The 71,070-nt window shown below is 44.8% G+C and overlaps 2 protein-coding genes and 2 long non-coding RNA genes across 5 annotated transcripts; 2 read left to right on the top strand and 2 right to left on the bottom strand.

The window, feature by feature from the left end:
• Positions 1–16,196: 16,196 nt before the first annotated feature.
• On the top strand, positions 16,197–28,376 carry COMTD1 (catechol-O-methyltransferase domain containing 1). Its single transcript, XM_079975485.1, has 7 exons — positions 16,197–16,397; positions 18,216–18,343; positions 20,427–20,532; positions 22,512–22,630; positions 25,408–25,462; positions 25,806–25,939; positions 28,106–28,376. The coding sequence occupies exons 1-7, from the start codon at positions 16,316–16,318 to the stop codon at positions 28,256–28,258; spliced, it is 777 nt and encodes a 258-aa protein (XP_079831611.1). The 5' UTR covers positions 16,197–16,315; the 3' UTR covers positions 28,259–28,376.
• LOC307215815 lies at positions 20,686–22,505 on the bottom strand. Its single transcript, XR_013838632.1, has 2 exons — positions 21,079–22,505; positions 20,686–20,825 (listed from the first exon to the last, which is right to left on the bottom strand). It is a non-coding gene; the product is annotated as an uncharacterized lncRNA (long non-coding RNA).
• Positions 28,377–35,404: 7,028 nt separating the features above from the next.
• Positions 35,405–53,646, top strand: LOC307215811. The gene is made up of 3 exons (XR_013838624.1): positions 35,405–35,493; positions 41,195–41,588; positions 52,351–53,646. It is a non-coding gene; the product is annotated as an uncharacterized lncRNA (long non-coding RNA).
• VDAC2 (voltage dependent anion channel 2) lies at positions 44,579–59,377 on the bottom strand. Of its 2 annotated transcripts, XM_079975470.1 has the most exons (10): positions 59,211–59,377; positions 57,937–57,995; positions 55,468–55,539; positions 53,657–53,706; positions 52,088–52,240; positions 51,946–51,998; positions 50,657–50,884; positions 49,186–49,336; positions 46,898–46,955; positions 44,579–45,145 (listed from the first exon to the last, which is right to left on the bottom strand). In XM_079975470.1, the coding sequence occupies exons 2-10, from the start codon at positions 57,968–57,970 to the stop codon at positions 45,054–45,056; spliced, it is 891 nt and encodes a 296-aa protein (XP_079831596.1). In that variant the 5' UTR covers positions 57,971–57,995; positions 59,211–59,377; the 3' UTR covers positions 44,579–45,053. The 2 variants fall into 2 exon arrangements, with proteins under 2 accessions (XP_079831596.1, XP_079831597.1); XM_079975471.1 differs by lacking the exon at positions 57,937–57,995.
• Positions 59,378–71,070: the final 11,693 nt, after the last annotated feature.

Here is a 71,070-nt window from a genome sequence, read left to right as displayed (position 1 = left end):
TAGTCGACTTTGACCGGACTTAACCGTCCAGGGGTCCTTTACCGTTACCTACCTTCAAGCATGGGGAGCCAGAGGATGATGCTAATTGCCGTGGTTAAATATGAGGCTGTTTTTTGCAAGGCTGATGATGAACCAGGTGTCTTTACTCTCCTAAATATGGAGCAGCTTGAGAATTTGCCCCTCAAAATATATTGGGAGATATCAGTACCACTCCTTTCTTCCTCCTCCTCCTCCTCCTCCTCCTCCTCCTCCTCCTCCTCTTCTTCTTCTTCTTCTTCTTCTTCTTCTTCCTCCTCCTCCTCCTCCTCCTCCTCCTCCTTCTTTGGCTGCTTCCCCCCACCAGTCCCACCAAACTGCATACACATTTATTTATTTTACAGCTTGACAAAGGGGATGTAGACTACAAAGAAGCGACTGCTTTTTGGGATTCGGGTTTTCAGCCAGTTGAAAGGAAGTGCAGAACACCTGACAACATCCTCAGGTTTCTAAAGCTCACCCATTCTACAGGGGTAACTGACAGCCCTTTCAAGGAAGAAGCTCCTGAGTACTTAATAACAGAGAATTAACAACCTGACAATAGGCAAGGCACTTGCTCAGGCATTAGTAAGAAAACAGAGTGACACCTTCCATGAAAAGCTCCTTGAATGCCATTTAAACTTGTCACATTGCAGAAAATAGAGCTGCAAATTGATAAAAAGAAAAAGAAATCAGGGCTGTTCATTATGCAAGCTAAATGTCTAATTTTCTTAAATTGCATCCATTTTTCGCATGTTAAAACAAGAGGCCTTCTTTGATGGAAGAAATAGCAGCGAGGGGAAATTCTGGTGGTCTATGCCAGTTAACCCACTTAGGACGAGAAGAACTACAAGGGTTAAGGCCGAAAGACTGGGAGGAGCAGGCGTCGTAGCTGTAACAAACATGTTCCTGCAACAAGGGAAATGATTTGAGCAAGGCGCAGCACAATTAAAAAATATTTTCAAGCTAATAACTGGAATATCGATGGCATAAGTAAATATAGTGTGACCAGGTGGCGACAGCCCCAGCCCCCAGGGATCATAAGGAAGGAATAAAAACTCTGACAATGTTATATGGAATTAAAATTAGGCCACAACTTTATTAAACTTCCAAATGTAGGAAGACCTTAGCTTAGGCCTTGGGAGTGTATCCCTCCCAGCCCCCCAGCCGGGGGGAACTGGGGCTCATCAGGGTAAATGGGATATGGGGGTGCTCTGCGAGACGTAAGTGTAGCAGGCAGCCAAGCCCATACCCCCACATGCAGGGTAGTTCACTGACGACCTTTCGGTGTATGGTCAGTGACACCCATTATATATAACCCCTTTAAGAGAGGACCCTGGAATCGCCGCTGCAGGGGGGTGAGTCAACACTTCGCCTGCACCCACCCCACCCCCATTAAAAGGAAGAAAAGACTAAAGGATTCCACCTAAGGCCATAACCGCCAAAGTTGTGACAAATTGCTACAGGGAAGACAAAACCTGCCAATGCAGGAAAATTTCTTCCCGGTCCTTCAACAGCAACCAGTCCTAGACCGTAGCAGCGCCCACTAAACAGGAAGAAAAAAGTTAACCTGCAAACAAGAAAACATTAAACTAAGGGAGGGTAGGGAGGGTGAATCTCCAGAGCCGACTGCCTGGATACTGTCAGCTCCACCCCCTTATATATATGGGGCTGGCCCTACCTCCCAGCATTGAAACTTGATTACTGAGGCTGGGCGTCAACCTCCAAAAATTAACACTGAGAGGCAGGTCAGTCCCTGTTTGCCAGTAAGTTCATGGGAACTGTAGCATCACGTGCGATTCCGCAAAGGACACCCACAATGTAAAGTGTGAGTGCTCATTATTGATACCTTCTATTTCCATTCCAACCTCTCCATTCTGAAGGAAATCAGCCCTGAGTGCTTACTGGAAGGACAGATCCTGAAGCTGAGGCTCCAATACTTTGGCCACCTCATGAGAAGAGAAGACTCCCTGGAAAAGACTCTGATGTTGGGAAAGATGGAGGGCACAAGGAGAAGGGGACGACAGAGGACGAGATGGTTGGATAGTGTTCTCGAAGCTACCAGGATGAGTTTGACCAAACTGCGGGAGGCAGTGGAAGACTGGTGTGCTCTGGTCCATGGGGTCACGAAGAGCTGAACACGACTAAACAACTAAACAACAACATTTCCATTGCAAGCACACTTCAGTGTAGGTCCAGTTTGTATATTCTGCAAACCAAAAAATAAAGCTATTCCTGGACTGCGCCATGAAAGGTGACCGTTTGCATGGAGCAAATTATCTTGCACATCTTTATGCTCTGCTAAAATTCTCCCCCTGACTCACCAATGGGAGGCCATTCAAACATGCAATACACACTGCTAGTCTGAAGTGTTCAATCAAGGAAAATCTTTGCCATTTGGTTCTGCTAAACGCGTCAACAGAGCCTTGGAGCCAAGCGACGCATGGCGTTAGCCATTAACCGCTTAAAACTACTGTGTGTGCCGCTTTTCTGCTGGAGAAAAACCAGCTATGGGCTCCAGATCTGTCAAGTGCTCTCAATCTAGACTGTTTTCTACTGAAAAGCATCGCCTGCCTGTCTGCTACTTACTGCTGATTGTGATAAACAGAACTTCTGGAGGCAGAAAGCAGCCAGGGAGATGTTTTTCAGCAGAAAACAACCTGACGCCTTGTGAGATGCACTCTTGGTACAAAGAAGGATGACAATAGATTGGGGGTTTGCTTCGGGGACCTCATGTTGGCTACCCCTATCTATAGAATGAAAAATTCAGACACCACTGAAAACAGATGTGTGCATTTGTCCCAAAAGTGGTTCACAAATGAAAGCATATGAAATTAAAAGCAAACAAGTGGTATAGCTAAAGTAAATGCAGGTTTATTCTCTGGCTCAGTAATTCTCCAACTTCTCATTTTAATGCGAACCGACATTCCCAAAATAATGTCTTTTTCTTCTTTGGGGAATTATAGGGACAGAACTACCTAAACTGTTAAGAAACTTATTCATGTACGCTACTGCAGCAGCAAGAATGTTACTTGCCCCAAAATGGAAAGAAGCAGAAGTCCCAGCAAAGGAAGAATGGATGCAAAAACTTAATGGAATATGCAGATACTGTATGGCAAAACTTACCAGAAGAATAAGAAATCAAGACAACAAACTTTTTATAAAAGAATGGAAATGGTTTATTGAATATTTACAGATAAATTGTAAACAGATAAGAACATTGGCAGGATTGTTGTAATAACCTGCAGTTTTATAAGAGTATATATTTAGAGTAGATGAATAAATGAGCAAATTAAGTTAATTTAAGAAACCGCAGAAAGAGGGAGAAGGAAGTCAAGTTTAGAAATGTTAAAATGATTGTAAAATTAGTGAAATGTATAAATCTGAAAAGCATAAAAAAAATTTAAAAAAGTGAACTGACATAATTCACACTTTCAGAACCAATATATAGGCTGTCCTTTTTAATGAGAACTTTTCTGAATTCTGCAATGCAGTTCTCCAATCAAAACAGCCAGTATGGAGTAGCAGCAGGATTTCCTCACTTTCAGAAGAGTCTACCTGTTGCATCTATATGAAAAAACAAGATTGCCTTCTTCCCAGGTATGGGATTCTTTGACAATTTGGAGGGGGCAGAGTTTTCATATCCCTAACAGATAGCTCAATCAGTAGAGCAAGAAACTCTTAATTCCAGGGTTGTGGGTTCAAGCCCCATGTTGGACAAAAGTTTCCTGCATTGCAGGGGTTGGACTAGATGACCCTTGTGGTCCCTTCCAGCTCTAGAATTCTATGATTCTATGAACTATGCTCAAGGTCAGCTCTTGGAAGCTGGAGAACCAGCATCTGAAAATGCAAAGAGGTGGAGGGAACATTTTTTCATATGTGGTGGACCTGTAAAAGGGTAAAAGATTGTTGGGAAATGATCCATATTGAATTGGGAAAAAATATTTTAAAGTACTTTCCCAAAAAACCCCCAAGTCCTTTCTGTTGGGGATAATTCAGACTGAAATTCCCATTATTTATGTATGCTACTACAGTGGTACCTCGGGTTAAGTACTTAATTCGTTCCAGAGGTCCGTTCTTAACCTGAAACTGTTCTTAACCTGAAGCACCACGTTAGCTAATGGGGCCTCCTGCTGCCGCCGCGCAGCCGGAGCACGATTTCTGTTCTTATCCTGAAGCAAAGTTCTTAACCTGAAACTGTTCTTAACCTGAAGCACCACGTTAGCTAATGGGGCCTCCTGCTGCCGCCGCGCCGCCGGAGCACGATTTCTGTTCTTATCCTGAAGCAAAGTTCTTAACCTGAAGCACTATTTCTGGGTTAGCGGAGTGTGTAACGTGAAGCGTATGTAACCCGAGGTACCACTGTACTGTGGCTTGTTTTTTGATAGCCCCAAAATGGAAAATGAGCAATGTCCCAACCAAAGAAAAATGGCAAGTTAAGTTGACAGAATATGCACAACTTGCAGGCTTAACATATAGAATAAGAGGACAAGAACAACATACATTTAAAGAAGATTGGAAAATGTTTATTGAATATATGGGAAATAATTGTGTGCAGCTGAAAATGCTGGCAGCATTAAGATAAATCCAACAGTGTAAATAAGTTTGGATTGATGCAATAATGGAATACTGAATGGTATACTTTTTGTAAAATATGCAGGGATTTATGATATGTAAATTGAAACATGGAAAGAGAAGAAGGGAAGTCATTGATATCTTAAGGATGTAAAATGAGTATTTTAAATTGTAAAACAGAAAATTTAATAAAAATTATATACAAATAAAAGAGAAACTAGCATCTCTCATCTACCAGCTCCACCTGAAAGCATTCTCAACTTTAGCGCTGAGTGCCACTTTATCTGCCTTATACCACACCAACACACATAAGTTTGGGAAGGGGGGGAATATAATCCTTATTTTAAATCTCATTTCAGCACAAAACAACACCTTCAGTCATTTGTATTTTCCTTTTGGGCCAGTACTACTGTCACCTGTTGATAGCGGCAGGTAGCAGAACAAAAAGCAGACCGATCTAACCTGTGGGACACAGCTCATGAAGACTCTCCTGCCTCGGCCCTGTGTATATATCTCGCATTCATTTCAAAAACACAAGAGTGTCCCAGGTTGCGAGCTGAGGTTGAAGGAATCCCAGGTCTGCTATGAAGTACAGAAATGTTAAGTCTTGCTATTCGAAATACAATCAGACGGTGGCAGCACTGGGCCACGTTAAAACTTCTCTTCCAAAACCTATGATGCAAAGTTATCTGTTGCTGCACTTTGGACCGGAAAAATCATTCTCAGCAAGGCACCCCCACTTCCCTCTCTCTCCCTCTGCAAAAAAAAAAAAAAAAAAAAAAACCTCTGCTGGTTTCAAAGTGTTAAGGCATTTGGCTCTCTGTTTAGAGCAGGGGTCAGCAACCTTTTTCAGCCGTGGGCCAGTCCACCGTCCCTCAGACCTTGTGGGGTCCGGACTATATATTTTTTGGGGGGTGAATGAATTCCTATGCCCCACAACCAACCCAGAGATGCATTTTAAATAAAAGCACATATTCTACTCATGTAAAAACACCAGGCAGGCCCCACAAATAACCCAGAGATGCATTTTAAATAACAGGACACATTCTACTCATGTAAAAACACACTGATTCCCAGACCGTCAACAGGCCGGATTGAGAAGGCGAATGGGCCGCATCCGGCCCCCGGACCTTAGGTTGCCTACCCCTGTTTTAGAGCCACAGATGCTAAGCTCTTTGTCTTAGAAGGAGCAGCACAGCTGACAGGTAAGACTGATGTCTAGGTGCTCCCAATTTGCTTTCTAAAGCAGCGCAACGTAGGTGCTTTTTTTCCCCGACTGGAGAATGTTTTCTCGTTCCCTTAACACGCTTTTTGCATTGTACAAATTGCCACTGCAGGAACAGTTCTATAAATCTCCAGGTGCCTGGGCCTCTACTCGATGTCCCCCTGACCTGCAGTCCTTGGCAAGCAGAGGACGGGGTTCATGCATCTCGATGACGCATGACTCCCCTCCCGACAGTGGAAATGGATGTTGTTACAGTAACCCCGCTAGGGCAGGGTGACTGAACATGATGTAGCTGGGAACCCAAAGTGGTCCCTCCACATCCCATCGCCCTGCGCAGTAGCAGGAAAAGCATGCCCTATTTTAAAAGTATGGACTTCTGGCTGCAAAGGAAAAATGGGAATATGCTCCTAATTCTCACATTGAAGCTGCAGCTTTTGTTGCATCTACATCTCCAACTTGAATTCAGATCTTGGAAAGAAGAAAGGAAGAATCATCTCAGCAAGGTCTGGTTTCAGGAACATTTGCATTTGTAAAATCTAAATTTAAGTTGAATGGGGCAGTGGGTTTTAATAATGTGGGTAATTTTTCTTTTCTTTTTGGTATCCCTTCCAGACACTTTAATCACCCAAGTTGTCCGCCGTAGTTTTTCTTAAAGAAACGAAATAGAAGAAAGAAGCTTGATGGAAAAGTCCTGACTCTTTTCTTCATTTATACCCTGGGTCTGGCTTCAAAAGCATCTCTAACTTGGACCATAAACTTCTTTTATAAATACCATTTTTCCTTGAAAGCTATATCTTACTGCAATGGCCAAAGTTTTGTCATGTGCTAGATTAAGATGCCTGACAAAAATCAATAATGCTGAGGTAACAACATTGGTTTCTGCGAAGCTCTCAATTACTTTCTTGGTTGTTTGTCACCAGGAGAATATATGATGGGTTGTTTTCCCTGCAGGCTGTAAAACTAGCCTGTTTGCCTTCCATCAACTCTGCATATGTCACTTTTACACTCCTAAGTGTATTACTAATGTGTGTGGGGTTTTTTTTTTGTGTGTGTGTGTGTGTTTGAAGAGCCACGAAACGTGATCCAGTGGGCAAACCCTCCTGCCCAGGCCTTACTGAAATGAGGGGTGCAGGTAGCAGTGGTGTTGCAACGGGGGGCAGTGCGCCCCAGGTTCCATGTCTATGGGGGTGACAAGAGGTCACCTTGTGGGGGCTCACAGCATCATGAACAGCCATCGCACCGCCGCAGCTGCATGTGGAGGATTTTCCGTTTGCGGCTGCAGCCGCGAGCAGAGGATCCCAGCGCCGTCCATACGGCGCTGGAGCAGCGCTGCCAGCAAACTGCTATACAGCATTTGTGCGGCGTCACACGCATGCGCTGTATGTAGCGACACCCACTCCAGGTGTCACAACACCTTCCTTTGCCCCTAGCAGGTAGTGCTCTGGTCTAAACCACTGAGCCTCTTTGGCTTGCCAATCAGAAGGTCAGCAGTTCGGATCTGTGCAACGGGATGAGCTCCCATTGCTTTGTTCCAGCTCCTGCCAACCTAGCAGTTCGAAAGCACACCAGTGCAAGTAGATAAATAGGTACAGCTGCGGCAGGAAGGTAAACGGCGTTTCCGTGCCCTCTGGCTTCCTACACAGCGTCCTGTTGTGTCAGAAGCAGTTTAGTCATGCTGGCCACATAACCTGGAAAGCTGTCTGTGGACAAATGCCTGAAAGTGAGATGAGTGCTGCAACCCCATAGTCGCCTTTGACTAAACTTAACCATCCAGGAGTCCTTTACCTTTACCTACTGAAATGAATGGGAACCAAGTAAGAGCACCCCACTTGCTCTCCCTGGGTAGCACTCATGGGATCGCTCAGTTGGTAGAGCACAAGACTCTCAAGATCATGGGTTCAAGTCCCACATTGGGCAAAACGATTCCTGCACTAGATGACCCTCAGAATCCTTTCCAACTCCACAGTTCTGTGGTTCTGTGGTTTCCATGGAGCTTGCACAATAGACAGCAGGTGAGATGTATCTAAGGAAGGAAGAACGGCTTATTGAAACGAAGGGAGTAGGCAGAACTGGCAAAACTCACAGCAAAAATTGGAGATCCATATGTGGACTGGAAACCTTCTGTGGAATATCTAAAGAACTATCCTCACGGCATGAAAACACGAGCAGGATTTGAAATATGAGCGACAGCAGAAAGACACGAAGGCTAATAAATTAGGATGCATATAGGGAGAGTTATAAGTTAAAATATGCAGCGTTGAAGCTAAACATTGAACATCATGGAGACAGGTGGGAAGTCAATGGATAAATGGGCAAAAACATTCCTTTTTAACCAAGCCTTTGGTTTGATCTGTTTGACTTCCTATACCCTTTTAAAATACGGCTCTTTTCTGGGAGGGTGTTATTGGGTTGTTGTTTTTATTCTGATTATTTATGTTGTGATCTTTTCTGTGAACTGTCCTGGGACCTCCTGGTATAGGACAGAATACGAACCCAATCAATCAATCAATTTAAACATATAGTTGATGGTAAAGTATGTAAACTAAACTTTTTTTATAAAAAAGAAGAAATTCATAGTGATTGTATCTCTATTTAAATTGCAGTAGTTATTTCTAAAATTCTCTTCCTCTCTCTCAATTAGCATATGTGAAAAATTGGCACGCTCTTTTCTCCCCTAATTTTTGGTGGTGCCTTTTGGTGTCCTTCCTGCTTCGAATATGGATCGAGCCCCCTTCATCCCTGGGTCAATCAAGCCCAATCTTCTATTTTCCTAGCTTGTGCGCATTTCGGCGGTGCCGGGCAGCCTGTTGAAAGCCATAACATTCGCAAGGAAGCTTTTGGAAAGCACACGGTCATGTTATCACCATGCTGGGATGTCTGCATCCATCTCAGCAAGGCCCAGCTGGCAGGAGGAGTGGCATGCTCATGCTGAGACCTTTTCTTCTTTTTTTGTCTTTGGTCCTCTTTCACCTGAGCAACGGCAGCAGGAGCCAGATGACCAGGGGAAGGGTGCCAAGAAGCACAGAAGGATGCAGCTGGTCTCCTGTCTCAGAGGATGGGAGGTTTTACTGTGTGCCCATATAACCTTCCTGCCGGACTGCCTTGTTGGCCCATCATTTGGATGGAGGCAGAGGCCATTTCCCCTGTAACCAAACGGGGTCAGTAACATTGTCCTCCTTCTGAGCCAGGCTGCCACCCGATTCACAAATTGATCTTCTGTTTCTGGATCGCTACTGGGCATGTTTGCCACTCCAAGCATGCTATGTTTTGGAGGCGGAGGCGCTGGACCTCCCCATGAACATCTCCTTTGTTCTCTTATACAGTGGTAAAGGTAAAGGTAAAGGGACCCCTGACCATTAGGTCCAGTTGTGACCGACTCTGGGGTTGCGGCGCTCATCTTGCTTTATTGGCTGAGGGAGCCGGCATACAGCTTCCAGGACATGTGGCCAGCATGACTAAGCCGCTTCTGGCAAACCAGAGCAGCGCACGGAAACGCCGTTTACCTTCCCGCCAGAGTGGTACCTATTTATCTACTTGCACTTTGACGTGATTTCGAACCCTCTGACCTTCTGATAGGCAAATCCTAGGCTCTGTGGTTTAACCCACAGCGCCACCCGTGTCCCATTATACAGTGGTAAAAGGTAAAGGTAAAGGTACCCCTGCCCGTATGGGCCAGTCTTGACAGACTCTGGGGTTGTGCGCCCATCTCACTTAAGAGGCCAAGGGCCAGTGCTGTCCAGAGACACTTCCGGGTCACGTGGCCAGCGTGACATTGCTGCTCTGGCGAGCCAGAGCCGCACACGGAAACCCCGTTTACCTTCCCGCTGGTAAGCGGTCCCTATTTATCTACTTGCACCCGGAGGTGCTTTCGAACTGCTAGGTTGGCAGGCGCTGGGACCGAGCAGCAGGAGCGCACCCCGCCGCAGGGATTCGAACCGCCGACCTTTCGATTGGCAAGTCCTAGGCGCTGAGGCTTTAACCCACAGCGCCACCTGCGTCAGGTGGGTATACAGTGGTACAGTATACAGTATACAGTATACAGTATACAGTATACAGTATACAGTATACTGTACAGTGGTACAGTATACAGTATACAGTGGTACCTCAGGTTAAAAACTTAATTCATTCTGGTGGTCCGTTCTTAACCTGAAACTGTTCTTAACCTGAGGGACCACTTTAGCTAATGTGGCCTCCCGCTGTCGCCACGCCACCGCCGCATGATTTCTGTTCTCATCCTGAAGCAAAGTTCTTAACCCAAGGTACTATTTCTGAGTTAGCAGAGTCTGTAACTTGAAGCGTCTGTAACCCGAGGTACCACTGTAATAGCAATGGTGCCCACCAGAGAGACACCCAACCGAATGGGAGGGATGGGCACAGAAATGTGTATTTTGGATGAGGTCTCGTTTGTGACCACTGTGTGTTTCTTCGCCCCACCTGTCTTCTTCCCCTTGAACTTTGCTTCTTCTTTCTCAACGTCCTTCAGGGAGTCCCTGCCCCCCTCTCCCTGCTCCCCAAAGCCTAGCGCTCGATTTAGTTCCCGGACAGCAGCTCAGCCAATTGCTGCTCATCTCAAACACCTAATAGAGAGCCAGTGTGGTGTAGTGGTTAAGAGCTGTAGACTTGTAATCTGGTGAACCGGGTTCGCATCTCCGCTCCTCCACATGCAACTGCTGGGTGATCTTGGGCCAGTCACACTTCTCTGAAGTCTCTCAGCCCCACTCACCTCACAAAGTGTTTGTTGCAGGGGAGGAAGGGAAAGGAGAATGTTAGCCGCTTTGAGACTCCTTCGGGTAGTGATGAAGTGGAATATCAAATCCAAACTCTTCTAATAATGCCGGGGTTGCCGGCAACAATATATTTAAGCCACTGAATGCCTGAGTGAACAAGGATTTATTTTTTTTCCATTTCTCCTGTTAATAATAAGGGTAATGGATAAGCATAGCTGTCTCTGGGTGGCTGAGCGCCTCAGAGGTACTACACTTTGCAGCGTGTCCAGCTGCCCTATAAGTAAATTAAATGTTTAAAGGGGGTGCAGGAGATCTGGGGCCCATTGCAAATAATCTGGAGCTCCCACAACCACCACTCCTTGATAATGCCGCTGGTGGAAGGATTTCCAACCCCCAGTTAAAAATGAAACTCTACTGAGAGGATAAACTCAAAGGATGCCTCAGAATCCACACATGGACGGGCTCTTCTTCAAGCGTCTCCTTTTAAAACAAGCAAAACTGGACTTGGATGCTCTCGCTGCCCTTGTAAGAGGTCGCAGCTGAAAGGAAGATGCCGTTTTTCACATCTGCTCTGTTGACAAGAAACCAAATGGGCAGGAGGCTGTTTTGGCAGCTGTGGCCTTCGTTCTCCGACCCTTCTGAACTCAGGTGGGAAGGGTAGCCCAACGGCGCTTTTTGCTGGCTCGAGCCTATTAACCGAAAGTTATCGTTTCAGTTTGTGCTTTTCTCTATAGCATGCCGTTTTTGGATGGGCAACCTGATCAGCTATCTCGCCTTGCCCTTGGCATAGCCGCCGACAATTTAGCAAGCTGCAATTTGTTTGTGTGAGCTCATCATCTTTAAAGAGCAGGCTGTTGGAGGCGTTGCGAGCGTGGCTGCAAGAGAAATGTAAAGGTTCGAGTGATGCTTTCGGCAGATTGGAATATACATAATGGTCTTAACTAGAGGAGTTTAGGCTCCAGAGTATCTATTGAAGTTAAGTGGTGGCAAATCCCCTTCATCGCTTCCTTGATTGCCCCATTCACAAAGACACTAGAGATAAGTGCTTACGTCAGCCCAATATTTACATCCTCCAAATTGTGGTCAATTCAACATAAAACTGGATACCTTCAACAGAGCTTCCAAATGGCTAAAGCAACTAAGAGTCTCTGACGATAATACAGTTGACCATTTTAACGAGACATGATTTTGCATTGCTTTCTTCTTTCCTTGGGGCAACATTTTTGTGACAGCTTCTTAGATTTCCAAACGTGCCTGGGGTCCAAAAAAAGGGGCGTGGGGGGCTTGGGTGTCCCAACCAAGGAAGAATGACAGATCAAGTTAATGCAGAAACGGCAAATTTAATGGGAAGAATAAGGAATCGAGAAGAAAGAATTTTCAACAAAAATTGTGGACTATCTTAAAAACTATTGTAAACAACTAAACACATTAGCAGGATTAATCTAAAACAAAGCAGTTAAAACGTTTATTTAAAAGGAAACTAGAGAGTAACTAAGTAAAAGGTGTAAAATGGGAGATGCCGTTTTGGAAAGGATTTTATATGAAACCACAGAAGGGGTTAGGAGTCAAACTGAGTATGTACTGATTTATGTGTGATTGTTGTCAAACTGAAAACTGAAAAATAAAATTTATTTTTTAAAAAAGGAAAAAAAAAGGCTTGGGATCCCTGCTCTAAGGTAAGGCAATATTATTCTCCTACACATTGCCTATGAAGGGGAAAGCAAGACTGAGAAAGAGTGGAACCAGGGGCTTTATTTGTTTGTTTTATTTAGGAAATTTTTGTTCCCTCCTTGGTTATTCTCAGCAATAAAGTCAAAGTGTAGCATAGCCAGAATACACAAAAACAGAGGAAACCAATGCTCAAAAATAAATTTAATTTCATAAAACCAATCTCAACACTTAGGGCAGTATACAGCTACGTTTTGCTCAAGAGTAGACTCATTGAAATGAATGAATGCAACTCATTAATTTCAATGTGTTTCCTCTTGGTAAAACTAAGCTGAACACCACCCTTAACAGGCTTGGGGGGATGGGTGGATAAATAAGTTTGAAGCGGATACTGAAACGCTAATCCCGGCAGTAGCTTTCATAACAAAATAAGCAGAAGTAAAAGAATGCTTGTTTAATTATCTTTAACTTGATCCATAAAAGCAATGATGCTAAACTTTAGAAAGCATAATAGGAACCACATAATAGGAAGTGGTTACTGAGAGTGACCACTAGATGGAGGCAGATAGTTACTAATCTGATTTATGATATTCAACAGGGCATCTTCAACTGTACTCCAACTTTCTTTTTAAAACCTTTTTTAAATCCATTTTTTAAATCCTACGACTGGACGGAAACGGGATCCATTCTGCAGTTATTTGGACTGGTGCAAATCAAATCTGAAGGCAGTGATCTTTTCATTTGTGGGTTGTAATACTGTAATACTCCTGAGAAATCTCTATGTGGGACAAGAAGCTACAGTTAGAACCGGATATGGAACAACTGACTGGTTCAAAATTGGGAAAGGAGTATGGCAAGGCTGTATATTGTCTCCCTGCTTATTTAACTTAAATGCAGAATTCATCATGCGAAAGGCTGGGCTGGATGAATCCCAAACCGGAATTAAGATTGCCAGAAGAAATAGCAACAACCTCAGATATGCAGATGACACAACCTTGATGGCAGAAAGTGAGGAGGAATTAAAGAACCTTTTAATGGGGGTGAAAGAGGAGAGCACAAAATATGGTCTGAAGCTCAACATCAAAAAAATGAAGATCATGGCCAGTGGGCCCATCACCTCCTGGCAAATAGAAGGGGGGAAATGGAGGCAGTGAGAGATTTTACTTTCTTGGGCTCCATGATCACTGCAGATGGTGACAGCAGTAACAAAATTAAAAGATGCCTGCTCCTTGGGAGAAAGGCGATGGCAAACCTAGACAGTATCTTAAAAAGCAGAGACATCACCTTACCAACAAAGGTCTGTATAGTTAAAGCTATGGTTTTCCCAGTAGTGATGTATGGAAGTGAGAGCTGGACCATCAAGAAGGCTGATCACTGAAGAATTGATGCTTTTGAATTATGGTGCTGGAGGAGACTCTTGAGAGTCCCATGGACTGCAAGAAGATCAAACCTATCCATTCTGAAGGAAATCAGCCCTGAGTGCTCACTGGAAGGACAGATCATGAAGCTGAGGCTCCAATACTTTGGCCACCTCATGAGAAGAGAAGACTCCCTGGAAAAGTCCCTGATGTTGGGAAAGATGGAGGGCACAAGGAGAAGGGGACGACAGAGGACGAGATGGTTGGACAGTGTTCTCGAAGCTACCAACATGAGTCTGACCAAACTGCGGGAGGCAGTGGAAGACAGGACTGCCTGGCGTGCTCTGGTCCAGGGGGTCACGAAGAGTCGGGCATGACTAAATGACTAAACAACAACAATACTGTTGAGCAAAAGTGGTTGGGTGGTATAGGTCACTCCGTAGAGCATGAGACTCGTAATCTCAGGGTTGTGGGTTTGAGCCCCATGTTGGGCAAAAAGATTCCTGCATTGCAGATGACCCTCGTGGTCCCTTCCAACTCCATGATTCTAGGATTCTGGGAAGCAGTGATTTATTGTAGTAGCTGTGTAAATGGGGGAGTGAGATTGGATGCATACAAAGAGTGTCCTTTATGTTGACTGGATTTCTACATTTTGCTATCTTTAATGCTTTTAATGTACCATTGCGCCAGAAACAGTTTAGTCATGCTGGCCACATGACCCTGAAAGCTGTCTGTGGATGAATGCTGGCTCCCTCGGCCTGAAAGTGGAGATGAGCGCCGCAACCCCATAGTCGCCTTTGACTGGACTTAACCGTCCGGGAGTCCTTTACCTTTTTACCTTTACCTTACCCTACCAAGCAAGAGAAAACAAGCTCGCTCCATCCTCCATGGGACAGCCCTTTAGATATTTGAAGGTGGCTATCCTGTCTCCTCTCACTCTCTTTATATTGTATGTTGCGGGTGGCGCTGTGGGTTAAACCACAGAGCCTAGGCCTTGCCGATCAGAAGGTTGGCGGTTCAAATCCCTGCGATGGGGTGAGCTCCCGTTGCTCGGTCCCTGCTCCTGCCAACCTAGCAGTTCGAAAGCACGTCAAAGTGCAAGGAGATAAATAGGTGCCGCTCCGGCGGGAAGGTAAATGGCGTTTCCGTGCGCTGCTCTGGTTCGCCAGAAGCGGCTTAGTCATACTGGCCAAATGACCCGGAAGCTGTATGCCGGCTCCTTCGGCCAATAAAGCAAGATGTGCACAGCGACCCCAGAGTTGGTCACGACTGGACCTAATGACCAGGGGTCCCCTTTACCTCTTTACCTTATCTTGCCCAAGGTAGCACTGGTTTTAGGGTGGTTTAGCCTACACAGGGCTCCGAGCCAAAGGAGGGCATAATGATAATAATAATATTTATACAGGTACCTACTGAGAAGGTCCATCAGAAGGCAACTGTACCAAAAGGATTTTTTGTGAAAATAAGAAATATTTGCAGGGGGCACTAATTTTTAGTCCTCGTTCTAGGTGCCATGTTATCAAAGTCCACCCCTGTCCAAGGCAACCCAAAGCAATTTACAACCCTGAAACCCCCATAGATACATTAAAACCAGGCTGGGGGTGGGGAGGAATACATTAAAAACTTCCCACCCATTTCTAAAAGACATATACATATATATAAGCATCAATCTGTGTCGGAAGACAATGGAGGTGTGTGTCTTCAGAGGTGAGGTCAAACTGTGTAAATTATGTTCTTAATATTGTACACTGTCCTGTGATCTTTGGACAAAGGGTGGTATATAAATAGAAATGATAATAATAATAATAATAATAATAATAATAATAATAATAATAATAGCTAGAGCAGAAGTTGGGCAACCAGACTGCACTTCTACATCAGACGTTATGAGGAAGTCTCTATATAGGCCTATAAGAGGCATAGGCAAACTTGGCCCTCCAGATGTTTTGGGACTACAATTCCCATCATCCCTGACCACTGGTACTGTTAGCTAGGGATGATGGGAGTTGTAGTCACAAAACAGGTGGACGAGGGCAGATTTTGCCTATGCCTGGTGTTACCCCAGGAACTCTGGGCGGCTGCCAACAAATTAAAACACAGTATCAAGGTACAGTATCAAGTTACAAGGTTTCAAGGAGATTCCAACTAAACAGGAAGCTGACATTTTGGGAGGTCGGATAGTTACAATGGAATGGTCTAGGTGGGGGTGCACATTTTTATTGTTACTTATTTATGATTATTACTTTGTCAAAATAAAAAAAGTTTTTTTAAAAAAAAAAGTTGTTAAGACAGTGGAAGAAACACCCTCGTGAGGTTGCGGACTCTCCTTCCTTGGAGATTTAGAAGCAGAGGCCGGGTGTCCATCTGTTCTGGATGCTTGCGTTCGAGATTCCTGCATCGCAGGGGGTGGACTAGATAACTCTGGGTGCCCCTCTTCCAACTCTACAATTCGATCTTTCTACGATTGTCCAGGCTTTCAGCCTTTTCGCAGCTGCCGGGGGTCGAGCCTGCGACGCCCTGGTTGCTCTACCCCCAAGACCGGTGGGCTTTCCCCCAGTTTCACCCCTGCGCGCGCGCGCGTGCCCAAACCGGGAATTTCCTCTCCCTTCCAGTGACGACAGCAAGAGCTTGCAGGCGTCACGTGAGCGCGGCGGGGAGAAAGTACACTTCGGCGCGCAAAGCTGCAGGAAGCCTCCTCTCTCCCTAACACGCTTTACAAGAAAAACCCAAAAAATAAAACCCCAAAAATGCCCGCTTTCAACCTCTCCAAAGAAGCAGTCGTCGGGACTGCAGCGCTGGGGGTGGCTGCTTTCGCAGGATTCCTAATAGGTAAGATCCTGAGACTAAGATCCCTTTGTCCTCTGAGTCCGCCTTGGAAGCAAGATCCACGTGGGCGCCGCCCTGTTGCGCGTTCGCGTGGGTGGAGTCGTGGGTGGGCTGGGTGGCAGGAGGGGCAACCCAAACCCTAATGAACTCATGGGTTTAGGGTTAGGGCAAGCCCCAGTCTCCCTTTAACAGGACAAACGGGGGGGAGTTCAGGATGCTGACACTATGTGACACTCTAAATAAATAAATAAATAAATAAATAATAGGTAAAGGACCCCTGGATGGTTAACTATGGGGTGACTATGGGGTATGGCGCTCATCTCGCTTTCAGGCTGAGGGAGCCAGCGTTTGTCCACAGACAGCTTTCCAGGTCATGTGGCCAGCATGACTAAACCGCTTCTAGCACAACAGGACACCTTGATGGAAACCAGAAGCGCATGGAAATGCCATTTACCTTCCCGCCACAGTGGTACCTATTTATCTACTTGCACTGGCATGCTTTCTTTCTTTTTTTAACGTATTTTTATTAAAGATTTTCTTGGTTTACAAAAGTATGTGCAATGTCTCTCTTTTTTCAAGTAACATTTTTTTACAGATCAGTTTCATTTATTGAGACATTAGGAAGAAAGGGGGGAAGAGGTGGAGGGGGGAAAGGTGAGTGGGGGTGGGGTCAGGTGGCGATGTTTCTATTTTACTTAATATATGTGGGGTTTTGTGTCAGCGTTGCTTGTGCAGGTTCTCTGCTATTCACCTGTGTTTCTTTGGTGGTGAGAGAGTTTGGGGTTGGCCTAGTGTGTGGTTGTTTGTTTGTGATTGGCTGTGGTGTTCTTTGTTTTCATGTGTGAGTGGGGTGGGTGGGTGTTTTGGATCAGGTTAGCCATATTGATTTGTATGTTGTTGGTGGATTTTTGTCGTTGTCTTGTTGGGCTGTGTGTGTGATAAAGGGGAGCCATACCGAGGTGAAGGCATCTTCTTCTATTTGACCCCGTGTCAGTTTCAGTTGATTGGTTAATTTTTCTAGTAAGGCTGTTTCCCATACTATTTGGTACCATTGGTCCATGCTTACTCCTGACAGGTCTCTCCAGTGTCTGGTTATGATGTTCACTGGCAAGCTTTCGAACTGCTAGGTTAGCAGGAGCTGGGACAGAGCAACGGGAGCTCACCCCGTCACAGGGATTTGAACCGCCGATCTTCTGACTGGCAATCCAAGAGGCTCAGTGGTTTAGACTACAGCGCCACCCACATCCCTTGTATTCTCGAACGAATGTTTTTCAGAAGCCGAACGTCTGATGCAACTTCCAATTGAGTGCAGGAAGCTCCTGCAGCCAATTAGAAGACACGCCTTGGTTTTCAAATGGTTTGGGGAGTTGAACGGACTCCCGGAGCAGATTAAGTTCGAGAACCAAGGTACCACTGTATAGTGTAACAGCCCCCCTGTTCAAGGCTGGATGGAGCCTGGGACATCATAGTAGAGTTTCACTGTAGTGCTGTGGTGCTCTGTTCAGTTTGGGGGGGCTGTGGAAAATTCACATTGCGGCTATCTGCATGCTCCCAGTCCTGTGATGCCTTTCTGTGGGGAAGAGGGTGGGGCACAGCCCCTGTCCCAGGGCTCTTGTGCTTTAATGTACACATTGAGTTTGGGATGAGCTTCACCACGAACTTCCTTGAAGAAGACAGGCCTGTAAATGGGCGGATCTGCTTCCACCATTGAAGTGAACAGGGAAACCCTTAGGTTCAAGGGAGCGATGTGTGCATGCATCCACACCAGAAATCTTTGGAAGCTTACGGGTTTCTATGCTTGTCTTATTTCTTTCCCAAAAGGCAGACGATATTCAGGCCTTCCCTTTGGAACTCCCAAAAGCCGTTTCCAAGGGAAAAACAGCCCATTACTGCAGTACGTACTGGATTACTCCTTGAGGGAGCACCCGGCTTTGAAGAAGCTAAGATTGGTAAGTATGTCTTTCTACTGGGTCTATCTTCCCGACTTCAGCTCTCACATAAGTGCCCTGTTCAGAGTCCACTTAGGAACTTGCTCATGCCCAGAACTGGGTTTTGTCTTCTCCATGAGATGATAAGGATAGACATGCCAGAAAAAAATATATGGTTGTTTATTTTCTGCAATGGTTTCATTTCGCATCAGAACTGTGTTGTCTCAAGGAAAAGGTATATGGGGCCCACAATGAAACCCACAAGCTCCGCCTCATGTTTCTGTGCTGTTTTCACCAGATAATTCCCATATAGCCTTCTAAAAAAACAATAGAATATCAGTAAAGACCAGGACCCCCCCCCTTTCCCCCTGTAAATGTGGCCATGCTGGGTTCCATTGCAAGTGGAGAGGTACGCTGGCTGACTGAATGCTGACTCAAGACAAGAGAGAGAGGTGTTCAGTTAGGTTTCTCCCCAACCTGCTAGTCTTGTTTGTGGAGGAATTTAGCTTTTGCTTTCCTGAGAGAACTTTGCATCATGTGAACACCAGGCTGTGTTCCTCTGAAGTGGTACTGCTAAGCCTCAGTGAGAAGTAGGCCGTATCATGGCGTGGACTCTCCTTTCCCCTTGCCGCTGTGAACTCAATTCTAAATACCCTTGCAATTCTATATAGCCCTGTTTAATGCAACAAGAGTGCCTGGCGTGCTCTGGTCCATGGGGTCACGAAGAGTCGGACACGAATAAACGACTAAACAACAACAAATGCAACAGGGCTGACCTATAGGTACTTTCTAGGAGCTTGCGACAGCTGAAGCTCTCATTGTAGTGAATATTAATTCATGTAACCACTGGCGGAGGAAGAGGGGTGCAGGGAGGCGCACCACCCCTGGCAGTGCGATCCCAGTGGGGCGCCATTGCGGCTGCCCCGCCCGCCCGCCCGCGCTGGGCATGCTACACCCCCAGGATGCCCTGCCGCCACTGCTCTCCACCCCCTGGTGCCAGAGTGTGAAGCTCCGCCACTGCATGTAACAGTTTTGAAAATGTGTATCCCTGTGTTACCTGTCTATTCAGTCGTGGATCAATAATTTCCCCAAATCCCCTCCTATTCAGTGCATAGCCTTTACAATTATTATTGTGATTATTATTCTTATTTGTCAGAGTTATCAGTTGCTTTTTCTTTGCTAAAGGCAACTCAAATGACTTACAGCCAAAGACATTATTATTATTATTATTATTATTATTATTATTATTAAGGTAAAGGTAAAGGTACCCCTGCCCATACGGGCCAGTCTTGCCAGACTCTGGGGTTGTGCGCCCATCTCACTTAAGAGGCCAGGGGCCAGCGCTGTCCGGAGACACTTCCGGGTCACGTGGCCAGCGTGACATCGCTGCTCTGGCGAGCCAGAGCCGCACACGGAAACGCCGTTTACCTTCCCGCTGGTAAGCGGTCCCTATTTATCTACTTGCACCCGGAGGTGCTTTCGAACTGCTAGGTTGGCAGGCGCTGGGACCGAGCAGCGGGAGCGCACCCCGCCGCAGGGATTCGAACCGCCGACCTTTCGATCGGCAAGCCCTAGGCGCTGAGGCTTTAACCCACAGCGCCACCTGCGTCCCAGATTATTATTATTATTATTATTATTATTATTATTATTATTTATTATTTATACCCCACCCATCTGGCTGAGCTTCCCCAGCCACTTTGGGTGGCTCCCAATCAAGTGTTAAAAACAGTACAGCATTAAATATTAAAAACTTCCCTGAACAGGGCTGCCTTCAGATGTCTTTTAAAGATAGGATAGCTGCTTAATAATAATATGCAGAAGCAGGGGTTTTTTCAGCCAGAACTTGCTTGAACTCAGGTGGCCGCCATTGCCATTCTAAGAACAGGGGTAGCATTCACGGAGAGTTCCGGCACCTCTTTTTCTAGAAAATAAATAGCACTGTGCAGAAGCTTATTGTCATTTCTCTGGTCATGCAAATGGAGAAATCAGCCAAAGGCAAATTGTGTTCGAATGCACAAATAGCCCCCACCCCCCATAATAACTTGTAGCACTGGTTACTGATCAGTAAGTTAGCAACTTGTAATAAGCAGATGTTCTTTTCTAGGTTACTTGGAACCTTCCCAATAAAAATATGATGGTGTCTATTGATGAGGCCCAGCTTTTGGCCAACCTGGCGAGGCTGATCAAAGCAAAGAAGGTCATTGAAGTAGGTAAGTCATTCTGTTTATGCAGGGATGGCTCCAGAATGATCTGTAGTCTGAATTGCAGGATCTGTGGGCCATGTGGCTGTTGCCTGCTAATCACATCTGGAAGAGAAGTGACCTTATGTCCACTGGAAGTCTGGCATCCAGTCACTTTCTTTCTTTTAAAAAAAAAATTCCTTGAATTTCAAAAAAAAAAATCCACATAAAAATTCCAGTGCATTAGAGAGAGTGTGTCAACATCCTATCCTATTTTCCATGACGTTTTTCTTATCTCCCCTGTGCTGCATCCTGCCTTCCCTCTCTTTTAACATACAGTGGTACCTCAGGTTACATACACTTCAGGTTACATACGCTTCAGGTTACAGACTCTGCTAACCCAGAAATAGTGCTTCAGGTTAAGAACTTTGTTTTAGGATGAGAACAGAAATTGTGCTCTCTTGGCGCGGCTGCAGTGGGAAGCCCCATTAGCTAAAGTGGTGCTTCAGGTTAAGAACAGTTTCAGGTTAACATCAGACATTCAGAACGAATTGAGTACTTAACCTGAGGTACCACTGTAGTCATAACACAATAATCTTTCATTCTTTCTGTTGCTCATAGTTTGAAACCTGCTGGCAGGTTCTGCGTGCTATAGTGTTTCTTCAAATAATCTGAAAAAGGTTTCCATTCGTCAAAATAAAAAACACCAGTCATCATTAGATTCTCGTATTTTAGTTATTAGCTTGGCTGATTCAACATAGCCCGTTACTTTGCTTAGCATCCAACCACTTTTTAGTTTCTGTTCTTTGGCTGCTACATTTGGCTTGACTCTAAAGATCCCCGTGTTCTTTTCAGGCTGTGGACTCAGGCAGAGGAACAAATACTCCCAATTCTGCAACAAACGTTTGTTCTTTGAGAATTTCTGAGACTTTCTCAGCATTCAATCCCTGGCCCTCCACCTTAAAACGTTGCGTTGGTTTCTCCAAAGAACGCTGTCTCCTGCCTGAACCCTGTCTGAATTATCCTAGCTTCTTTGAGCTGAGCTGGCCAGGGCAATGTTGAATGGAAGCTTAGCACTGAGCAGGCTGCAACCTCTTAGGGCAAGCATTCCGAGAAGTTTTATTTTTCCAGGAAGTGGCTTCCGAACTGCGCTGCATCCCAGACCATATTGTAGTCCCAAACTTGCCCCAGCTCCTGCAAATGTACATTGGCTGCGGTTAGATTGCTCTGAGCGTTGTGAAGTCGCAAGGGCAAACACTATAAATAAGTAAGCATTGAATAATTGCATTTCAGGGCTTAATCCACGGCCGAGAGGGCCATTCTGAGCTGCTTACAGGAAGGGCATGGCAGGGCCAAATGAGAGTGGAAAAAACACTTGGCACGCAAGTTTCAGTTGGGCCGCCTCTGCCACCATCTCCGCTTCTCCATTAGTTACTAGAGACTGCGACATAATTCGGGGTGGGGCAGAGAAGAGCAATTTGTGGGTTTTGCAGAGACATCCCAAGCATCCATGCAGGATTGGTCATTGGGCAAAGGACCAAGAGATTTGTGGAGCCTGCTTCTCTCTCCCCCCCCCCCACTGTAGCTGTCTCATGACGCAATGGCATTCTCCAAATAGAACATGAAAATATTCAAAACCCTACCAGAGAAGAATGGCAGATCAAGTTGATGGATTATACTGAAATGGCCAAAATGACCAGAAGAATCAGAAATCAGGAAGACCAAAATTTTAATAAGGAATGGGGAAATTTTATAATTTATCTTAAAAACCATTGTAAACAGCGAAAATCATTAGTAGGATTGGAATAACCCACCCAAGAGGCCAGGATATTATTTTTAATATTTTTCTCTCTCTAAAAACAAGTACTGAGGACATCTGCAGTCTCTCATGCCTGGAGGAGGTTGTGTTAAGATACCAATTAATGGGATCTAGAACTCGTGGAACTCTCTGTGTCGCAGAAATAAGAACCAGGCTCCGACAACTGCCCATAATTCCTGGTGTGTTTCAGGTGTCTTTACAGGGTACAATGCCTTAAACATGGCTCTGGTCATACCCGAGGATGGCAGAGTCGTTGCCTGCGATATAAGCGAAGATTATGCCAATATCGGAAAGCCAGTGTGGAAAGAGGTAAATGAGCTGCGCCGACACACCTGAGGATTGGGAGACCTGAGAACTGGAGCTAAGCAACATATTACACGGGAGATCTGTCATTTCAGGCATTGGGTGTCTTAGTTTTTAACTCTGAATCAAATGCAGGGAAGTACGGGTTTGGTTGGTGCAGCTGGGCTTAAAAGGGTATATCAACCTTTCCCCTTGAATCTGTTTCCTTCTAAATCAGTGGTTTCCAGCCTTTTTTTTGGCCATGCCCCATCTAAGCATCTCTAAAATCCTGGACCCCCCCCCCGTGACATATAATTCTTATTATGGATAAATCGCGAATTTCCTGAGGTATCTGAATTCCTGCTGATCACCAGTGCTCAGAGCAGGGGGAAATTCCACAACTGTTGACTGAGTGCTCCCAGAGCACTACTCCCCCTGAATGCGCCATGTATTTTCTGTTTAGATAACCTTTTCTGTTTAGATAACCTCTCCATTGCCACCAGCTGACTGCCGTGTACATGCCAATTTTAATTTTAAAAATATTTACGTCACAAAATATATTTATATACCATATATGAGGCCCCTAGGACCATAAGAAATGCAAAAAAATCACTGCTAATAACTCATTCTCGAATTGCCCCCCTTAAAAATCAAATTGCCCCACTTTGGGAACCACAGAGCTAAATCTTCTCCTCCCTCCCCCCCCCCCAGCAAGCTGCTATTGGCCCTGTAGAAATACAACCGCCGAAGTGTTATTTGGCACTTACTCAGGTAACTGCTTGCGAAATAATGTTGCAGCCACTCCCTAGCAATAATGGCTACATTACCAGTAACTGATGCTGGCACCGTTAGCGTCCCGCAAGGTACAGAATGCCTGCGGTCACCATTTTACAAATGCAAAAGCATCTTTATGCTCCATAGGTGATGACACTGTGACGCATTGGTTTGAAATCTTTGCTCTAGCTAGTAAAGATAAAGGACCCCTGGATGGTTAAGTCCACTCAAAGGCAACTATGGGGTTGCGGCGTTCGTCTCGCTTTCAGGCTGAGGGAGCCGGCATTTGTCCATAGACAGGTTTCCGGGTCATGTGGCCAGCATGACTAAACTGCTTCTGGCGCAATGGGACACTGTGACAGAAACCAGGGCGCACGGAAATGCCGTTTACCTTCCCACCGCAGCAGTATCTATTTATCTGCTTGCACTGGCATGCTTTCAAACTGCTAGGTTGGCAGGAGCTGGGACAGAGCAACGGGAGCTCACTCCATTGCAGGGATTCAAACTGCCAACTTTCTGATCGGCTAGCCCAAGAGGCTCAGTGGTTTAGACCGCAGCGCCACCCGCGTCCAAATGTTGCATTCCGTCTTAGGGCATTGGACACAATCTTGCCGGATGTCAAATCCTGTTTTAAATCCTCCCTCTTACCTTCAATGGAAGAGATTGAAACATATGCTTGATGCTTTTCTCGAAATATGAGGACTTTCTCCCCTTTTCTGCACGTACGTAGTGCAATATTTTTTATCTGAAACAGGTTCTCACCCACTGCCAAGTGTATCCACGGCATATGGTTGCATGGCATGGGTGCCTAAGAGGGCAGGAGTGGCCAAGCTGGCGCCACTCAGATGCTGTTAAACTCCAGCACCTTCAGCCATGAGGGCAATTCTCAGGGATGCTGGGACTTGTAGTTCAGCAATATGTGCCACAGGGCATTGCCTCTGACGTGGCACTATTTTTGTAGATTTTCTTGTGTTCTGAAAGCCGAGCATTCCCATCCTGTAATAGGCAAAGAAAGAAAGAAAACCGCTTATCTCATCAGAGGAGTTAGTGGCTTCTTCCTCCTCTTCCTCCTCCTCCTCCAATAATTAAATAAGTAGAAATTAAAAAGCAAAGACAAAAGGGTGTGCCATTTCCTTGCCCAGTCATGCCCCACAAATTTTCTGCTTTTTTTGTAAGGGGAAATGTGGATATGACTTATATCAACTATCAGCCAACTGGCTTCCATTTGGCAGCGTTCTCTGTGTTTTCACGTTCAGCCCTGAAACAAAGTGATTTCAGAATTTTTGACTTTGGCTGTTTGCCTAAGATGGCTGGAGAAAGGACCGAGGAGGTGATGGTTTGTAGCCTCCAGCTAAGCCACAGCTGAACCACTCAGCTTTTATTTCCACCACCTCTCTGTTTTTCCTCTCAACTCTGATTTCCCAAATCCAGGGATTTAGTATATGCCATAAACAACCACCTACCTGGTCAGTTGTGGCAAAAAGGAAACTTTGCAGAAGTTGGGGTTTTTAGGCCACAAACGATGTATATAGGTGGCGCATAAAGCTTGCTTTGGGTTAGTAACACTTGTGGAGAGTGGTTTAATGTTCCACGTAATCTTCCCAGTACTCCAATTCACAGATGAAGACCTCTTAACCTTGGCCTTCAAGCAGAGCAAATGATATCCAATGAAATGGATAAATTACATATGAAAAGACATTGATTTTGTCAGGCCTTCTGTCTCAAAATCACCTGTAGTACAGTCGTACCTTGGATCCCGAATGCCCTGGAACTCGGGAAGTTTTGGCTCCCAAATGCCTCAAACCCGGAAGTTTTGTTCCAGTTTGCGAATGTTCTTTTGGAACCCAAACATCTGATGGGACTTCCGTGGCTTCTGGTTGGCTGCAAGAGCTTCCTGCAGCCAATCAGAAGCTTCAAACTTCAAACGTTTTGGAAGTTAAACTGACTTCTGGAACGGATTCTGTTCGACTTCCAATGTACAACTGTATGCCTTTCCTAGGAAATAACCTTTTACCCCTCTCTCACTTCAGGCAAGAGTGGATCACAAAATTGACCTAAGGATAAAGCCGGCCATCCAAACACTAGGTATGTCAATAATGCCTGGAAATTATAGAATGTGCAGCTGAATTGTGACATGTCATACTGGTTGAGAAGAGTAGATAACAAAATGGGTTTACCAGTTTAGTGGTGTGTCAGGAGAGTGGCTTAAAAAGTGTTGTTTTTTCATAAAGGATGGTTTGTTTTTTGGTAGGCCCCTCACCTCTGAAATGTCAACTTACACAAAAATCAAACTCCTATGAATGTTATGGCACAGCGCTATTGTAGATTAGGCACTGCTAATGGGAGGAGTCTGCTAATTTCACTGAAATTGAACAGTCCTACAGATGTTTCCTATTTGAAATGAAATCATCCTTTTTTTAATGTCTAGATGAACTTCTGGCAAATGGCGAAGCTGGGACATTTGACTTTGCTTTCATAGATGCTAACAAAGATGGCTACAACGATTACTATGAAAGATGCTTACAGCTCGTGAGAAAAGGAGGAATAATAGCAATTGATAATGTAAGCACAGCATGCTTCCTCAAGAAAGTCTCGTGGCAAATTAAAAGTTCTTAACAAATTCATTGGAGCATAGGTATTGGTGGAGCCTGTTTGACAATCAAATACTAAATCATTTCAAAGAATTCCAACAGATAATTTGATATATGAACAGTATAGAATCATTGAATTGTAGAGCTTTCGAAGAGGGGCACCCAGAGTCATCTAGTCCAACCCCCTAAAGCATCCATGACAAGAAGGCCTTCCATCCTCTGCTTAGAAACCACCGAGGAAGAAGAGTCCACAAACTTGTTGAAGTCCGCTCAATTGTCAAAACAGCTCTTAATGTCAGAAAGCTCTTCCTGGTGTTTAGTCAAAATTTCCTTTCTTGTAATTTGAAGCCATTGTTACAGGCACCCTCCCGTGAGCAGGAGGAAGCTAGCTTGTTCCATCTTCCATGCAACAGCCCTTTAGATACCGTATTTTTCGCTCTATAAGGCGCACCGGACTATAGGGCGCACCTAGTTTTTTTTGGGGGGGGCGGGGAATCCTCTTTAGCCACGCACAACCTCTCCAGCCGGGAGAGGCTTCGTGCAGCTTTGGCAGAAGCCAAGACAGCCAGCGGGATGGATCCCGCTCGCTGTCTTGGCTTCATTTTTAGCCACGGGGCTGGGCCGGGGGAATCCCGAGCTTCCCCTGACCCCAGCCCCCAGAACAGGTCCGGGAGTGGCGGCAAGGTTGTGCGTAGCCTTGCCGCCGCTCCCGGAGCTTGCAGGCTGGGGGAGCGCTCCGAAGGTTCGCGGATAGCTGCCTGAAGCCCGGGGAGCGCAGTGGGAGTTGGCACTGTGCTCCCCGGGCTTCTGGCTGCAGGCTTCTATCCGCAAGCCTTCGGAGCCCGGCGGGCACTCCCGCCACGCTCTGGAGGCTTTGCGTTGCTTTCGCTGAAGCCTGGAGAGTGAGAGGGGTCAGTGCGCACCGACCCCTCTCGCTCTCCAGGCTTCAGTGAAAGCCTGCATTCGCTCCATAGGATGCACACACATTTCCCCTTCATTTTTGGAGGGGGAAAAGTGTGTCCTGTAGAGCGAAAAATACGGTATTTGGGCATGGCTATCATATCTTTTCTCAGTTTCCTCTTCGCCAAGCTGGAACATTCCCAATTCCTTCAACCATTCCTCATAAGGCTTGGCTTCCAGACCCTTCACCACCTTGGTCGCCCTCCTCTGCACACGTTCCAGCTTGTCAATATTCTTACATTGTGGTGCCCAGAACTAGACACATTATTCCAGGTATGGCCTGGCTCCAGGTGTGGCAGAGTAGAGCAGGATTTCGACTTCCCTTGACCTGGACACTCGACTTTTGTTGATGCATAGCATCCAGTTCAAGGGAAGTCAGAAGCCACTACTTTATTTTTGGGTGACAGCTTTAAACTGATAGGCCCTTAGTCACATGAGTATGTTTTACGGGGGAAATACTGGCGGTGGTGGACAGAGGGCACATATTATGCCTTTACTAACAGGAAGGAAAGGAGGAGAAGGGGAAAAGCATTTGGAACTTTGTTGGGAAGGGAATTATCTCTTGTATCTTAAAAAAAATCTCAGTTACTATTAGTCAATTTTGTACTGGGGGAGAAAGACTAAAAGTACAGTCCCTTGTTTGGGAGTAAGACCGCTTGACTCAACTTATGAGCAAAGATTGAAATATAGAGGGCCTTCTCAGTAGTGGCGCCCGCCCTGTGGAACGCCCTCCCATCAGATGTCAAGGAAATAAACAACTATCTGACTTTTAGAAGACATCTGATGGCAGCCCTGTTCAGGGAAGTTTTTAATGTTTGATGCTTTATCATGTTTTAATATTCTGTTGGGAGCCACCCAGAGTGACTGGGGAAACCCAGTCTGATTGGTGGGATATAAATATATTATTGTCGTCGTCATTAGATGGCTTAAATCTCATTTTCAGAGCTACAGACTACACTTTTTAAGGAGTATTTTGGGAAAGGGGCTGTTTGTTTCAAATCTGGTGGTACATTGGTCAGACTCCAATGTCATGCCCTAGGCACATATGGAAATAAATATAGATGATATAGAATGAAATATATGCAAATATAAGGATAAAAGGTGTACTGTGCTGTGTTTTTCTTGTAAAAATAAGTATACATTTTCTCTCCCCTGCCCTCCCCACCCTTTCTAATAGGTTTTGTGGTCAGGGAGAATCCTTAAGCCAGCCAAAGATGATCTGGATGGCCAGCACCTCCATCAGTTGAATGAGAAGATCTTCCGTGATCCGCGAGTGAATATTAGCATGCTCACCATTGGCGACGGGGTGACATTGGCATTTAAGCTGTAGAAGAGAAGCCCAGATGCTGTAGATGGGCTGGGCCCTCTAATCATGGGAACATTGAAGATGAAATGATGTATATTTTTGAACTTGTCTCAATAAAATAGCCTATACTTGAAATCAGCAACTGACATAGACAAGTTCCTTCTTTTCTCTATCGCTGAAAATCATGGAGGGTGCAGGAAAACTGTATTTTGCATGTTCTCAGTGGGGGGAAAACCAAAAACTCTTATTTTCACATGCAAAATCATACAATGAAAATAAGCTTCAAAATACCCAAGGTGTTTCCAGGACACATTGGACACCAGTTGCTTAAACGAGAAATTCATGTTGAGAGGTGGATAAACTGCTTCGGTCTTCGTATGGTTGAAAGCTCCTCAGCATAGAAAATTGCATGTTGGAGAGGGGTTCTAGACTAGTCTCCCCAGTATGATGTTGTCATTGTTGTTGTTGTTTATTTGGTTCTTCAACATAAAATTTTACAGAGATATATCAAACATAAATCATAAAAACAAGATTCCAAGGAATCTCCTGGACTTCCATCCTATTATTATTCATTTCCTCCCACATCTTTTATATTAATGCTTCCATTATATCCAGAATCAACCTTAAACTACAAGTTTTTAAGATAAATTATAAAATTTTCCCATTCCTTGTTCAAATTTTGGTCTTCCTGGTTTCTAACTCTTCCAGTCATTTTAGCCATTTCAGCATAGTCCATCTGACATTCTTCTCTTCTTTATCTTCTTTCCATTTCTGGGCCAGTAGCATCCGTGCAGCTGTGGGTCGCATACGTAAATAGACTTTTCTGCTCCTTTTGGATTTCGGCACCTCACGTTTTATTTTCTTTGTGCGGTGGATTTTATATACATAAGATTGACCATGGTTTACTGCATTCACAAGCAAACCACTCCTTCACTGCCCTCCTCCTGGCTCACCGAAGAGGAAACAAACCAGGCTTTGTACCTTAGTGGTGTGTCTGAACTAGCTTCTCTCCAACGTTGTCCATGGCTGAAGACCCACAGTGATCCCCAACATGCACTTGGCAGGCTGCCTCATGGACAGCAGACGTACCCTCACCCATGGACAGCATTGGGATAAAAGGTAAAGGTAAAGGACCCCTGGATGGTTAAGTCCAGTCAAAGGCAACTATGGCGTTGTGGCGCTCATCTCGCTTTCAGGCCGAGGGAGCTAGCATTTGTCCACAGATAGCTTTCCGGGTCATGTGGCCAGCATGACTAAACCACTTCTGCTGCAACAGGACACTGTGATGAGTGCCAGAGCGCATAGAAACACTGTTTACCTTCCCGCCGCGGTTGTACCTATTTATTTACTTGCACTGGTGTGCTTTTGAACTGCTAGGTTGGCAGGAGCTGGGACAGAGCAATGGGAGCTCACTCCATCGCAGGGATTCGAACTGCGGACCTTCCGATCGGCAAGCCCAAGAGGCTCAGTGGTTTAGAGCACAGCGCCACCAGTGTGGGGCCACTTCTCTCCTACAGTGATCCTTTCTTGTCTTCTACGTTAAAGACGTAGAGAGAGCATGTTCATGAAAGGTGCCTCTTTTCTGATCCCATAGCTGCCATTTGGAAAGACCCGCAATGCCCAGCTAGGCCACCAGTCGATGAACCATCTGTAAACTTGCTGCAAAAGTTAAGAAGGAAGCAGGGTGGAACTGAATACCGAGAATATATTACGCTGCCTCCCATTTCCTCAAAGCGTGGGTGAACCTTGAGCCACCTGCCCTGGGTTGTCTTGCATTCATGACTACTAAATATTCCTTGATTCTTTCTTTGATGCTAACGGCATTTTAATCTGCTCTCCATACCAACCCACTCCAGATATCATGGTTGTGAGTCAGCCTGAGAAGTTTCAGGAAAGCTGTGGCAGGCATGTTTGGATATGTTTTCTGCCGACTCTTCACCAGTAATATAATCACACTTCTCCATCATGAAGTATACCTACTCTAGGTATTTTTGTGTGTGTGTGTAGAATTTGATCTATGCTGCAAAACCTATTTTGGAGGTGCAAAAACATGGAACTCTCTTGTGCATTCTTCCCTGCCTCTTCGCAAACAGTGGTGTGTCGTCCCCATCGCCCCCATCTGTGTTGGCAGCAGGAGAGAGAGAGAGAGCTAAACCCTGGTAGATAAGTTGAATTGTTTCAATGCCCAAGAAGAAGTCCCAACAAGAGAAGAATGGCTACAGAAATTAATGGACCATGCAGAAGTGGAAAAACATGTCAGAAGAATGAGAAATCAAGACAGGAAGCATTTTATTTAGGAATGGAAATGGTTCGTTGAATATCTCCAAACTGCACACAGATTAGGACATTGGCAGGATTAGTGTAGAAACCTGCAGTTTCAAAAACATCTATGAAAATATGTAGGAATAAGTAGAGATGGTTGGGATATGTGGGGAAAGATGTAAATAAATCTAAGGAACCGCAGAAAGAGAGGGAAGTCCAAGTTTAAATGTGAGAATTAGAGTTGAAATGTTTGTTATAAATGAAAATTAGTATAATAATTATTTTTTAAGAGAATTGCCTCAATGCCCTGCTCTTCATTTGGGCAGTGTCTGCCACCAGACGCAATGTGGGGCTCAGGAACTCCATCTGCACTTAAATGAATATCCCAATACAATGGCACACATCCTGGCTGCCTCAGCAGCAATGCCCTGTGGGCCAAATTACCGTATTTTTCGCTCCATAAGACGCACTTTTTCCCTCTTAAAATCTAAGGGGAAATGTCTGTGCGTCTTATGGAGCGAATGTGTCTCCCTGAGGCTGGGGGGGGACGGGGACCCGGGCTTCCCCCACTGCCAGCCCCACAAGCTCTGGGAGCATCCGCTGCTCCCCGAGCTGTTTTGGGGGGGCTGGGGGGGACCCAGGCTTCCCCCAACAGCCCCTACAAGCTCCTGAGCAGCTCTGGGATAGCCCACCAAGCCTCCGCAGGGCAGCGGGGAGCCCTGGGGAGGCTTCACGAGGCTATCCCTGGCTTTTGCGGGAGGTGGGAGAAGGGACAGAGCTGTGCAGAGTGTGTGTGTGGCTCTTGGGGGCTTTTCCCCAAGGAGGGAGAAGGGGTGCCCGTCACTGAGGGGCTGTCCTTCTGCCCCCTCGGGGAAAAGCCGCAAGCGCTGCACACACGCTCGACGTGGCTCATGAAAGGGAGCGCTGAGCAGAGCCTGGGATGTATTCAGGCTCTGCTCAGCGCTCCCTTTAAATAATTTTTTTTTTCTTGAATTCCCCCCCCCCAAAAAAAAAAGTAGGTGCGCCTTACGGAGCGAAAAATACGGTAGTGTGTCCGTGGCAAGCTAACTTAGGAAACCCAGGAAATTTGGGGCAGAGAGGGTGGGAGAAGAGTTTGCAACACTCTGCAGCTGCCTCACACTGTGAGCACTGTCAGCGCTGTAGGGTAACCAGTTGAAAAGAGAGGACAGGGTTCTTGCAGCTTCAATATTTGCATAGAAGAGGGAATTGGCAAGTTTGGGCAAGAGGGGGCCAATCCAGCGCACGGTGTTGCCGCTTGTCTGTCCCGGGGCAGAGAAGTTGAGCACCAAGTCCCCCTCTCTCACCAAGTTTGACCCTGCTGACGTGAGATGGTCCTTCTGTTCGGAAGGCGCAATCGATGCACAAGCATGGCTGTCACACAGTGACCCTTTGCAGCTTCTCACAGCCTGTCATCTACTGCATTAATATAATAATACAATAAGAGTAACTTCTATAAGAAAGAAGGGACTCAGCTAGACTGCTAAAGAAAAAGTGATTTGTGTGTTGTATGTGCGATATAAGGGGCGCTGTGGGTTAAACCACAGATCTAGGACTTGCCGATCAGAAGGTCGGCAATTTGAATCCCCGCAACGGGGTGAGCTCCCGTTGCTCGGTCCCTGCTCCTGCCAACCTAGCAGTTCAAAAGCACCTCAAAGTGCAAGTAGATAAATAGGCGGGAAGGTAAATGGTGGTTCCGTGCACTGCTCTGGTTCACCAGAAGCAGCTTAGTCATGCTGGCCACATGACCCGGAAGCTGTACGCCGGCTCCCTCGGCCAATAAAGCGAGATGAGCGCCGCAACCCTTGAGTCGGTCACGACTGGACCTAATGGTCAGGGGTCCCTTTACCTTTACCTTATGTGCGATATAACATCGTGTGCCACCAGATGGCAATGTGGAGTCCCGTTTTCCCCTACTGGATTTCCCTGTTTAAATTTACAGCGCTTTAGATTGAAACACTTCTTTGATGCATCTAGATCCAGCCAAGGAATGCACAGTTGTAAAACAGTTGGAAAGAAGAAATGAACAATTGTGGTGGTGGGAAACATGCCAAAGGGAGGGATTAATGCACAGTTCCGAACAATGTATTTATTTCTCTCTCTCTTCTATAACAGCGAGTACATAAACTGGCTGCTGTAATATTTATTCCTATTATTGGGAAGTTAAATATTGCCAATAACTCACTGGTTTCGCTCTGCGTTAGGTTTCATATTATAGAGGTTGATTTAAGTTTGTGGAAACGCAAACATTTATCTCTTCCTCTCGTTCATATTACCCTCCTGAGTTCCAAGCAAATTGTGCCTACTTATATTTTATGATTTTGAGATAATTAAAATATTTTATGAAGGCAACTAAAAAATAAAATAAAAACCCTCCCCAGAGTTAGCGGCAAGATTATTGATTGACTAGCGCTTTACTGCAAAGGAGATGAGGTGGCGATGAATCATTCTTTAAAGGCTTCTAAGTTTTCTTTCATTGACACGCTAAACACAGCAACCTCCTACTCTGCTAAGGCTCCTGGGGGAAGCTGAATATTCACAACATTTACTGATAGCGCCACATCAGAGTTACTAAAAATAATTCATGTTCGGGCCTCACTGCCAGTTTTGGAAATAAACGCCAAACAGCTGCAAACATTTATACTGTAGTGAGGTTTTTGACCCATAAAATAATACAGCAAGGAAGAAACAAATAAAAGAAAATTTGTGAAGCTTTCTGTACTTTGGTAACCCAATAAAGGTCCGTATAGTTAAAGCTATGGTTTTCCCAGTAGTGATGTATGGAAGTGAGAGCTGGACCATAAAGAAGGCAGATCGCTGAAGAATTGATGCTTTTGAATTATGGTGCTGGAGGAGACTCTTGAGAGTCCCATGGACTGCAAGAAGATCAAACCTATCCATTCTTAAGGAAATCAGCCCTGAGTGCTCACTGGAAGGACAGATCGTGAAGCTGAGACTCCAATACCTTGGCCACTTCATGAGAAGAGAAGACTCCCTGGAAAAGACCCTGATGTTGGGAAAGATGGAGGGCACAAGGAGAAGGGGACGACAGAGGACAAGATGGTTGGACAGTGTTGTCGAAGCTACCAGCATGAGTTTGACTAAACTGCAGGAGGCAGTGGATGACAGCAGTGCCTGGCGTGCTCTGGTCTATGGGGTCACGAAGAGTCGGACACGACTAAACAACTAAACAACAACAAACCCGATAAAATATTTAATAAAAACAAATTTTTAAAAATGAATGAAATTACATGAGCGGGGAGCAGGGGCCAGACTGTAAAAACTTAAGAGTCAAAGAATTGGAAGGTACCCCAGGGATCTTCTAGTCCAACCCCATATTCTGCCTGGTGTGGGACTCGAACCCACAACCGTGAGATTAAAAGTCTCATGATCTAGCAACTGAGCTATATGTTCCTACTGAAATGGAATAGAGTCTCTTACCACAGAACAGGTTCGATTTGACTCTTTTAATACAAAAAACGGAACGAGGTTTGCTTCATAGGGGAGGGGTAAAATTGTCAGTGCCATTTCTCACATCCATATCAATTTCCACACGTTCCCGTTTTTTCACAGTATTCCCTGTTCTGTTGCTTGCCATCCACACCCATAAATGTACCTAGGGTGTGGTTTGTTAGTTTGTTTTTTTAATACTCTTATGTCCCTCACCTGCCTTTCCCCATTCTGAGCACATGTGCAGGTATTTCTGCATTCAGTCATTCATGGATCTGCACATATCTTTATTCTGACACTCTAATTTTAAATCAATTTCCCTGGAAGGGGAAGGGAGGGTGTGCAGTCTGAGCCACATAAACGCCAGCGCAAGGAGAGAAGAGGCCAGGAAACTAAAGCTGGCTTGGGGTTTCAGCCCAAGCTGGCATCCTGGCTCTCTGTGAACGCCACGTGGTGTCAGAAGTGGGAGGAGTCACGCTGCAGTGCTTGTCCTCCTTTCAAAGAAGAAAATAATTGGGGTGTGTGTGTGTGCAAGTCCCAGGAAAATGAATTGCATAAGCTGCCTATGCAGAACTTCAAGTTCACAAGTCCAGCTGTCAATTCCAAACCAAGAGAAATGCAGTTTGATAGCTACCATTGGGGTGGGGCAGGGCGGGGGGGAGATAAACAACTTTTCTGGTGCAGTGTTGGGAAACAGCAGCCTATCCGAGTGCAGGGAAAACCTAGTGACAACAAGTACGTTCTGAGCACAATTCAAAGTGTTGGCGCTGACCATTAAAGCCCTAAACGGCCTCGGCCCAGAAGACCTGAAGGAACGCCTCCACCCCCATTGTTCTGCTCGGATGCTGAGGTCCAGCGCTGAGGGCCTTCTGGCGGTTCCATCATTGCGAGAAGCAAAACTACAGGGAACCAGGCAGAGGGCCTTCTCGGTGGTGGCATCCACCCTGTGGAATGCCCTCCCATCAGATGTCAAGGAGATAAACAACTACCTGACTTTTAGAAGACATCTGAAGGCAGCCCTGTTTAGGGAAGCTTTTAATGACAGATGTTTTGATGTATTTTTAATCTTTTGTTGGAAGCTGCCCAGAGTGACGGGGGAAATCCAGCCAGATGGGCGGGGTATATATAAATAATAAATATATTATTGTTATTATTACTGCAACTCAGGAGACTAAGCCCATTTCACCTGAGGTTTTAGACCCATTCACGCATCGCCGCAGCAGTGTTGGGGGCTAATTCGCTTCAGTTCCTCTCTTCAGCGCTATGCCCTAAAAGCAGTATGGCGCCACTTTAAATAATCACGGCTCCCCCCGCCACCGAGAATCCTGGGAAGTGTAGTTTGTTAAGGGTGCTGAGAGTTGCTAGGAGACCTTTGTTCCCCTTGCATAGCTAGAATTCCCAGAGAGGTTTAACAGTCAATCCCTCTCCCTGGGGAACTCTGAGAAATGTAGCTCTGTGAGGGGAATAGGAGTCTCCTAACCACTCTCAACAACTGTCTGCTCCATCTTCTCTGAGTGACAACCTTTCAGGTATTTGAAGACCCCCAACACATCCCGTCCCACCCCATACTTTATCTCCTCCTAACTAAGCATACCCAACTATGTCAGCTGTTCTTGAGTCCTCATGGGGCTCTGGGCTTGTTGCATGGGCAGTAGAATTGCCCAGTAGAACTTGACCTGGACTGTCCTACATCAGGCAGATAATAGGACTTTTGTTGTGGTTGTGCTGTTTAGCTAATTTTTTAATTGCTTCTTCTTCTTCTTCTTCTTCTTCTTCTTCTTCTTCTTATTATTATTATTATTATTATTATTATTTGTACACTGCCTATCTGGATGGATTGCCCCAGCCACTCTGGGTGATTTCCAACATATATAAAAAAATCACAAAACCTTAAACCTTAAAACCTATACAGGGCTGCCTTCAGATGTGTTCTAAAGGTTATAGAATTACTTACAGTGGTGCCCCGCAAGACAAACGCCTCGCAAGACGGAAAATCCACTAGACGAAAGGGTTTTCCGTTTTGGAGGCGCTTCGCAAAACGAATTTCCCTATGGGCTTGCTTTGCAAGACGAAATGTCTTGCGAGTTTTTCAGACTTTTTTTTCCTCCCCCCCCCCTTTTTCTAAGCCGCTAAGCCGCTTATCAGCTGATCCGCTAAGCCGATAAGCCGCTAAAAGCCGCTAAGCCGCTAATAGCGCTAAGCCGCTAAGCCGTCAATGGGCTTGCTTTGCAAGACGAAAAAACCGCTAGACGAAGAGAATCGCGGAACGGATTCTTTTCGTCTTGCGAGGCACCACTGTATCTCCTTGACATCTGATGGGGGGGCATTCCACAGGGTGGGCCCCACTACTGAGAAGGCCCTCTGTTTGGTTCCCTGTAACCTCACTTTTCGCATTGAGGGAACTGCCAGAAGGCCCTCGGAGCTGGACCTCAGTGTCTGGGCAGAATGATGGGGGTGGAGACACTCCTTCAGGTGTTTTACCTAAAGTGGTTGTTTTACTGATGATTTGCAATTGCTACAGACAATTTGTTAGTTTTTCTATATGATTTAAGTTGTAACTGTGACGTGCTGTTCTGTTATTGTTATTTATCCTTTGCGAGCCCCTTTTGATACGTGTGAGTGCAAAGAAGCATGGAAATATAATAAACGAGATGAAATGGAAATGTGAGACGGTTATGTGTTTGAATGCATCATTCAAAAGAAAAAAAGAAAAACCCCACATATTCCTTTACTTAGAAAGCTAGCACATCATGGAGAAGGGTGAACTTTCCTTCTGAAATGTTGGTTTTCTATGTGCAAGGATTGTGGGGTGAGGAAGTACTAAGCCAGGCTTCCTCAACCTCAGCCCTCCAGATGTTTTGAGACTACAATTCCCATTATCCCTGACCACTGGCCCTGCTAGCTAGGGATCATGGGAGTTGTAGGCGAAAAACATCTGGAGGGCCAAGGTTGAGGAAGCCTGTACTAAGCATTCACATACAACCCCCCCATCTCTCTCTCTCTCTCTCTCTCTCTCTCTCTCTCTCTCTCTCTCTCTCACACACACACACACACACACACACACACACATAGACAGTATTAAGTCAAAGGAAAGCTTACCATGTGAAACTGCAACCAAACCCTCCAACATTTCTCTGATGAAAAGTGGGACATCTTACCATAACCTCCAAAATTTCTCCCATGAAAATTGGGACATCCTAAGGAAAAGCAGGACATTCCTAGATCAAATCAGAAACCGGAACAGCTTCTCTAAATCGGGAACGTCCTTGGAAAATAGGGACACTTGGAGACTCTGCAACTATATATTTATGTAGTTATAGATTTAGCCAGACCACCAGCGGTTAGGGTTTAGGCTCCAGCTATCCACTAAGTGGGGACGCAGGTGGCGCTGTGGGTTAAAGCCTCAGCGCCTAGGGCTTGCCGATCGAAAGGTCGGCGGTTCGAATCCCTGCGGCGGGGTGCGCTCCCGCTGCTCGGTCCCAGAGCCTGCCAACCTAGCAGTTCGAAAGCACCTCCGGGTGCAAGTAGATAAATAGGGACCGCTTACCAGCGGGAAGGTAAACGGCGTTTCCGTGTGCGGCTCTGGCTCGCCAGAGCAGCGATGTCACGCTGGCCACGTGACCCGGAAGTGTCTCCGGACAGCGCTGGCCCCTGGCCTCTTAAGTGAGATGGGCGCACAACCCCAGAGTCTGTCAAGACTGGCCCGTACGGGCAGGGGTACCTTTACCTTTACCTTTTATCCACTAAGTGGCATTCCATAAATCTCTCCTCCGTAGTTTGGTTTTGGTTTTTTTTTGCTCTGGATTGCCAGCAGATGGTGCAATTGCTCCACATCAGACTGGTCTCCTCCTGTTTCTAAACTCTACCATCTCAGCCCCGCAAGCTACTGGTGACTCTTTTTCAGCAGGCAAAAAGCGAACACAGTTCCCTGCACATAGGGTTGCCATATTTCAAAAAAGTAAAATTCCTGACACCCACATAATTGTTGAACTTTCTTTTTGGGGAACAAACCCAAACTGCTGAGCATTTTTGGAGAAACCTCCACACCCCAAATAGTGTTTTTAAGCTATTTGAGATGTTTCAACTGCTTTTTCCATTGCATTGCCATACGTCCAGGTTTTCCCTGGCATTTTGCCAATTTGCCAAAATTCCCTCGATGCCATTTTTACACCCAAAAACCAGGATACGAAATTTCCTGACGTATGGCAAGCCTACCCACACATAGCCTCATAGATGCATGCAGCCCTTGGTTCTGTGCAGGGCCGGATTTAGGTTTGATGTGGCCCTAAGCTACTGAAGGTAATGGGGCCCTTGATATGTCCAGCTGTCCTTTGTCAACAACAAATTGTCGCTTTTGTGTGTGTTGAATACCGTATTTTTTGCTCTATAAGACGCACCCAACCATAGGACGCACCGTGTTTTAGAGGAGAAGAACAAGGGGAAAAAAATCTCCCCTTCTCTGCTCAGTGCCCCTTCAGTGAAGTGGCAGGAAAAACGGAGCCCCTTCCATTTCTCCTCCTGCTTCGCTGAAGGGGCACTGCGCAGAGAGGGAAAGTTGTGCAGCGCCTCTGCAGCAAAGCGAAGCCAGGAGAGCAAGAGAGATCAGTGCGCACCGACCCCCTCGCTCTCCAGGATTCAGCAAAAGCAACCCGAAGCCTCCGGAGCGTGGAGGGAGCGCTCCCTCTGTGCTTTAGAGGCTTCACGTTGCTATCGCTGAAGCCAAGGAGCCTGCATTTGCTCCATAAGACACACACACATTTCCCCTTAATTTTTGGAGGGGGAAAAGTGTGTCTTCTAGAGCGAAAAATACGGTATATGCTATATGGTAATTTATGGACCTAATACATATCTAAAGCCATTTGCACATAACAAAATATGTATTTTATCAAAGTAATTGTTGAACTGAAATATGTTTAAGAAGAAGTATATTAATAGTGAATTTTTTTTGGGGGGGGGCCCAAGAGAGTGGGGCCCTAAGCTATAGCTTGTTTAGCTTATACACAATTCTGGCACTGGTTCTGTGAGTCATATGTTCTACCATGGCCATTCATCCCACCTTGGCATTAGAAGCAGATGACGAGGGAAGGGCACAGGAGCAACTGAAGCTCCCACAGTATAGCCTCTGTCCCTTTTGTGGCTTCCACGATTAGCAAAGTGCTTGCGGGCGGCAGGGATGATACACCAGATCTCTGTTGCTGCTTGGAGGAAAGGACCCCAAGCGCAGCTGCCAACTGACACTTTCTTTCTAGAACTCTGTCCAGCATATCCGGCACCGTGATGCAAAGATCCCTCCGGCGCCCCACCCCCCCAGCAACTCCAAAGCAAGGGAGGGGGCGGTGAAAAATGTCCTCTGCCTCCCCCACGACCCCGATCCCCGGCGTGGTGGCTGAGATCAAGCAGTGCTGGCAGACATGCTCTCCGGCATAGGGGCGCCCAGGAAGGCTGCGCGCCGCCTTTCACCAGGAAGGAGGAGGAGGACAACGACCAGGAGCAGGGCCGTCTTTAGCAGATGGAGAGGCTTAGGAGGCAAGCTGCATGCCCGCCAGCCATATAGTTGGCAGGGCGCAGGTAGCGGGCATGCAGGGAAAGGGGAGGCTGCCGGCAAAGCCGTGCAACTCCCCCACTCGCTAGGGCACCCCTGAGAGGCTGGCGTCCTGGCGCAACGAACCACTAACACCAATGGGAAAGACGGCTCTGACTCTCTCACAGAGAGAGAAACATCTTGAAGGTGTCTCTTTCATCTGCTGGCTATGCATCCTACTTGACAGCATGGGACATGGGTGGCACTGTGGTCTAAACCACTGAGCCTCTTGGGCTTGCTGATTTAGGCCAGCGGTTCAACTCCCCGCAACGGAGTGAGCTCCTGTTGCTCTGTCCCAGCTCCTGCCAACCTAGCAGTTTAAAAGCATGCCAGTGCAAGAAGATAAATAGGGACCGCTGCAGCGGGAAGGTAAATGGCGTTTCCGTGCGCTCTGGTTTCAGTCACAGTGTCCTGTTGTGCCAGAAGCGGTTTAGTCATGATGGCTACATGACCTGGAAAGCTGTCTGTGGACAAACTCCGACTCCCTCGGCCCGAAAGCGAGATGAGCGCCATACCCCATATTTGCCTTTGACTGGACTTTACCTTTACTTTTTACCCTACTTGACAGAAGACAGTCTTCTATCCAAAGCAGGGGCGGCATGTTATGTTTGGCCATTGGAGGTGAAGTGGGAAGGTGCCTTGCCTCCCTGAAGCCTCGCGGATTGGGGCAGTATGGCAGCAATTCCCAAGTTCCAGCGAGATCCTGTTTGAGAGATCTCGCTGGAAGCCGCCAGCACTTACCTCTCTTTTCTAGCGGGAGGGATGGAAAGCCATCCCGGGGATTCCGCCACCCGAGGCGTTTGCCTCATGGACAGGCCAGTCCTGATCTGAAGGGCTGTCCTGTCCAAGTCCAATTTAAAGATTAAGAAACACCCCCCCCCCAAAAAAAGGAGTGTTGGTGGTTTGAAGTTGCCCATCCACAGTTTGTATCTGGGCAGCAGAACTGAGGAGGCAGACGGATTACCAGAACAGCTTTTCCATATTGTATTTCTATTTAAATTATAACAATCAAGTCTAGATATTTGCACACATATATGTATGGTAACCTTTGAAGACTATATGTGAATCTGAATCCTCTTTTTTTGGTGGCCGTTTCCCCTTATTTTGGCAATATACAAGTTGCATCCCATGTGTACACCCTTCCTAACTCCAGAGAGGTCAAAGTTCACATGCCCTGTCTCCCATTCAAGGCAATTTGCATGAAACTCTGGAGACGGAAAGTTGCTTAAACCTTTCTCCCAAATTACCCCAACATTATTTTGCTTGTTTTTTCAGCCACTCGGTTCTAGCTCTGATCAGTGTTTGGCATGAACTAAATCAGACAAATTAATTCACTATAAACAGATTCAAAAATCACTGAATGGCACCTGAAAGCCATTCCTTATAATTTCAGAGGGAACTGAAAAGCAAATGAAGTTCCTTTTGCAGTGGGGCTTGGGGCAATTTTAATTCAATTTAATTGCATTTCAATCATTTGTATATGTATAGGAGCTTCGTCACACTTAATTCTGGGTTTGTGGCCACTAAAAAGTAATGCTGCTGTGTTAAGTTTGAAGATCCTAATTGTTGGGGGAAATAAATGAAACCGTTGTTCACATTACACTGTGTGTTTTGATGGTTTCTTATGTCTATTTTATACTCCAGCAGAGCAGCTTGTAAAATTCTGAAGGCTGGAGGGGAGCAGAAGCCAAGGACCACGTGAATCAATTACATAATGAGCTGCGAATCAAACTGGAAACAGAGTTAGTTCTCTTCTGGAGGGGGTGAATGTGAACTGCAACGAATTCCTTTCTAAAACGAACTTCCCAAGCACTTGACTCCAGGATGTTCTAAATCAATTTCTCTGTCCATCTCTACAGACTTTAATTTACACATGAGGAACACTTGGTAAACCTTTGTGACTTGCTTGCAAATCGCTTTGCAGATAATCTCGCTCATATCTCAGCTTTAACTTGGGTGTCACATTACTTGCTGTGCTATGAATGTCCTTGCAGTCTCCTCATTGCCACATTTGCTTGGGGTTATGGCAGCCCAAGCACATCGGTAAGTTACTTGGAAGACCCAAAGTCTGCAGATCATTTGCACACTTGAGCTTTGCCTTGCAGAGCTAAATAGAGCCACCAGAACAAAGGGGGCTCAACTGTTGGGTAAAGGAGACAGTAAATGCTTCCTGGATGAAAAGAACAGTCCCTGTAATCTTGAAGGCTAGGTGAGTCAAGTCCTGTAGAAAACCTTTTCTAGATCCCACATATTTCAATATTAGCAAGTCTCCAATGTCCTGTTAGGGACGCGGGTGGTGCTGTGGGTTAAACCAGAGCCTGGGGCTTGCCGATCGGAAGGTCGGCGGTTTGAATCCCCGCGACGGGGTGAGCTCCCGTTGCTCGGTCCCTGCTCCTGCCAACCTAGCAGTTTAAAAGCACGCCAGTGCAAGTAGATAAATAGGTACCGCTCTGGCGGGAAGGTAAACAGCGTTTCCGTGTGCTGCTCTGGTTCACCAGAAGCGGCTTAGCCATGCTAGCCACATGACCCGGAAGCTGTACGCCGGCTCCCTCGGCCAGTAAAGCGAGATGAGCGCCGCAACCCCAGAGTCAGCCACGACTGGACCTAATGGTCAGGGGTCCCTTTACCTTTAATGTTGAGCAGATTGGGGCTTTTTAAATGATTGCTTTGCATCCATCTGTCTCAAGAAACAATGGAGTGAACCTCCAGGGGTGAAGTCAAATAACTGAAGTGACCTTCCCGGGGCACAAGCCTGGGCAGTGTCTATGGAGGTCTTGGGTTGCCCAGACAACAAGACCCACCCCATTGGCCTCACTGACATGGTCCAAAGGAAAGCAGAGCAGCAAGTTTGGCACCAGCTGGGCTGCAGGAGTTGCTGGAAGGCGGACAAGGAAGCATCCAACCACCTTAGGGACTCCACTCCAGATCTGTGTAGGACTTAATTCCTTATCCTTTTCTTCTCCCAAAGATATCTGCAAGGCAGTGGAGCTTTAAGATCAGAGTGGCTCTTCTCCCAGATGGGCTGCCTTCCCATGTTGACAAGCCCCATTTGCCCCTTTTCAATAACCTCAATGATCTAAACAAAATAAAAGAAAAAAATTCCTTCCAGTAGCACCTTAAAGACCAACTAAGTTAGTTCTAGGTATGAGCTTTCGTGTGCATGCACACTTCTTCAGATACCTGAAGAAGGTATGTGAAGAGGTGTTCATGCAGGTATCTTCAGGCATGCAGGTATTCTTCAGGTATCTGAAGAAGTGTGCATGCACACGAAAGCTCATACCTAGAACTAACTTAGTTGGTCTTTAAGGTGCTACTGGAAGGAATTTTTTTCTTTTATTTTGTTTTGACTATGGCAGACCTCAATGATCTAAATCAGGAAGGGGGCATCCATTGCCCCTCCAGGTCTGGAGGGTGGCAACATGAGAATGGGCCTGTTCTGCAGTGGCTCCATCTGTGGAATGCTTTCCCCAGGGAGGTTTGGCTGGTGCCTTCATTATACACCTTTAGGAGCTAGGCAAAAACGTTTCTCTTCAACCAGGCCTTTGACTGGTTAACATCCAATACCCTTTTAAATGTGTTTGTGGGAGAGAGGGGGGCTATCGGTTTGTTTTTCTTGTTGTATTTTCTTTTTTTACCTCTTATTTTTATGTTGTGAACCACCCTGAGATCTATGGATGAAGAGCAGTACACAAATTTAATAAATAACCGTAATTTTTTAAAAAACGCAGAGGAACAGACCTTTTACTATCTCTTGTAGGTCCACCATTTGGGGGTAATACAGGGCTACGATGTGTTGCAAGCTATTCTCAACATCTGGGAGAAAGCAATTGATGGAGGCGCTTTAAAAAAATCCAGACACTGCAACCAATAGCTCCCCAAGCCAACAGGGAGCAAGAACAGTTTCACGCATGAACCAAGGATGGGCACATTCTACAATGTGTCAAGATAAATGTATGTACCCAATGCAGCTATGAAACACTATTCAGGCATTTCCTTCCCTCGTGTAATTAGGACTGTATGAGGCAGGGTCCAGGCGAGCACGCTAGCTCTGCCACCTTCATTGTCTCGGGGTTTCTAAATTGTGTGGGGAGCCTATGCAAGCAGAGCAGACTCCCCACGGCAGACATTTGCCCTCCAACATGTAGAGGGGCAGGGACAGAGCTAATACATCTCCACCCTTCCACTCTCCATGTTGAGGGGCATGGCCCCTAAGGAGGGCAAGCGAGGGGGCAATCTCTGTACCTCTTCCTCCCAAAGCCGCTTCCATTTCATATTGCTGGCATATTTTGTTAAGAGGCAAGAAGAGAAGCAGCCCTTGGGTTGGTTCAATAGGTCCGTGCATCTGGCTGCTAACCAGAAGGTTGGTGATTTGAGCCCACCCATGGACAGCTGAGGGCATGATTCCTGCATTTCAGCGGCTTGGATGACCCTCGAGGTCCCTTCCAACTCTACAATTCTATGATTCCTTAAAGGTAAAGGGACCCCTGACCATTAGCTCCAGTCGTGGCCGACTCTGGGATTGCAGCGCTCATCTCGCTTTATTGGCCAAGGGAGCCGGCGTACAGCTTCCGGGTCATGTGGCCAGGATGACGAAGCTGCTTCTGGCGAACCAGAGCAGCACACGGAAACGGCGTTTACCTTCCCGCCGGAGCAGTACCTATTTATCTACTTGCACCCTGACGTGCTTTCGAACTGCTAGGTTGGCAGGAGCAGGGACCGAGCAACGGGAGCTCACTCCATTGCGGGGATTCAAACCACCGACCTTCTGATTGGCAAGTCCTAGGCTCTGTGGCAGCACTAAACGACTGCCCCAAGAGTAGTACTCCACTCAAAAGATCTCGCTAAGCCATGGCCAAACTCAAGAAATCCCCAGACTGGACATTTAACAGCTTCGGCAAACTGGAGTCATAGCAAATGCTCCAGAAGGCCGAGCAGCAAGGGCACCTGGAACAACAGGCAGCTTTTTTTAAAGCAAAATTAAGGCGGACCTCAGCCCTCCCTATCAATAACTTCAACATATCTGGAGGCACAAGTATGTGTGTGTATTTGTTTTATTCATAATTTTCGAATTGCCTTGGGATACCAAAAGTATTTCTAGTTAAGGTGATTTTAACAAAACCGTTGACCTTTCTTTTCAGAACATCCACTGATCCATTCTGTTATTTCAATGGCTATTATCACGTGTTAAAAGAAACATAACATGCACACATGTGTACAGGTTTTCATAAAGTCTATTTCATTATTTGTGGGTAGCGCATTCAACAGTTAAATACATTTAAATAATGTATTATGTAGTGACTGCACTAATGCAGAATTGAGAACTAGATAGGTAACCAATTTAACTAAAAACCAGCTAACAAGTAACTGCCTAAATACTCTGAATACAGCTCTTGTTCTAGGCCATCCGTCTGAGTAGGAAAAAAAGCCCCCCGGGTCACACTGGAAATACATTTTTAAGGCCATATTCTTCTGATATCCCATTTCCTGCGGCATCTTTCTTCACACCTCTTAAGCCTCCAATTCTAGGCCAAGACCAAGTTTGTGTCCACCAGCATTGATGTTCTTCCCATCGATTAGGGCAGACAGAGTGAGCTTCACACCTGCAGATCAATATAACCAAAGGGTTTTAGAGAAGGCAAGGTCCACTGAACACATCAGTTGCTGCTAACATTTTTCAATGCTCAAATGTAGTAAATTATATTGAAACACACATGGATGCCAACACCAGTGGGATTAGAAGCATCAAGCTTCACACAAAGGTGCCTACGTACCAGTTAAGTTGCAGAGACACTTAAAAAGGAATGTTTCAAACTTTCATACTGAATGCAAGTAAATCCTCTGAGAACTGTCAACTAACTTTCTTTTTTTGCAATTCATCTTTATTGGTTTTTAACAGAAATGCTTTCTTAACGTAAAATCACAGTACTGTATAAAGTTTCAGTTTCTTGTTAATGTGCATGTGTTTCTAAATCATAATAAAGAAAAACAAAGATATATTCTTACTCATTCAACACATTAATATTCTAATTACTTCTGACTTTCCTTCTTACTTGGGTCCTTTAGAGTTCTTGGTTGAATGCGTATCATAATAAATCTAGTTTATTGGTAATAATAATAATAATAATAATAATAATAATAATAATAATTTATTATTTGTACCCCGCCCATCTGGCTGGGTTTCCCCAGCCACTCTGGGCGGCTTCCAACAGAGATGAAAAATACACTAAAATGTCACATATTAAAAACTTCCCTGAACAGGGCTGCCTTCAGATGTTTTCTGAATGTCAGGTAGTTGTCCATCGCCTTGACATCCGATGGGAGGGCATTCCACAGGGCGGGCGCCACCACCGAGAAGGCCCTCTGCCTGGTTCCCTGCAACTTGGCCTCTCGCAGTGAGGGAACCGCCAGAAGGCCCTCGGAGCTGGACCTCAGTGTCCGGGCAGACCGATGGGGGAGGAGACGCTCCTTCAGATATACTGGACCGAGGCCATTGAGGGCTTTAAAGGTCAGCACCAACACTTTGAATTGGGTAACCAATTTTTCGCTACTTTTTGATGTTTCTCATTACAAGAGTTAATCTAAACCAGTCAAAAAAATTAATTCTCCGCAGTGGTCTTTCAGGTATTGTTTAAATATATTCCAATCTTTACTAAATTTTTGTTTCACTTGATCCCTTATCTGTCCTGTCAGTTTATCCATCTCGGCGTATTCCATTAGTTTAATCAGCAAATCTTTTTTTTTGATCGTATCGTCTCACTTTTCCAATTCTGTGCAATCAAAACTCTCGCTGCCGTGGTGGCATACATAAATAATTTTTTAAAATTTCTAGGAATCGCCATCCCAATAATCCCTAAAAGAAATGCCTCAGGTTTTGAACATCTTTTTCAACTCGTTATAGAATGAATCCCAAAATTCCCTCATTCTTTTACAAGTCCACCAGACATGGTACATTGATCCCACCGCCTCCTTACATTTCCAACATCGGTCTGAATTATTTTGTACATTATCGCTAATTTCCTTAAATACCAGCAATAACTCATGTAGTTTTCCTTAATAGAATAACATGCTGTGAACTTAATTTTTGCCATTCTGAGAGTTGTATGTTATGACCTAGATCTCTTGCCCATTTTACCATGGCTGATTTTACCTCCTCGTCCTTCACTGACTATTCTAATAAGATTTTATACATTTTGGACAGTGTTTTCTCACTGTTATATATCAAGTCTCTTTCGAACCTTGAATGGAGAACTGCCAACTTCCAAGAGCATGTTAACAACAGACTCCAGCCACCATTAACCTGAATATTAATCAAAACCTTCAACATCTCTCACATTCTTATCAAAATTATTTACCTGGCCTCAGGGTCTGGGTGTACCCAACTCCAACTAGACTAGAGTTGTTCACTTTTGCCTGCAAAACAATGAGAAGCAAGATGACATTTTTATCAATCCTTTGTGTCACACAATATGTTGTGCCCTAATTTTAACATCCCTTTGCCCTGCTCCAAAGAATGTACAGTGGTACCTTGGGTTACATACGCTTCAGGTTACATATGCTTCAGGTTACAGACTCCGCTAACCCAGAAATAGTATCTCAGATTAAGAACCTTGCTTCAGGATGAGAACAGAAACCGTGCTCCGGTGGCCCGGCAGCAGCAGGAGGCCCCATTAGCTAAAGTGGTGCTTCAGGTTAAGAACAGTTTCAGGTTAAGAACCGACCTCTGGAACGAATTAACTACTTAAGCTGAGGTACTACTGTAGTGCCCAACTAGAACAAGAAGGCAGCACCCGCAACCAGAGTGTAATCTAGCATAAGCTTTCTTCAACTGCTTTTTCAACTCATGATGACCAGGCTTCAAATAATCTCTCATCCCCTTGCCATGGCAACACCAAACCCGGGGCTTCCTCCTAAAGGATGAGCTAGGTTAGGGAGGATGAGTACCAGCCCCAGAAGCTCACAAATGGGCTTTAGCAATGAAGTTCCCGTGTGCAAGTAATGATGAATGGAACTCCGCTTCCCCACTCTCCCTCAAGCTGGAGGGAGAACACAAGAGCACAGAGCCTTGTCTTTGTACACAGCTGGGCTGCTGGAGTTGCAATGGCCCAGTCGCAGCAGACAAACACCCCTGCTGCCCCTCACCAGAGGAGAATGAAGAAGTCATGTTGTATCATCTCTGGTTCTGCCAAGTTAAAACTTCCGCTGTCCAGCAGGTACAAAGGAAGAGAGGCAGCGTGCTTCTGCAGCCCTTATCTAGCTCAGAACTGGGTGACGGATTCACACTTCTGCTTCTCCCTGACCTTCTCCTGCATTCCAGTGATGTTATCACGAGACCAGGGACATGACGCACAGGAGCAGGAGCATGTCCTGACAACCATACATTTTTTCTTGGCTACCAAGGGCTTCCACAATTTGTAGGCAGAAGATAATCACTAGTCCTCAGGACTGTTCCAATCAGGAGATCTATGCAACTTGGGTTTTCTTCCCTATTCTTTTGCTTTAAAGCCTGTTTCTACTATGACACAGCTTCCTATCTTGTCATGCACAATGAAAATAAGAGATGGGTTAGTATTTCTATACTGCCATCTGTGTACGTGAGTCTTGGCAAAGAATGAGGCCACAGGTCAAAGGAACCCACTACCGCCATACCAGGCAAAAGCCTCAGAAGCAGTGCTATTCACTACAATATTGGACTGTTATAATCTCCATCAAATATCTGTAAAGCACTTTAAACATGCAGTAGGATGCTTTATACTGTTTTGTCTTAACTTTACAACCATTCCCTTTGTTTATTCCTAATTTTACTAATGGGGGTAAAAGATAATGGCACACCTACAGTTAAATTTACAGCTCAAAGCACAGCTGTGGGAAACCTTGCCCCAATGCAATCAAGTCCCTGCTATGTAATTAGACCTCATTTCCATTCATGAGTGAATCTTACCAGAATTCTTAGAACATACAGTCATACCTTGGAAGTCAAACAGAATCTGTTATGGAAGTCCGTTCGACTTCTGAAACATTCGACTTTCAAAGCGCAGCTCCTGCAGCCAGTCGGAAGCTACGGAAGCTCCACTGGACGTTGGAGTCCAAAAGAACGTTCGAAAACTATAACATTCATTTCTGGTTTTCAATCGTTCGGGAGCCAGAACATTTGACTCCCAAGGCGTTCAGGAGCCGAGGTACAACTGTACACAGCTTTTTCTGCTACACACAAAGCAATTCATCTGTGTAAACTTACGAAACAGGGGTGGGAATGACCCTGCCCCCTCAGAAACTCCAAATAGATGCTGCCCATCAATGTGGATGATACTGAGGTAGACAAATTATCTGTCCTTGCACAAGGCGGCTTCGGTTATGTTCTTAACCATTTTGCCGGGCTAGTTCTCACTTGGAGAAAAATGGTGCTACTGAGAGCCCACCCAGTTTCAGACTACGAAGCCATTAAGAAAAGTTGTCCGTGCCAAAGTTGGAGTTAGGCAGCTCACAAAGGTAAACTCAGGCACGAACAAAGGCCAGTTGGGAGATGCTCATTCAAGCTATGATGTGGAGGGGGGCTTCTCATGGTAAGGGATATAGAAGTTTTCTATGTATAGTTTTGTGGACCAAGATAGCTATGGCATTTTTTTCTATAAGTTCGACTTACGGAAATAGAAGCGGTAGGATCCAACAGGTACTTTGCTGCAATTCCAAAACGAGTGCTATTGCTGCCTGCTGCCCAGTTAAGGTTTACAGCAGTCTCAAGGTTGTCGCTGACTTTTTGGTAAATTGAGCCACCGAACTCCGACCCATCGTTGCTGAAAAATATTTTTGAAATGGTTTTTTTATTCAATGATAAAATAAAGAAAAGCTTCAGATGAAGAAAAGCATTGAGGCTTCCCCGTGACATAGTAAGTGACTGCATTTGAGGGTGGTAGTGGGAGATAAAAACCCTGGCTCACCCTACAGAAAGTGCAAACATAATACAAAATGCAAACGTTTAGGCAGTCTTCCATTTCCCTCTGAAAGGCATGATAGTAACTTGTGACCCTTAAGTCACACTGGCAAGAATAATAGATTTCGTCAAGTTTTTCCTTTGCAGTCGTTATGTTTATGAAAGTGCTGTGAGAAGTGGCATAAGACACTGCTGGCAAGTAAAAGACTACAACAATGGTAAGCCACAACAGATTCTTTTGCTCTGTTCATGAATATTCAGTTCTCCTCCACCTCACCAAATACCCTGTAGTACATTAGTGTTCCAGGCCCGATTGATCTATGCACTAACTGCCAATTGCACTAAAAGGTAAGAAAGGTAAAGGACTCCTGGACGGTTAAGTCCAGTCAAAGGCTACAATTGCAAACCATCATTTCTTTTAAGTAACTGAAACCTCAATTTTCTGTTGGGCTTTCAATGCAACTCAGGTTGCCTTGTCTCTGTTAATTCGACTTGCCTAGCTAAAAAGGTACTGTAGTCTTCCAACTAATCAAGATGTTCCATGCAGTTTTAGGGGCGAAACTTAATTTAATAATAATATTCAATTAACTAAACACTATTAATATATAACATAACTGCAAGTACTTGGCAATGATTTTTAATGATTTCTATGCAATTTTACACATTTTACTTACCTAGCAAAACTAAATCATATTAATTTAACCAAAATATATTTTGAATTTACAAGCCATGTTACAATTTTTTTTAGCAGCCCTCATTTTTTGAAATCGCAAGTTGAAAACTCCAACACACTCTAATGCAGTATTTATCAATGAGAAACTGCAAGTTCTCATACCAATTTGTACTAGATCATATCCAGTTGAAGTTGTGTGAAATAAAACTACTCATTGGAGCATGAAACCTAAGTTGGGAAGGTAGCCCATTAAAAAAAATAAATGCATGCATGAACTTTTTAAAAATACTTTTTTAAAACTAATATACTTTAGAACAATGCTTAAAAAGTACTTCTGCTATTCTAGACCTTCAAAATTTATTTTGATAATTAATCACCCAGCAAAAAATCTATTCAGAATGTAGGCATATTCAATGCTACTACAGCTCCAACAATGAAATTATTTCCCCTAGTTTTCAAGATTTCTGGATACCTTCATTAACTGCAATCGTGTTAGTTTCTGATACTTACACATTGGTGTGCAACTGGAAGTCTCCAGTCTTGTATCCCACAGAGAAGTTATTCCTTGTCAACTTGGATTTGGCACTATCAAAGGTCATTTGGTAGCCGGCAAGCCAGCCCTCATAACCCAAGACAACTGTACCATGGATGGCAGGTCCAGCAAAATCAAAGTCAACATCACAACCGAGGTTTATACATTCACGCTTATAAGCAGATTTGATTTTGCCACTTTTCTTTCTGGAAAAAGAAATATGTAAGAAAAAAACCCGCTCTTCCCCTGGAATGCACAAGTTATACTGATTCTCATCTTAAGCAGATAAATTAAAGATGTCCATGTAGTCCAAAATGTGAGTATTCACTAGATCAAGAGCCACAGAGACGACCTGTGGTTACAGGAAGGAGATCTGTATGTTTAAGGGGCAAGAGAGTTTGTAGAATGACTTTACTTGAAATCAGTAATTCAACTCTACAGTAGGAAACTTGTTCAGTATCAAATTCCTGGCACCTCTAGGTAGGGCAGGAAAATCATGGGGAGCTGCTGGTAGTTGGACTTATGGCCTCACCTGGTGTTAAGTAGTTCCACATTTTCTCAAATGACATAACTAGAACCATATCATGGGGTAAAGGGAAATCAGTAAGTTTATTATATGCCATTCAAGTATACAAATATTTGCCTATCATTCTTCCCCATGAACCAGGCAGAAGCCAAGCCTAAGACAATAAACTGATTCAACAGTTTAAGTTGTTTTATTCAGAATTTAGGAATCAAGGCAGTTCAAACACAAGTTAATGGAGGCTTTCCCCACTTACTACTATCTAACTGATAACAGTATCTACTACTACATTTTATGAAGAGAAGTCTGGATTCTGTGATACCAACAAGAACTAAAAAACAACTTCATACTGTCTGCTCTGCTTATAACTGGCACTTGGAGACAGAAAAGTTTCTTTTGCCAGGTCAGATGAATAGCCATTACTGTACGTTTGGCTGGTTTTCCTCTGTCACATGTTTTTGGGATCATCTGCTTGAATTCACTGAGATTTTATATAATTATTCCTTGAACCGCGGGCATGAGGCACCATGTATCTGCCTGAGATGTATTATAAAATTAAGACAAATTAAATTAAGTATTATGTGTGGTGTGAATTCATTTTGTGTATTTGTGTTTTTTTGTTCTTAAAGACCACAGTATGTGTCCAGCCACTGAAGTCTTCTTCAGTAGCATTCATTACCCCATCTCTCACTTTCAGTGTACTCTACGTGGAACGTGCCAAGACTTAAGAGGGAAAGAACTTACCCGGTGTTTGGTGAGAAAGTTGTGTCAAATGTCAACTTCAAACCTTTGGCAAGCTAGTTTAGAGAGGGGGGGAAAGTTATGAATTAGCAGATGTAAAAAGTGACTTCCACTGAACTTTTCAGCAACATCGAAATTCAATTACCTGATCTTCAATTGCCATTTCTGTTCCCAGAGTGTTATCCGTGTTCCATTTTTCTGTGAAAGTGACACCATACTCAGACCACTTATATTTTGTCTCCAAGCTCCCATTCACTTTTCCTGTGTCTGTGTTTGATGAACCAGCTGTTGCGAACTCCTAGCAGGACAATGCAGGTGGGAAGAAAAGGTTTAACAAACCAAAGGGGAATACAGAGAGGAGCAATTACTACTACAACTATTAAAATATCCCTTCTTTTTTCTTGGCAGGACTCAAGGCAGCTTACAGATAAAAATTAGAACTTGTTTTACCAAAAAACCCTGCAGCTTTCTGAAAGATTCTGACGTAACTAATTGGACGGAATCACCTTTGAGTTTCAATGCCATTGACCATGACTTACTGAAATTCTGAAAAATCGAACAATCTGTATACCTCTGCTACAATTGCGATTATGCTCAAAGTGTCACTGCAACTTGTGTTATAAAAACCTCAAACAACACTCAGAGCAACCAGAAACTCATGGTCCGTTTATGGCAAACTGGTCTGTAGCAAACTATATGTTACTTCTTTAGGCAAAATTTGAAGAAAGCACCACAAATTCCAAATTTTACTATGAATACAGAGAAGAGGAAGGGTGAGAACAAAGTACACAAACCTGGTCATTCTTGTTTAACATGTTATGCCTGAAAGACCCTGGTGATCAAGCTACATAATTATGGGGCCTGAGGTATTATTAACCTGTACTTTAAAAGGAATCACACAATGACCAAAAAGAAATGTAATTTCTCAGTTCAGGCAATCGTACAAACCATGATTTGGAAGATCAGAAAAAATGCTCCCTCCTTCATTACAGGGATCCAAATTGAGCATCTATGCTAATACTGTTAATATTGAAATTGTGGCTTGCAAACCCATCTGAAACTATAGCTTTGAGGTTAGCATGAGTTTGCCCAGCTTGGACTTCAGAATAAACTATGATTATTACAGATGAGAAAAGGGAGAGGCAAGGAGCTTGCAAGGGAAGGAAGAGAAATGAGTCCATGACAGATTCCCCATTCAGCTGTCACATCAGAACACTGCATGTTAAACAAGGTCAACTTAGTTTGCAATTAGACTAGAAAGATTCCCTTAAAAGAAAAGAGAAACTGGAAAGGAAATAAAATACTTTCTCCTTCATTTCTATGTGCTTGAAATTTTACGGGGGGGGGGGGGGGGGGAAGCATGCAACATAATAATTTGGTATTGAATTTGTTTTGAACTGTTTTTAATGTTGCATTTTAAATTGTTGAGACCTTCCCTGGGACCTTAAGATGAAGGGAGGGTAAATAATAATAATGCCTCATGGAGACAAGTTTAACCCATGGCCGTTTGCTTGTTAAGATGTTTTCACTGATTTTAATATTCTTGTCACCTTGGCACCATGTGATGAAGGGCATATTATTATTAATATTATTATTATTGCTACTACTACTGCCTGGGGAGGGGAGAAAGGGTGTGTGGGAAGGCTGAGAAAGGTCCCCACCACATTTCAGAGGTTATGAGCTACTGTTTAATATTACACCAAAATGCACTTACCACGCCACTTGCAGATTTCGTTTTCACATCCAATTTCACCAGGCCAAAACCTTGACAGACAGAACTGAAATTACTACTGCCCTTTTATACAACATGCCAGTGTTTCAAGCAGTTAACACTACAGCCAAGCTTGAATACAATTCCAGGCAGAGTCATAAGAAAACATTACGCTGCTCTCTTCCTGGTTGCATCGCTGTAACTGTAACAAAATTCTGATCTTAGGACACCTACATCTCTGATGAATAAGCAAGGGCTCTTTCACTAAAGCATTGCTTTTATTTAACTACAGTGATAGTAAAGCATTCTACAACTGAAATGACCATCTATATGGATCTAATCAATTTCTCTAGCAACATCAAGAAGAAAGTTCATTTCTTGCATATACTGCACATGCTCGTTCCCGGAACGGATGGGGGAAAGACTTTTTAAAATTGAAATATTGGAACAAGGACCCACCCCCAAAATAATTCACACCAAGCTTTTAGTGGGAGCAAAAGCATTTTACAGACAAGGCCCAGGACATGCTGCTTTCTGATGGGTTCCTGACCAACTCTAAAGCATCTTTGCCTACCTTAGGGAGCCAGGGACTGCATCTATCTCACCCCACACCCTTCTGAAAGATTCACTGTGGGACCAAAAAAAAACTCAACAGACCTTTGCTAGACCAACGCAATCCCCATTCCTCTTCTGAGCTAGTATACACAGAGTTCTATGGGAAGGGGACTATAGTTAAGCCCCGCTGGGAACTGCAGCTCCTTGAGGAGACTGGGATTATCCAACAGTACCCAGGATTCTTTGGGGAATCCCTAACTGTTTTAAGTGGTTCATTCATTCAGTTAATAAAACTTACTGTACAGCTTGATTGTAACAAAACAAAGTAAAACCAGCAACCTCAAAGTGGTTTTAAGTGTTTCTTCTAATGTAAGTGAACATGCAATTCTGCGCTGACATTAGAAGAGAAACAGAGCAGAATCTTTGACACTGTTATAAAATGATACACAAATTAACACAAGAAAAAAAGCAGCAGCTCTTTCAGAATCCCCCTTTTCGCAGTACATTGTTTATTTCCACAAACCCAAAAATGCATCAATCAGTGCTTTCTGTTCAGGGGCATTCAACCCATCAGGTTCTCAGCTGCTGGTGAGTGAAATTTTTAACTGCCTCTGGACCTTATCCCTCCCAATAACCTCATAAACTACCATCCTGCTCCTGGTGCCCTGCAACCCCCAAGGAAGAACCATCCCACAGTTTGAAAACTAAGGTTTCCCTCGCTGGAAATCAGCTACCAGCACTAGTAGGGGGGAATATTGTTAATTCAACTCCCACCTCTTGCTCCTGTCAGGGAAAAAAAACAGCACCCAAGGTAGACGGGTGAGTTCTCACTTTGCTATAACCATAGTAAATTCCCTTTGCAACATCTACGACTGTTTGAAAATCATAGTGCTAAGGCCTATCGTAAGAAACTTTTGATCTGAGCTACCTTCTAAGTGTTCCCTAAGCAGTATATTTAATATTTTTACTAGTCTCCCGATACAGTAGGCTCCACTGTACTTGGCAGTGCCAATCTTTAAATGTCCAAAGAGAAACTAAACTAAACGGTGAAAATATTCAGCAGCAAGTTACAGTTATGTCTAATGACATGCCAAACATTCTGGTGATAAACATTCCACTTCTAGCAATAATTTGCTCAATAAAGTGGGGGAAAGGTGGAAGACAGCAACTATGTAGCATAGTTTGGATTTGCTGAGAGCAGCAGTAAATGTTGTGTCCGCTTCCAAACAATACTATATTCTTTACAAATGTTTTCATACCAAATCCTTTGTTGAAGACGTCTCTGGCAGACTTGCCAAGGTCCGCATATGGTGGCGGGATAGCCATTGGAGCTAGGAAGACAAAATAATGGGAATGTTAGTACTACAAGAACAAAATGTAAGCAGTAATTAGTTCTGTCTGCTGTGAAGTCAAATAACAATTCATAATGAGGTGGTTAGCCAGTACTGCTGCATATTTTTTTTAAGTAATTTGACAAAAGGTGATATATTTAGTATGGCAATGCAGTACTGTACTAAAACGAATTGCAAAGTTAAGATGAGAAACTAACGTACCTCTAGATGTTTTTAGCGGGGATCTGGGTGCACATTTACAACAGCAAGGGCGAATATTTCAAATATATACCAATATTTAAAATACATTATAACAAGCAAACAATTGCTGGGGCATTTTACAAAATGCCTCCTCCCCCATTCCATGCATGAAAGTCCTACAAAGCAGATGTTCACATCCAATAATGCCAAGAGCCACTCAGTAACAGCTGCAAATCTATTCACATAGTGGAAGTAAAACCCAATATCCTCTTTACTTATTAAACTGTTTCCACACAAATCTGTTTTAATCTGTAATACAGCTTTGCTCATGCAGAATATGGAGAATCCTGTGACAATTGAGGACAGACACATGCACACTCCATATAACACAAACTGCATGAAACGTGTAAAAAAGGTAAAGGACCCCTGGACGGTTAAGTCCAGCCACAGGTGACTCTGGGGTTGCGGTGGTCATCTCCCTTCAGGCCGAAGGAGCCGGCATTTGTCCATAGACAGCTTTCCAGGTCATGTGACCAGCATGACTAAACCACTACTGGCGCATGGAGGACTGTGATGGAAGCCAGAGCACACGGAAACACCGTTTACCTTCCCGCCACAGCGGTACTTATTTACTCGCACTGGTGTGCTTTAGAACTGCTAGGTTGGCAGAAGCTAGGACAGAGCAACAGGAGCTTGCCACAATGCACGGATTCGAACTGCCAACTTTCCAATCAGCAAAACGTGTACCATGAATCAGACACCACATTTAACTTGCATATCACTGAACAAAATACTTGTTAAAACTTGGCTAACAGCATTTGTTATTAATATGTTCAAAATATTGACAGGCAGATATAGCGTTGTGAAGAGCTTTGGTTTCAGATTTCTGCACACTATGCTGCTGTTAAAGCACAAAAGCAGGCCAAACCCATTATTTTTGGTCAGTTGGCAACCCTAGTCACAATCTGATGAACTCCTGCTCAGATGATGGATCTTTCATTTTGGGAGAAAGTTAGAATTCAATGAGTGGTTTGAACCAAACATCAATATGTAATATTTCCAAGTCAAAATGTATTAGTGCACATTTGAGGCATGAAGGATAACATTTTTGCATGTACTAATGTATAAATAAATGTTTATTCCACAACAAAGGCCTGTGTTTCCATCTCTCTGCTGTGCTGGGTATAAAAATATGACAAGAACGCAATAGTAATTATGTTTCACTTGCAAATTAGAGAAATGCAGTTGTGTGGGTTTGTACTATCTAGTTTTGTCAACTGGGATAGCATGGGCTCAATGAAAGCCAACTTCTCCTTTCCTATCCAGTAGGATCAGCAAATTAAACCCCCGCCCAAGACCACCCATTTCTTCACCTCTCCTCAGCTGCCAATTCAGCTGGTGGTAGCTGAAGCAACTCACTTTGGGGGATAGGCAGGGTCCACTACCCTACACGCTCAATGGGGCATTTCTGGGTAGCTCAGTCGGTAGAGCATGAGGCAAAGTTTTAATAGGCATTCTAAATATCACTTTCTCCCAATTTCAAAAAATGTTGACAATTTTATCAGAACATACATTTGCAAAGATAAAGCACAAGGCCTGCCAATTTGAACAGTTAAGTGTTTAAGGCCCATTGAAACCAATGGGGGGGGGAATTCCAAGTCAATACCATTAATAAGAAGGTGCCAGCCATGTAACAACTTCTTAATAATGAATTTTAGCAAGTAATTGCACTTCCTAATTCCAGTTATGTACTGAGCCCTAGGGACAGACGATCAAGGAGAGAAAATATTTGCAAAACCCTTGCTAAGAGCAGCCCAATGTATGATGATTAAACCACAAGTTATGAAGATTACATAATTATGCTGCACCTTTCCCTCAAGTTATTATTTCAAACACCTCCACACCCTTATCACAAAGCACATCCCCAAGGCTTTGCAAATATCTGCAGCTCCCAATATATTAACATATTAAGCAGTCCAGGCAGACACACCCATAACAGACAGTAGAAATATTTCATTTAAACACATATTTAAGCAGCTTAGCCCCCTGGATTTCAAATACTTATTTTGACTTTTTCTGACTGTGGATTATATGGTGGGTTAGGTATTAGTCTCATCGTCAAAGCTCACTCTTACTGTAACTTATAAATCTGTTAGTTAGGTTACTTCAACATCCTTACTTCATCTCCCTACTTACGTCTTGGACGCTGACATGCTGGATTAAAAGACATAGCTATCTAGTCCAATTTAGAGAATCTATAAAATGGAAAATTACATTAAAAATAAATTACACAGATTTTAGAATTCAGAACTCTCGTGGTATTCAGATAACGCTCATGTCATGACTTTGGGGAGGAATGCTGCACACAAAGATAACAGAAAATTTCTGCACGGAAAATTTCTGCACGAAAATTTCTGAACGGAAGTGTCCCTTTACTCATGAAGGCTGCCTGTGTCCCACATAAAGGAGACGACTTTGGGTGTGGCAGCTATTGGGGATAAAGGAGGGGTGGTGGTGGTGGAGAGAGAGAAGATAAAATAACTTTTTCCCTGCTACTGCAATGTGAATTCTTCCTTGCGGCCATCTTAGGGAGCAAGTCCTGACCCCATCCCTGCATCGCCAGCCTAAGTACAGCCCACCAGAAAAGCACATCCTCCTCTCCTCTTTGCAAACGTCACAAAGCTACAAATAAAGGAAGAAGATCTGAACCCGAAAACTAGGATCGAAAAGGGGAGTATAGGAGAATGCCGGCTCCTTTTTTTGCAAAGGGGACAGTTTGCAAACGGGAGCCAAGCCAAAAACTTGCAAGGGTGAACCATCCAGAAACTGCAGAGGAGAGGGAGAGGGAGCCACCTTGATGCTCAACTTAACTAGACGGCAAGGGTACTTGACCCCCAAACAATAAAGCAAGTGACATGTTGTACGCATCTTTATTTTGGAATTATGTGGAAATTGTTCGATTTGCTTGTGTACTTTTTGAAGTTTGATTATTTACAATTGCTTTTATGTTTGAAGTTATGTGGTTTTCTTATATACGTTGTAAGCCGCCTTGAGCATAGTTTTAACTTCGGAAAGGCGGCATACAAACAAAATGACTGATTGATTGACTGACTGATTGAAAAAGCAAGCGAAGAGGAAAGCCCCAACAGGAAACTGGGGAGAGGAGGGCCTGCGCCACATACCACACAAGGGGGAAAGGAAGGGAAAGGGGGGACGGGGGGGGGAACACCCCACTCGGGATCCCCCCACCCACCCACGGAAAACCTTGGCGGAAATTCCCTATTAAGCCCCGCAGGAGGGATTTGAGGCCGAGCCAACCTCGCCGGGCTGTTGTTGCGGGGAAACGAGAGCGGGGGGGGGGGAGGAATGCTTCCTTTTCAACTCCTTTCCTCTCCCGCGCCATCACCCCGGGCAAAAGGAACCCCCCACCCCACCCCGCGTTGCCATGGTAACCCCGCCACGGCCCTTACCTGCCCAGTCGGGGGGGAAAGGGACGTGCTTCTTTCCGAGACCCAGAGAGACCCGCGCGCGCCTCCGCCGCCGCCGCCGCCCCTCCCTCTTCTACCCGCGTGAAGGCCGCGCTGGAGGGCGAAGTGAAGGAGACACCTCGCGCTCGCCGCCCGCCTGCGCGCAAGGACCCCCTCCGCGACTCGGGCGCGCAACGACAGACGGGCTGCCCGAGGCGGGCGCCTAAGTTGGAGCGGCCCCGGGGACGCTTACGGAGACGGGCTCGGCGGCGAGCATGCGAGCGCCGAGGAGACACTTTGCGACAAAATGCAGAGAGAGCGGGGACGGGCGCGGGGAGTCTCGCGGCCCACGCAGGCTCTGGGAGTAGACAGCCCTGCCCAGGAGATGCCGCGGGCCGGCGGGGTCCTCGGCTCGAGGAGGGTGGGGCGGAAAAGGGGCGGGGCTCCGGCGGGAGGAGAAGAGGAGCGGGCTGCTACAGGGCAGCAGAGCAGACATGCGCAGTGCGAGCGAACGAGAATCGCGGGTTTCGATGGTGCTAGGAGGCCGCGCCTGCGCTTTGTCGGGTACGAAGCCGCGGGGAGCTCAGGGCGAAGTTGCTTTTGAGCTGAGCATGCGCGGAATTGGAGCCTGAACCGCGCCTTCCGAAGAAGAGTAGAAGCGTGTAAATTTATTCTACCAGCAAATCCGCTTTTTTCACTGCAACAAATGCTATATCCAGACACACAACCCACTAGCAAGCGGATTTGCTAGTAGGTTGTGTGTCTGGATATAGCATTTGTTGCAGTGAAAAAAAGTATTCCCGGTTTTTAATATATACATATGTTTAGATATAGATAAGGAGAGATCTATAAACAAACACACACAATTTTTTTTTACAATATATTCTATAAATATAAAATCACAGAAATGTTGGAAGGGGCTGTGAGATGAAACACCTCATGGTCTGCTGGCTGAGGGGGATATATGGTAAATGCAATTGCATAAAATGCAACATATAGATTATTTGGTTCTCTATATATATAATTTATGTTTTTCAGATGTATACATTTCCCTGATTTTGCAATCATTTTAACATTTCAAAACTTGACTTCCATCCTCTTTCTTACTTAAATTTATTTTTATTTTTAAATTTATTTTCTTACTTAAATTTATTTTTAATGTCTTCTACATATCCAAATTAATTTGCTCATTTATTCATCTGCACAGCAGAGGAGAGTTTGAAAATGGATTTCTGGATTCTTAGCTCAGCAGCAGCCTGCTACACACTGATTCTCAGAAGCAAATCCCACTTTTCTCAACGATGCTATGGGATTTTGCAGCCCTAACCACACCATAACCATATGCTTCTGGGATCGGTTCCTTTTTTCCTGGTACCTGTCCAAAGCAAACAATGGACCAGTTTTGCCCACATTATCTGCCTTTTGGTGCACATCATTATTTGGTTAAGCCACATCGCAAAAGATAGCTTAAAAATAGGCAAAATTGTTGAGAATAGCCACCGTCCAAATCTGAACAAATACAGTACTTAAAACAGAGTTTCCAAGGGGAACAACTTAGCAACCAAGAGCAGAGCTAATAAAGACTTGACTTAGCTGGATCAAATACCACACAATGCTCATGTGAAAAGGAGAGGATAGTCATGTTGTATTGAGGCATAGCATATTAACTGTGGACTGTCTCTTATGTACAGGCTATTCTCCATTTCCCCCTTCCAGTTCTGAAATAAAATATTTAGTGTTGCGTACTTCTGCAATAGGGACGCAGGTGGCGCTGTGGGTTAAAGCCTCAGCGCCTAGGGCTTGCCGATCGAAAGGTCGGCGGTTCGAATCCCTGCGGCGGGGTGCGCTCCCGCTGCTTGGTCCCAGCGCCTGCCAACCTAGCAGTTCGAAAGCACCTCCGGGTGCAAGTAGATAAATAGGGACCGCTTACCAGCGGGAAGGTAAACGGCGTTTCCGCGTGCGGCTCTGGCTCTGGCCAGAGCAGCGATGTCACGCTGGCCACGTGACCCGGAAGTGTCTCCGGACAGCGCTGGCCCCTGGCCTCTTAAGTGAGATGGGCGCACAACCCCAGAGTCTGTCAAGACTGGCCCGTACGGGCAGGGGTACCTTTACCTTTACCTTTACTTCTACAATAAAGTTGCTATACCCAGGGCTTTACATGCCCCCCATGCCCCTAGAAGTAGTTTGTAAAATAAATAGATACGTTTTTATTTCAGCACTTATTTGTCAGAATGATTTATATCTCACGTTTCCAAAATGCAGCAGCTAGACTGGTGACTGGGGGTGGCCACTGAGACCACATAACACCGGTCTTGAAAGACCTACATTGGCTCCCAGTACGTTTCCGAGCACAATTCAAAGTGTTGGTGCTGACCTTTAAAGCCCTAAACGGCCTCGGTCCAGTATACCTGAAGGAGCGTCTCCACCCCCATCGTTCTGCCCGGACGCTGAGGTCCAGCGCCGAGGGCCTTCTGGCGGTTCCCTCATTGCGAGAGACAAAGCTACAGGGAACCAGGCAGAGGGCCTTCTCGGTAGTGGCGCCTGCCCTGTGGAACGCCCTCCCATCAGATGTCAAAGCGATAAATAACTACCTGACATTCAGAAGACATCTTAAGGCAGCCCTGTTCAGGGAAGTTTTTAATCTGTGATATTTTAGTGTATTTTTGGTTTTTATGGAAGTCGCCCAGAGTGGCTGGGGAAACCCAGCCAGATGGGCGGGGTACAAATAATAAATTATTATTATTATTATTATTATTATTATTATTATTATTATTCCAAACAAATGGTTGGCGTGTTCAATACAATATGGTAAGGTAAAAAAGGTAAAGGACCCCTGGATGGTTAAGTCCAGTCAAAGGTACCTATGGGTTGTGGCGCTCATCTTGCTTTCAGGTCAAGGGAGACGGTGTTTGTCCACAGACAGCTTTCCGGGTCATGTGGCCAGCATGACTAAACTGTTTCTGGCGCAACGGGACACCGTGACGGAAACCAGAGCTCACGGAAACACTGTTTACCTTCCCGTCGCAGCGGTACCTATTTACTTGCATTGGCATGCTTTTGAATTGCTAGGTTGGCAGGAGCTGGGACAGAGCAACGGGAGCTTACCCTGTCACAGGGATTCAAACTGCCAACCTTCTGATTCACAAGCCCAAGAGGCTCAGTGGTTTAGAAAATTGATTCACCCAATTCTTTCCACCCCCCCCCAAAAAATGTTAAGGGGTACTCTCATTTTCCGACTCATATTGAAATACTGCCCTTCAATGAAGCCAAACTTAGATTCACAAAATGTTTAGGGGTGCGCATACCCCTGCGTCCCCCCAGAAAAACTCCCCCACTGAATTCACCTGCATGAATCTCACTTCTATCGAGTTTGCATGGACACTAAAGCACAACAGGACTGTGCAACTGCCACTTCCCAAATCACAACCACTGGAATTCATTTTGAACTATTGCCACGGTATCACATATAGCAGGGCAACTATGTGTTTCCAACTTCACCACCCCCAGTTTTTTTGCTCTTGCAAACAAAGCCTGCTTGTGACTCAGTTAATTCGTTCGTGGTTATCTAAACAAGTTGCCAGCGAACCATTTCACTCCTCTCCCTCTTATCTAGGTAGTAGAATGAAAACTGCCTTTTGTTTAGGAGTGCATGCAATACTGCATTCTTACAGCTACAATAAAATTAGGGATTTCCCCACTATCCCCTATCGATAGTATGGTAATCACTCTTCCACCAGGAAGACAAACAACTGGATTCAAAATAACCAGCAAGCCCTTTCTTCAGTCAATGGGTGTGTCGCTCAAATTTTTTTTATCTTTAGGGACAGCATCTAACATGGACCTAGAACAATGAAAGGTAGGAGCAGGCATGATCAGAAAGACATTTTTGTCCCCTATCTTTGGTTCTAGATTGTTTGAAAATGGTCCAGATCCAGACAAAAATAAAATAAAAAGTAACATGGATAGAATCCAGGTAAGATCCAGCCGGCCAGTTACAACAGCCCTCGTAACAGGCACACATGCCAAATACTTTTGCTTTAAAAGAAGCACTGGTGCTATTCCCTCTGGTTATTATGAGAGACACAACAAGACAAATCACAGTCAGTATTCTAAGACTACATGGGGGGATTGTTTGCAATTGAATATTGAATATATCCAAGAGCAGGCCTTAGAGTCTTATAGCCAAAATTGCACCCTAATTACAGACTAACCTCCGTACACCTTCCCCTGCAGGCTGCTTGCACATTGTATACAGGTAATCGTCATACAACCCTAATTGGTTCATTTCTGATCTATAAGAGATACAAGGAGATTTATAGCAGCACTACCATTTTGAGGATCATGGAGATTCCTAGGAAGACTCTCCTTTAAACTGGAAGAGTCAAGAGAGTTTGCTAAACAAGAATTTCCACCTTGCTTTCTGCTCCCCACAGAGCGGTGGGGAGGCCAGCCCCTCCCAGTCTTAGGGTCCAAATAAACGCCTGGCTGCTGCATCATCACCCTGAGTCAAGCCTGAACCATGAGGATGGAGCTCTCTTCTTAATGTGGCCACGATTGTACTCACATTTGTGCTTCTCTTTATGCAACCTTTTATGTCCTTTCTTTTTCTTCTTTTTCTTCTCAACCTTTTCCTCTTTCTTCATTTCCACCATTTCCCCCTGCAGCACAGAGAAAGACGGTTCTTCAGCCATAAGTGAAACGTCTCAGCGTTTTGCTTCCTTCAAGGCAATCTGACTCGGTCCAAGACTCTGTTTGCAGAAGATGTGGACTTTAGCACTGGGGCGAAACTACTTTTGTCATTGCCTCTTTCTAGGGAGAAGGATCTCTGTCTTTAAAGGCGCTGTAGGGACCTCTTGTAAATGAAGGAAGAGTAAATAATCACTTCCTGCCACTTATAAATCAGTGGGAGGGGCGTATTTTCAAAGCTGCAATCCCAACCCACTTCCCTATTGAACCTAGTAAGACTTACTTCAGAGCAAACATGCACAAAACATGTTATATAGTTTGGTTCCACTTTATTGTCTAGGTAGGTCTTTCCTGTGGTGGCACCCTAGTTGGTGCAATGCCTTTCCTACACAGATTTGCCTGGCACCTTCATTGTGGTGTCTTTAGCACCAGTTGAAAACATTTCTGTTGTCTCGATGGCACCTTCTATCATATGTGGTGGACATGTAAGGTATTAAAAGAATTTTGGGAAATGATATATAATGAACTGAAAAAATGTTTAAAATAACTTTTTTCTAAAAAAAAACAAACCACCCTGAAGCCGTTCTTTTAGGAATTCTAGGTGCCAAAATCCCAACGGAGCAGAAAAGACTATTTATGACCACAGTTCCACGGATGTTACTGGCCCAGAAAGAAGATAAAGTCCCAACCACAGAAGAGTGGCAGATTAAATTGATGGATTATGCCAAAATGGCAAAAATGACCAGAAGAATCAGAAATCAGGAAGACCAAAATTTTAATAAAAAATGAGCAACATTTATAATTTATCTTAAAAACCACTGTAAACAGTTAAAATTCTTAGTAAGATTGGAATAACACTTGTAGTTTAATGGTGAATTTTGGATATAATGGAGATGTAAAAGATCTCAATTAGTATAAACAATGCATGAGGAAAGGGGAGGAGGGAAGTCCAGGAGATTCATTTGAATCTTGTTTTCATATTGTATGTTGGATATGTGATTGTAAAACTGTAATTTGAAAAACCAAATAAATAAATTTTTTTAAAAAAAACACATTTCTGTTGTCTCACAAACTTTTTCATTTCAGTGCCTTTAAGTGGTTTGAACGGTGCTTGTTTTCTGCGACTGCTTTTATACTAATGCTGTTTTAACTGTTCCAGATTGCATGAGTGTGTCTCTTTTTTTTGTTAATGGGCACTGTAAAATGGTATAAAGATATTAATCTCCTACAGAAAGACCTGTCCGTAGTAAAATGCAAGCACGCTGTGAAATTCACGTCCTTATTTCTCACATCCGACTGTAATACAGTATTTTATTTTCTGAGTCTGAGCAGCTTTACAATACTGCCCCCACGTGGCAAGGACAAATTGCGAATGTGTGTCCCCTAGCTGACTCACTGCGGAGAAGCTACTTTCGCCTTTGCCAAGAGCCTATGATGTGCTGCCAGCCTGGGACGCCACTGAACATACACTCAAAAGGGGCTACAGCTATTGCAGCTCCCTGATCACTCTACCTGTAGAGTTAGCAAACACCTGTTTGTTGCAGTCACACATTGTGAAGGGCTGTGGTTTTGTTTCTTTCTTCCTTTAAGAAATGTGACTGGAACAGAGCTTTTTTTTCTGGGGAGACGCAGGGGTCTGTACACCCCTAAACGCTTTGTAATCTTTGTACTTTTGTCCATTTATTGTATTTATTTTTCCCAATCTGAACTATAAAATGGTGATTTTCTTGAGTCAAAATGAGAGTACCCCAAACATTTTTATTTTTTTTTTGGGGGGGAAGGCTGGAGTATAAAAATGCAGAATGCTAAACAAACTAATATTTTTTCCTGGAAGGTAATCCTTTCACCCTTAAATGTCGGGCCATTGTGTTTCTTGCTAGCAGACAGGCACCGGCTATTAAGAATTTTCTTATTCTGTGTTTGTCTCAACCTTCCAGCAAATGCACCTAAAAGTTGCTGTTTGAAATCTGTTGTTTGAAATTAAGAGCCACAGTCGTTTTGACTTGAGAACTGTTTAGTCAAATCTACCTGCCAACGAGTGATAGCAGTCACGAAATTAAAAGACACCTGCTTCTTGGGAGAAAAGCGATGACAAACCTAGACAGCATCTTAAAAAGCAGAGACATCACCTTGCCAACAAAGGTCCTTATAGTTAAAGCTATGGTTTTCCCAGTAGTGATGTATGGAAGTGAGAGCTGGACCATAAAGAAGGGTGATCGCCGAAGAATTGATGCTTTTGAATTATGGTGCTGGAGGAGACTCTTGAGAGTCCCACGGACTGCAAGAAGATCAAACCTATCCATTCTGAAGGAAATCAGCCCTGAGTGCTCACTGGAAGGACAGATCCTGAAGCTGAGACTCCAATACTTTGGCCACCTCATGAGAAGACTCCCTGGAAAAGACCCTGATGTTGGCAAAGATGGAGGGCACAAGGAGAAGGGGACGACAGAGGATGAGATGGTTGGACAGTGTTCTCGAAGCTATGAACAAACTGTGGGAGGCAGTGGAAGACAGGAGTGCCTGGTGTGCTCTGGTCCATGGGGTCACGAAGAGTCAGACACGACTAAATGACTAAACAAAAACCTGCAACCAATGTGGCATGCTGAGTTTGATTTAGATGCAGAGAGTCATGCCCCCACTTCTATTTATATAGCAATCCCCGACATGGGGAAACACTCTGGCTTGCTCTCATTTCATGCTGCATTTTCCTCTGATGTCTGTGAAAGAGCCAAACTAGATCCATATTATGGACGCCGCATTATGGACTAGAGATGGGAGTGTCTGCCACCTGCCCCAGACTGACTCAGGAATTATCAGAGTTGTTTCCAAGATGAATCAGAAAGAACTTGAACCATTTTCTTTTATATATATATATATAATATTTTTTATTCCATTTTACATTTAACATTTCCAAATAAACATTTTACAAACTTTAAAATATCCAATGACTTCCCTGCTTCTCTTTCCATGGTTCATTTTACATATCTGTCAGAGCTGCCTCCAGGTCCCAGCTCACAGAGGACCAACGCTAGGCTGTAGTTATGTACAAAAGTCTTTATTGAGATTCAGTTTCCATTTTAAAGCTGCAGCGTGCAGCTCTACGTCCCGACCTTAGACCGGCGAAGTCCCGTCTGAGTCTCCTCCCCTTCCACACCAGTTTAAGACTCTCGCTTTGCTCCACCTCTTTCTAAGTTCCTTTCTCCTCTGGGCCCTCCTGCCCGCTAGGGTCTCATCCTTCCTGGACTCCTCTGACGCTGACCCTGACGATTCTTGCCCCTCCTTCCGGCGGGCTTTAGGACCTGGTTCCCTATCCGGGCTACCTTCTGTGCCGCTCACCTGTACCTTTGAACTTGGCGCGCGCGTCCAGCCTGCAACTTTCCTCTTGACCGTTAACTCGCTCTCCGATGGAGGCGTGGTCAACCCTGACTCATCTTCTCTCGCTGGTGGTGCATATGTGGGCTCTGACACCTGGAACTCCTCCCCCCCACTGCGCTCTGGTGGGGAAGCTGGTCCTGATTTCCAACTGCTGCTCTGGGAGTCCCCGCTGGCCCCTTGCTTCTGGGGTGTCCCCCTTGGCTCGCCGCTTGCCCTGCCCATCGGCGCCCCCTTCTGTGAATCTTCCGATTCGCTGGAGAGGCTCATGGAATCTCTCGGGCTGCTGTCATATTCTCCTACGCTGCCCTCGGATTGCTCCCCCTCGCTCTCCATCTCTTCTCCTCCCTGCGCTCCCACTGAGTCCCTGACAATATCGTACATCCCTGCATATTTTACTATAACCATTCAAATCTGTTTTCCACTTTTACATCCATCAACTATTATTTACTCTGTTGAATTTATCAATTTTATGCCACCGTTTCCAGCTGTATACAGTTATTTTCCATATATTCAACAAATGTTTTCCAGTCTTCTTCAAATGTGTGTTCTTCTTGCTCTCTTATTCTATTTGTTAAATCTGCAAGTTCTGCATATTGTCAATTTAAGTTGTCAATCCTCTTTAGCTGGGTCCTCACTCACTTACCATTTTGGGGCTAACAAAACACGGACCACAGTTGTTGCATACATAAATAACCTTTTCTGACACCTAGGAATTTCAGTCTGGGTTATCCCCAAGAAAAAGGACTCTGGTTTTGGGGGGAAAGTAGTTTAAAACATTTTTTTTTTGATTCATTACAAGTCATTTCCCAATACCCTTTTACCTTTTTACATGTCCACCACATGTGGATGAATGTTCCCTCTGCTTCTTTACACTTCCAACACGTATCTGATTCTTTTATAAATCTTAGCCAACCTACTCGGGAACTTGGACCCTTTTCTTAGTCATTCTAAGGATCAGAAAAATCAACCCCTTTTCCTTGCCTCTTTCCATTCCTCAAGCATTGTACTGCTTCATTTTAATTACTCGGTCAGCAATGGCGGTGAAATCTGCATCACCATCAGAGCCTGTAGAGAAGGGAGGAGACAGGTTGCCCCTTCTAGTTCATCCACTTGGTCTGCAGGGCCCTTCCAGACAGGGCTGGCTCAATATATTTGGGCACCTGAGGCAAATCACAAAAATGGCGTCCCCCCATGCCCCACCAGGGAAAAAGCGGTGAATGACGATCTACCTCAGTAACAAGGGGGAATAAAGATCTTCTTCAGGAACCAGGGTGGGAGGAGACCCCTGGCTTACTGTCATCCCCAATATGTGTTGAAGTTGTTTTTTTATTTAAAATCAAGATCATCTTTCGCTCAAGACTTTTCCTTCAGTCTAGATTTACTCTTTTGCCTACTTCAATTCAGCAAGCCCAAGCTGGAGGCAGAGTTAACAACTTCCTTCCAGTCGTCAGGAATTTCCATCTGTCCTGAATTTCCATGCCGCTTCAGGCTAAAGGATGTTGAGTCATTCTCATGGAATTCCTACAGAAATGAAGGAAGCACCAGGCAAAATAAAATAGAAAACATAACTGTTTACACGATTTAGCTGATCCTGTCCTTGGGGTGGGCAACAAATAGCAACCGATAATCACAACACTTACATATCTGTATCTCTATTGATCAGTCTAGCTAGTAAAGGGCCTAGAATGTTGTAGAAAAAAACACACAACTCTGAATCAAAACAAAATGCAGACCATTCATTCTGGTCATCGTCAGCCAAAAGATGCTCGCCAAATAAATAGTGCTTCCAGAAAACTTAGATCATGCATATCATACATTTAAAGCAGTCTTATACCATGTTAATAATCATGGCATCCCCCCAAAAGCAGGAAAGTGAAAATCTCCCAGAGTGGGAGACTGAGAGAGGAAATGAAAGCTCCGTTTTCTGTTCAGGCTGGAGTTAAGAGCTGCTTTTGCATAAAGGGAAGACTGTTGTACAGTTGCCCTGTTTTTGTATTTTAGATGCCCTGCTGCCAATTTTCTGCATGCACACACTTGTTTAAGCTGTTACTGCTAGGTGTGAATTATGTTTTAGAATTGTACAGTGGTACCTCGGGTTACAGATGCTTCAGGTTACAGACTCCACTAACCCAGAAATAGTACCTCGAGTTAAGAACTTTGCTTCAGGATGAGAACAGAAATCGCGCTGTGGCAGTACAGCGGCAGTGGGAGGCCCCATTAGCTAAAGTGGTACCTCAGGTTAAGAACAGTTTCAGGTTAAGAACGGACCTCCAGAACGAATTAAGTTCTTAACCTGAGGTACCACTGTATCTAATAACATATTGTTGTGAGTTTGTGGATGCCAGACTCCCCTAAATTCCTGGGTCCAGTAGGTGCTAGAATTTAAGCAAGGCTTGGGGTGTTGAACTGGATGCCAGACTCCTAATCCCTGTCCTGGACTCAGTTTCCCATGGTCAGGAAATAGTCTGGGAGATGGGCCATTAACAGCACAAAGGACAGGTAGTGGACCATTAAGAAAACCAAGGAAAGGGGTTCTGTACCGGATGACAAATGGTTGGGGCCCCTCCTCCAGCTCTGAGTTAGTTAGGACAAAAGACAGAGTTTAGAGGGGAGAGTTGGCTGTGATGTGACTTAGAGGACAAAACGTTATGGGCTGGTCAAGGCAGCAAGCTGGAGAGAGGATCAGAGCACGATGGTTGATTTCTGTTCGAACCCAAGCCTATGCCTAGGGGAGAAGCAAGATCCTCTTACAGTGTTAATGCCGTGATACTCTAATTTATGGGGAACATTGAGGGGACTACCCTAGTTCCCCTAGTCCACTGACTGCAAGCCACTGCCTTTGCCCGCTCCACAGCAACTGGCGTTTTGGATAAACTGGCCTGCAAGCATCACCTCCGTCTGTCATGGTTCATAGCCACTGACGAACCAGCATTTCAGGAATTTGTCAGATGGCTGTTTTTCCAAATCCAAGCTAGTAACAACTTTTACTGCGACCTTTTAAAATGCTGCTTCACAACCCCGTGGCTCAAGTGGCACAGGGTGTGTTTGTTTTCCAGGGAAACGCAGGGGAAGGGAGCCCATTTGTTTGCAGACACAGCACCAGGGGAGGTCTGACCAACAACTTACCTTCAGGTTATTTTGGTGATCAGATCCACCCACCCAGAAGAGTCTCGCTGCTCTCTCCCCCCTCTACTGCCATGAGTGGGGAAACAATGAATCACAACTCCATGTGCTCTGCTTCTGCAATAAACTTCACAGCTGCTCCCAGGTGCATTTCCCAACTGCCTTTGCCAGGAGACAGAATAATAACACTGGACTGCAGCCACTCCTAATAATAATAATAATAATAATAATAATAATAATAATAATAATTTATACCCCACCCATCTGGCTGAGTTTCCCCAGCCACTCTGGGCGGCTTCCAATCAAGTTTTAAAAACAATACAGCATTAAATATTAAAAACTTCCCTGAACAGGGCTGCCTTCAGATGTCTTCTGAATGTCAGGTAGTTGTTTATCTCTTTGACATCTGATGGGAGGGCGTTCCACAGGGCAGGCGCCACTACCGAGAAGGCCCTCTGTCTGGTTCCCTGTAGCCTCACTTCTCGCAATGAGGGAACCGCCAGAAGGCCCTCGGCACTGGATCTCAGTGTTCGGGCTGAATGATGGGGGTGGAGACGCTCGTTCAGGTATACAGGACCAAGGCCGTTTAGGGCTTTAAAGGTCAGCACCAACACTTTGAATGGTGCTTGGAAACGTACTGGGAGCCAATGCAGATCTCTCAGGACTGGTGTTATGTGGT

The sequence above is a fragment of the Podarcis cretensis genome (genome assembly GCF_951804945.1).
Source record: "Podarcis cretensis genome assembly, chromosome: 5".
NCBI classification, from domain to species: domain Eukaryota; kingdom Metazoa; phylum Chordata; class Lepidosauria; order Squamata; family Lacertidae; genus Podarcis; species Podarcis cretensis.
The sequence above is the reverse complement of the archived record's forward strand: the minus strand, read 5'-3'. Positions and strand labels throughout refer to the sequence as shown.

What these genes read in the sequence shown, in the direction of transcription:
- COMTD1 (XM_079975485.1), top strand. Translation starts at nt 16,316, where the DNA reads ATGCCCGCTTTCAACCTCTCCAAAGAAGCAGTCGTCGGGACTGCAGCG. An exon ending in AAAGAAGGTCATTGAAGTAG is followed by an intron (nt 20,533 to 22,511) that starts GTAAGTCATTCT and finishes GGTGTGTTTCAG; the next exon opens with GTGTCTTTACAGGGTACAAT. An exon ending in GAATAATAGCAATTGATAAT is followed by an intron (nt 25,940 to 28,105) that starts GTAAGCACAGCA and finishes CCTTTCTAATAG; the next exon opens with GTTTTGTGGTCAGGGAGAAT.
- VDAC2 (XM_079975470.1), bottom strand. Translation starts at nt 57,970, where the DNA reads ATGTCTTTTAATCCAGCATGTCAGCGTCCAAGAC. An exon ending in CGTCTTCAACAAAGGATTTG is followed by an intron (nt 53,707 to 55,467) that starts GTATGAAAACAT and finishes CTGTCTGTCAAG; the next exon opens with GTTTTGGCCTGGTGAAATTG. An exon ending in TTCCAGTTGCACACCAATGT is followed by an intron (nt 49,337 to 50,656) that starts GTAAGTATCAGA and finishes AATATTTTTCAG; the next exon opens with CAACGATGGGTCGGAGTTCG.